General features: G+C 46.5%; 1 long non-coding RNA gene and 3 pseudogenes across 1 annotated transcript; 2 read left to right on the top strand and 2 right to left on the bottom strand.

Moving 5' to 3' along the window:
- Nucleotides 1-32,410: 32,410 nt before the first annotated feature.
- On the top strand, nt 32,411-38,980 carry LOC143637769 (uncharacterized). Its single transcript, XR_013155150.1, has 4 exons — nt 32,411-32,461; nt 33,839-33,919; nt 38,714-38,779; nt 38,898-38,980. It is a non-coding gene; the product is annotated as an uncharacterized LOC143637769 (long non-coding RNA).
- Nucleotides 38,981-40,994: 2,014 nt separating this feature from the next.
- LOC143640794 (spermatogenesis-associated protein 22-like) lies at nt 40,995-50,504 on the top strand (annotated as a pseudogene).
- Nucleotides 50,505-51,136: 632 nt separating this feature from the next.
- LOC143640795 (repulsive guidance molecule B-like) lies at nt 51,137-55,301 on the bottom strand (annotated as a pseudogene).
- LOC143640796 (U6 spliceosomal RNA) lies at nt 51,459-51,555 on the bottom strand (annotated as a pseudogene).
- Nucleotides 55,302-71,460: the final 16,159 nt, after the last annotated feature.

Raw genomic sequence — 71,460 nt, 5'->3', positions numbered from 1 at the left:
CCCCCCAGGCGCGCCAGGGACCAGTGACCTCTGGGGCCCGCGGGTGAGCGCCCCTCGCCCGCTGGTCCCCAGTGTCCTCTGTGTCCCGAGGCTGAGCGCCCCCGGCTCAGTCCCCTCTGGGTCCTGAGGGGTGAGCGCCCCTCGCCCAGCAGTTCCCAGTGGGTCTCCTCTGGGGCCCGTGGGTGGTGCCCCTCCCTCGCCAGGGCTCAGTCTGCCCTGGGCCCCGTGGGTGAGCGCCCCTCGCCTGCCAGGGCTCAGTGTCCTCTGGGCCTGTGGGGGGGGGACTTCCCCCTTGCCCGCCAGGGCCCAGGCTCCCCGGAGCCCTAAGGCCACCTGGCGCCTGGGGAGTGAACTGTGTGGCTGGGGTCTTTCTCTCCCACGCCGGGACACCCTCTTTGGCCTGAGGGGTGAAGAGTCCCTGTGGAGGCCGCCACCCTGGAGACTTGGAGCTAGGTGGAGAGTTCCTCCTGGCAAACACCTGGCTTTTGGCCTTCGAAGCGGCCCTGCAGGCAGCCTTGTGCTCAAAACCTGCGACCCCAAGAACACCCTTAGGGGATCTCAACTCCAAGGGCACCCAGGACCCGGATCCATCCCGCCTGACACAGCGTTTTCTGGCCCTTGGGCCCATGGGGCTGTGCTCCTGTGCATGACCACAACCTGCCCGGGATTGCGGAGGTCCCTGGGAAGAGTGGATGTGGATGTCCAAGGCTTGTGGGGATGTCCTGGGACGCGCCAGCGGGCGCTCTCTGGGCCCCAGGGAAGAACCCTGTGGGACCCTTGGATCCGGAGCCACGCCCGCCTGGGCGGGAGCCTGGGAGATTTGACAGAGGACATCTCCCCACCGTCATGGAGGACCTGCTGAGACCCGGGAAAAGGGCACCACTGTCCCACCCTGGCCCAGGTAAGGGAGACTTGGGGCTGAGGGCATCTCCGCCAAAGGTGCCCAGGACTCTGAGCCCTGTGGGTGAGCGCCCCTCGCCCACAGGCACTCATTCTCCAGGGTTGCTGCGGGTGAGCTCCCTCAGCCCCCCAGCGCCGCTCAGGCTGCTCGGGGTTCTGGGGGTGAGCGCCCCTCACCCAGCAGTGCTCCGGGCGGCCCTGAGTGTGCAGGGGAGCCGCCCCGGCCCTGGGGGTGGGGGGCTTAGGCTTCCTTCCTTCCTGGGGGTTAGCACCCCTCCCTTCAGCAGTGCTGGGCCTGGCCTGCTGGCTGTGGGGTGAGCGCCCCAGGCGGCCTGCAGTCCCCAGGGCGCTCTGGGCCCTGCTGGTGAGCGCCCCTGGGCCTTCAGTGCTCAGTGTGCTTGGGCGAGCTGCTGGTGCGCGCCTGGCGGCCCCCGCCCCAACTCCCCGCGGTCCCAGCCCTGTTCCCTTTCCCCAGGGTCCTGCTTGGCAGGGCCCCTGGGTCCCTGGCATTCATTCTGCACTGCGTCCTGCGGGCGAGCGCCCCTCGCCCGCCAGTGCCCAGTGTCCCCAGGGTCCTGTGGGTGAGCCGCCTGCCTTGTGGGGGGGCCCAGCAGGCTTCCTTGTCCTCCGGGGCCTGCGGGTGAGCGCCCCTCGCCCGCGGGTCCTCGGTGTGCCCGGGCCTCTGGGGTTAGCCCCCCAGGCGCGCCAGGGACCAGTGACCTCTGGGGCCCGCGGGTGAGCGCCCCTCGCCCGCTGGTCCCCAGTGTCCTCTGTGTCCCGAGGCTGAGCGCCCCCGGCTCAGTCCCCTCTGGGTCCTGAGGGGTGAGCGCCCCTCGCCCAGCAGTTCCCAGTGGGTCTCCTCTGGGGCCCGTGGGTGGTGCCCCTCCCTCGCCAGGGCTCAGTCTGCCCTGGGCCCCGTGGGTGAGCGCCCCTCGCCTGCCAGGGCTCAGTGTCCTCTGGGCCTGTGGGGGGGGGGACTTCCCCCTTGCCCGCCAGGGCCCAGGCTCCCCGGAGCCCTAAGGCCACCTGGCGCCTGGGGAGTGAACTGTGTGGCTGGGGTCTTTCTCTCCCACGCCGGGACACCCTCTTTGGCCGGAGGGGTGAAGAGTCCCTGTGGAGGCCGCCACCCTGGAGACTTGGAGCTAGGTGGAGAGTTCCTCCTGGCAAACACCTGGCTTTTGGCCTTCGAAGCGGCCCTGCAGGCAGCCTTGTGCTCAAAACCTGCGACCCCAAGAACACCCTTAGGGGATCTCAACTCCAAGGGCACCCAGGACCCGGATCCATCCCGCCTGACACAGCGTTTTCTGGCCCTTGGGCCCATGGGGCTGTGCTCCTGTGCATGACCACAACCTGCCCGGGATTGCGGAGGTCCCTGGGAAGAGTGGATGTGGATGTCCAAGGCTTGTGGGGATGTCCTGGGACGCGCCAGCGGGCGCTCTCTGGGCCCCAGGGAAGAACCCTGTGGGACCCTTGGATCCGGAGCCACGCCCGCCTGGGCGGGAGCCTGGGAGATTTGACAGAGGACATCTCCCCAGCGTCATGGAGGACCTGCTGAGACCCGGGAAAAGGGCACCACTGTCCCACCCTGGCCCAGGTAAGGGAGACTTGGGGCTGAGGGCATCTCCGCCAAAGGTGCCCAGGACTCTGAGCCCTGTGGGTGAGCGCCCCTCGCCCACAGGCACTCATTCTCCAGGGTTGCTGCGGGTGAGCTCCCTCAGCCCCCCAGCGCCGCTCAGGCTGCTCGGGGTTCTGGGGGTGAGCGCCCCTCACCCAGCAGTGCTCCAGGCGGCCCTGAGTGTGCAGGGGAGCCGCCCCGGCCCTGGGGGTGGGGGGCTTAGGCTTCCTTCCTTCCTGGGGGTTAGCACCCCTCCCTTCAGCAGTGCTGGGCCTGGCCTGCTGGCTGTGGGGTGAGCGCCCCAGGCGGCCTGCAGTCCCCAGGGCGCTCTGGGCCCTGCTGGTGAGCGCCCCTGGGCCTTCAGTGCTCAGTGTGCTTGGGCGAGCTGCTGGTGCGCGCCTGGCGGCCCCCGCCCCAACTCCCCGCGGTCCCAGCCCTGTTCCCTTTCCCCAGGGTCCTGCTTGGCAGGGCCCCTGGGTCCCTGGCATTCATTCTGCACTGCGTCCTGCGGGCGAGCGCCCCTCGCCCGCCAGTGCCCAGTGTCCCCAGGGTCCTGTGGGTGAGCCGCCTGCCTTGTGGGGGGGCCCAGCAGGCTTCCTTGTCCTCCGGGGCCTGCGGGTGAGCGCCCCTCGCCCGCGGGTCCTCGGTGTGCCAGGGCCTCTGGGGTTAGCCCCCCAGGCGCGCCAGGGACCAGTGACCTCTGGGGCCCGCGGGTGAGCGCCCCTCGCCCGCTGGTCCCCAGTGTCCTCTGTGTCCCGAGGCTGAGCGCCCCCGGCTCAGTCCCCTCTGGGTCCTGAGGGGTGAGCGCCCCTCGCCCAGCAGTTCCCAGTGGGTCTCCTCTGGGGCCCGTGGGTGGTGCCCCTCCCTCGCCAGGGCTCAGTCTGCCCTGGGCCCCGTGGGTGAGCGCCCCTCGCCTGCCAGGGCTCAGTGTCCTCTGGGCCTGTGGGGGGGGGGACTTCCCCCTTGCCCGCCAGGGCCCAGGCTCCCCGGAGCCCTAAGGCCACCTGGCGCCTGGGGAGTGAACTGTGTGGCTGGGGTCTTTCTCTCCCACGCCGGGACACCCTCTTTGGCCGGAGGGGTGAAGAGTCCCTGTGGAGGCCGCCACCCTGGAGACTTGGAGCTAGGTGGAGAGTTCCTCCTGGCAAACACCTGGCTTTTGGCCTTCGAAGCGGCCCTGCAGGCAGCCTTGTGCTCAAAACCTGCGACCCCAAGAACACCCTTAGGGGATCTCAACTCCAAGGGCACCCAGGACCCGGATCCATCCCGCCTGACACAGCGTTTTCTGGCCCTTGGGCCCATGGGGCTGTGCTCCTGTGCATGACCACAACCTGCCCGGGATTGCGGAGGTCCCTGGGAAGAGTGGATGTGGATGTCCAAGGCTTGTGGGGATGTCCTGGGACGCGCCAGCGGGCGCTCTCTGGGCCCCAGGGAAGAACCCTGTGGGACCCTTGGATCCGGAGCCACGCCCGCCTGGGCGGGAGCCTGGGAGATTTGACAGAGGACATCTCCCCAGCGTCATGGAGGACCTGCTGAGACCCGGGAAAAGGGCACCACTGTCCCACCCTGGCCCAGGTAAGGGAGACTTGGGGCTGAGGGCATCTCCGCCAAAGGTGCCCAGGACTCTGAGCCCTGTGGGTGAGCGCCCCTCGCCCACAGGCACTCATTCTCCAGGGTTGCTGCGGGTGAGCTCCCTCAGCCCCCCAGCGCCGCTCAGGCTGCTCGGGGTTCTGGGGGTGAGCGCCCCTCACCCAGCAGTGCTCCGGGCGGCCCTGAGTGTGCAGGGGAGCTGCCCCGGCCCTGGGGGTGGGGGGCTTAGGCTTCCTTCCTTCCTGGGGGTTAGCACCCCTCCCTTCAGCAGTGCTGGGCCTGGCCTGCTGGCTGTGGGGTGAGCGCCCCAGGCGGCCTGCAGTCCCCAGGGCGCTCTGGGCCCTGCTGGTGAGCGCCCCTGGGCCTTCAGTGCTCAGTGTGCTTGGGCGAGCTGCTGGTGCGCGCCTGGCGGCCCCCGCCCCAACTCCCCGCGGTCCCAGCCCTGTTCCCTTTCCCCAGGGTCCTGCTTGGCAGGGCCCCTGGGTCCCTGGCATTCATTCTGCACTGCGTCCTGCGGGCGAGCGCCCCTCGCCCGCCAGTGCCCAGTGTCCCCAGGGTCCTGTGGGTGAGCCGCCTGCCTTGTGGGGGGGCCCAGCAGGCTTCCTTGTCCTCCGGGGCCTGCGGGTGAGCGCCCCTCGCCCGCGGGTCCTCGGTGTGCCCGGGCCTCTGGGGTTAGCCCCCCAGGCGCGCCAGGGACCAGTGACCTCTGGGGCCCTCGGGTGAGCGCCCCTCGCCCGCTGGTCCCCAGTGTCCTCTGTGTCCCGAGGCTGAGCGCCCCCGGCTCAGTCCCCTCTGGGTCCTGAGGGGTGAGCGCCCCTCGCCCAGCAGTTCCCAGTGGGTCTCCTCTGGGGCCCGTGGGTGGTGCCCCTCCCTCGCCAGGGCTCAGTCTGCCCTGGGCCCCGTGGGTGAGCGCCCCTCGCCTGCCAGGGCTCAGTGTCCTCTGGGCCTGTGGGGGGGGGACTTCCCCCTTGCCCGCCAGGGCCCAGGCTCCCCGGAGCCCTAAGGCCACCTGGCGCCTGGGGAGTGAACTGTGTGGCTGGGGTCTTTCTCTCCCACGCCGGGACACCCTCTTTGGCCGGAGGGGTGAAGAGTCCCTGTGGAGGCCGCCACCCTGGAGACTTGGAGCTAGGTGGAGAGTTCCTCCTGGCAAACACCTGGCTTTTGGCCTTCGAAGCGGCCCTGCAGGCAGCCTTGTGCTCAAAACCTGCGACCCCAAGAACACCCTTAGGGGATCTCAACTCCAAGGGCACCCAGGACCCGGATCCATCCCGCCTGACACAGCGTTTTCTGGCCCTTGGGCCCATGGGGCTGTGCTCCTGTGCATGACCACAACCTGCCCGGGATTGCGGAGGTCCCTGGGAAGAGTGGATGTGGATGTCCAAGGCTTGTGGGGATGTCCTGGGACGCGCCAGCGGGCGCTCTCTGGGCCCCAGGGAAGAACCCTGTGGGACCCTTGGATCCGGAGCCACGCCCGCCTGGGCGGGAGCCTGGGAGATTTGACAGAGGACATCTCCCCAGCGTCATGGAGGACCTGCTGAGACCCGGGAAAAGGGCACCACTGTCCCACCCTGGCCCAGGTAAGGGAGACTTGGGGCTGAGGGCATCTCCGCCAAAGGTGCCCAGGACTCTGAGCCCTGTGGGTGAGCGCCCCTCGCCCACAGGCACTCATTCTCCAGGGTTGCTGCGGGTGAGCTCCCTCAGCCCCCCAGCGCCGCTCAGGCTGCTCGGGGTTCTGGGGGTGAGCGCCCCTCACCCAGCAGTGCTCCGGGCGGCCCTGAGTGTGCAGGGGAGCCGCCCCGGCCCTGGGGGTGGGGGGCTTAGGCTTCCTTCCTTCCTGGGGGTTAGCACCCCTCCCTTCAGCAGTGCTGGGCCTGGCCTGCTGGCTGTGGGGTGAGCGCCCCAGGCGGCCTGCAGTCCCCAGGGCGCTCTGGGCCCTGCTGGTGAGCGCCCCTGGGCCTTCAGTGCTCAGTGTGCTTGGGCGAGCTGCTGGTGCGCGCCTGGCGGCCCCCGCCCCAACTCCCCGCGGTCCCAGCCCTGTTCCCTTTCCCCAGGGTCCTGCTTGGCAGGGCCCCTGGGTCCCTGGCATTCATTCTGCACTGCGTCCTGCGGGCGAGCGCCCCTCGCCCGCCAGTGCCCAGTGTCCCCAGGGTCCTGTGGGTGAGCCGCCTGCCTTGTGGGGGGGCCCAGCAGGCTTCCTTGTCCTCCGGGGCCTGCGGGTGAGCGCCCCTCGCCCGCGGGTCCTCGGTGTGCCCGGGCCTCTGGGGTTAGCCCCCCAGGCGCGCCAGGGACCAGTGACCTCTGGGGCCCGCGGGTGAGCGCCCCTCGCCCGCTGGTCCCCAGTGTCCTCTGTGTCCCGAGGCTGAGCGCCCCCGGCTCAGTCCCCTCTGGGTCCTGAGGGGTGAGCGCCCCTCGCCCAGCAGTTCCCAGTGGGTCTCCTCTGGGGCCCGTGGGTGGTGCCCCTCCCTCGCCAGGGCTCAGTCTGCCCTGGGCCCCGTGGGTGAGCGCCCCTCGCCTGCCAGGGCTCAGTGTCCTCTGGGCCTGTGGGGGGGGGACTTCCCCCTTGCCCGCCAGGGCCCAGGCTCCCCGGAGCCCTAAGGCCACCTGGCGCCTGGGGAGTGAACTGTGTGGCTGGGGTCTTTCTCTCCCACGCCGGGACACCCTCTTTGGCCGGAGGGGTGAAGAGTCCCTGTGGAGGCCGCCACCCTGGAGACTTGGAGCTAGGTGGAGAGTTCCTCCTGGCAAACACCTGGCTTTTGGCCTTCGAAGCGGCCCTGCAGGCAGCCTTGTGCTCAAAACCTGCGACCCCAAGAACACCCTTAGGGGATCTCAACTCCAAGGGCACCCAGGACCCGGATCCATCCCGCCTGACACAGCGTTTTCTGGCCCTTGGGCCCATGGGGCTGTGCTCCTGTGCATGACCACAACCTGCCCGGGATTGCGGAGGTCCCTGGGAAGAGTGGATGTGGATGTCCAAGGCTTGTGGGGATGTCCTGGGACGCGCCAGCGGGCGCTCTCTGGGCCCCAGGGAAGAACCCTGTGGGACCCTTGGATCCGGAGCCACGCCCGCCTGGGCGGGAGCCTGGGAGATTTGACAGAGGACATCTCCCCACCGTCATGGAGGACCTGCTGAGACCCGGGAAAAGGGCACCACTGTCCCACCCTGGCCCAGGTAAGGGAGACTTGGGGCTGAGGGCATCTCCGCCAAAGGTGCCCAGGACTCTGAGCCCTGTGGGTGAGCGCCCCTCGCCCACAGGCACTCATTCTCCAGGGTTGCTGCGGGTGAGCTCCCTCAGCCCCCCAGCGCCGCTCAGGCTGCTCGGGGTTCTGGGGGTGAGCGCCCCTCACCCAGCAGTGCTCCGGGCGGCCCTGAGTGTGCAGGGGAGCCGCCCCGGCCCTGGGGGTGGGGGGCTTAGGCTTCCTTCCTTCCTGGGGGTTAGCACCCCTCCCTTCAGCAGTGCTGGGCCTGGCCTGCTGGCTGTGGGGTGAGCGCCCCAGGCGGCCTGCAGTCCCCAGGGCGCTCTGGGCCCTGCTGGTGAGCGCCCCTGGGCCTTCAGTGCTCAGTGTGCTTGGGCGAGCTGCTGGTGCGCGCCTGGCGGCCCCCGCCCCAACTCCCCGCGGTCCCAGCCCTGTTCCCTTTCCCCAGGGTCCTGCTTGGCAGGGCCCCTGGGTCCCTGGCATTCATTCTGCACTGCGTCCTGCGGGCGAGCGCCCCTCGCCCGCCAGTGCCCAGTGTCCCCAGGGTCCTGTGGGTGAGCCGCCTGCCTTGTGGGGGGGCCCAGCAGGCTTCCTTGTCCTCCGGGGCCTGCGGGTGAGCGCCCCTCGCCCGCGGGTCCTCGGTGTGCCAGGGCCTCTGGGGTTAGCCCCCCAGGCGCGCCAGGGACCAGTGACCTCTGGGGCCCGCGGGTGAGCGCCCCTCGCCCGCTGGTCCCCAGTGTCCTCTGTGTCCCGAGGCTGAGCGCCCCCGGCTCAGTCCCCTCTGGGTCCTGAGGGGTGAGCGCCCCTCGCCCAGCAGTTCCCAGTGGGTCTCCTCTGGGGCCCGTGGGTGGTGCCCCTCCCTCGCCAGGGCTCAGTCTGCCCTGGGCCCCGTGGGTGAGCGCCCCTCGCCTGCCAGGGCTCAGTGTCCTCTGGGCCTGTGGGGGGGGGACTTCCCCCTTGCCCGCCAGGGCCCAGGCTCCCCGGAGCCCTAAGGCCACCTGGCGCCTGGGGAGTGAACTGTGTGGCTGGGGTCTTTCTCTCCCACGCCGGGACACCCTCTTTGGCCGGAGGGGTGAAGAGTCCCTGTGGAGGCCGCCACCCTGGAGACTTGGAGCTAGGTGGAGAGTTCCTCCTGGCAAACACCTGGCTTTTGGCCTTCGAAGCGGCCCTGCAGGCAGCCTTGTGCTCAAAACCTGCGACCCCAAGAACACCCTTAGGGGATCTCAACTCCAAGGGCACCCAGGACCCGGATCCATCCCGCCTGACACAGCGTTTTCTGGCCCTTGGGCCCATGGGGCTGTGCTCCTGTGCATGACCACAACCTGCCCGGGATTGCGGAGGTCCCTGGGAAGAGTGGATGTGGATGTCCAAGGCTTGTGGGGATGTCCTGGGACGCGCCAGCGGGCGCTCTCTGGGCCCCAGGGAAGAACCCTGTGGGACCCTTGGATCCGGAGCCACGCCCGCCTGGGCGGGAGCCTGGGAGATTTGACAGAGGACATCTCCCCAGCGTCATGGAGGACCTGCTGAGACCCGGGAAAAGGGCACCACTGTCCCACCCTGGCCCAGGTAAGGGAGACTTGGGGCTGAGGGCATCTCCGCCAAAGGTGCCCAGGACTCTGAGCCCTGTGGGTGAGCGCCCCTCGCCCACAGGCACTCATTCTCCAGGGTTGCTGTGGGTGAGCTCCCTCAGCCCCCCAGCGCCGCTCAGGCTGCTCGGGGTTCTGGGGGTGAGCGCCCCTCACCCAGCAGTGCTCCGGGCGGCCCTGAGTGTGCAGGGGAGCCGCCCCGGCCCTGGGGGTGGGGGGCTTAGGCTTCCTTCCTTCCTGGGGGTTAGCACCCCTCCCTTCAGCAGTGCTGGGCCTGGCCTGCTGGCTGTGGGGTGAGCGCCCCAGGCGGCCTGCAGTCCCCAGGGCGCTCTGGGCCCTGCTGGTGAGCGCCCCTGGGCCTTCAGTGCTCAGTGTGCTTGGGCGAGCTGCTGGTGCGCGCCTGGCGGCCCCCGCCCCAACTCCCCGCGGTCCCAGCCCTGTTCCCTTTCCCCAGGGTCCTGCTTGGCAGGGCCCCTGGGTCCCTGGCATTCATTCTGCACTGCGTCCTGCGGGCGAGCGCCCCTCGCCCGCCAGTGCCCAGTGTCCCCAGGGTCCTGTGGGTGAGCCGCCTGCCTTGTGGGGGGGCCCAGCAGGCTTCCTTGTCCTCCGGGGCCTGCGGGTGAGCGCCCCTCGCCCGCGGGTCCTCGGTGTGCCCGGGCCTCTGGGGTTAGCCCCCCAGGCGCGCCAGGGACCAGTGACCTCTGGGGCCCGCGAGTGAGCGCCCCTCGCCCGCTGGTCCCCAGTGTCCTCTGTGTCCCGAGGCTGAGCGCCCCCGGCTCAGTCCCCTCTGGGTCCTGAGGGGTGAGCGCCCCTCGCCCAGCAGTTCCCAGTGGGTCTCCTCTGGGGCCCGTGGGTGGTGCCCCTCCCTCGCCAGGGCTCAGTCTGCCCTGGGCCCTGTGGGTGAGCGCCCCTCGCCTGCCAGGGCTCAGTGTCCTCTGGGCCTGTGGGGGGGGGACTTCCCCCTTGCCCGCCAGGGCCCAGGCTCCCCGGAGCCCTAAGGCCACCTGGCGCCTGGGGAGTGAACTGTGTGGCTGGGGTCTTTCTCTCCCACGCCTGGACACCCTCTTTGGCCAGAGGGGTGAAGACTCCCTGTGGAGGCCGCCACCCTGGAGACTTGGAGCTAGGTGGAGAGTTCCTCCTGGCAAACACCTGGCTTTTGGCCTTCGAAGCGGCCCTGCAGGCAGCCTTGTGCTCAAAACCTGCGACCCCAAGAACACCCTTAGGGGATCTCAACTCCAAGGGCACCCAGGACCCGGATCCATCCCGCCTGACACAGCGTTTTCTGGCCCTTGGGCCCATGGGGCTGTGCTCCTGTGCATGACCACAACCTGCCCGGGATTGCGGAGGTCCCTGGGAAGAGTGGATGTGGATGTCCAAGGCTTGTGGGGATGTCCTGGGACGCGCCAGCGGGCGCTCTCTGGGCCCCAGGGAAGAACCCTGTGGGACCCTTGGATCCGGAGCCACGCCCGCCTGGGCGGGAGCCTGGGAGATTTGACAGAGGACATCTCCCCAGCGTCATGGAGGACCTGCTGAGACCCGGGAAAAGGGCACCACTGTCCCACCCTGGCCCAGGTAAGGGAGACTTGGGGCTGAGGGCATCTCCGCCAAAGGTGCCCAGGACTCTGAGCCCTGTGGGTGAGCGCCCCTCGCCCACAGGCACTCATTCTCCAGGGTTGCTGCGGGTGAGCTCCCTCAGCCCCCCAGCGCCGCTTAGGCTGCTCGGGGTTCTGGGGGTGAGCGCCCCTCACCCAGCAGTGCTCCGGGCGGCCCTGAGTGTGCAGGGGAGCCGCCCCGGCCCTGGGGGTGGGGGGCTTAGGCTTCCTTCCTTCCTGGGGGTTAGCACCCCTCCCTTCAGCAGTGCTGGGCCTTGCCTGCTGGCTGTGGGGTGAGTGCCCCAGGCGGCCTGCAGTCCCCAGGGCGCTCTGGGCCCTGCTGGTGAGCGCCCCTGGGCCTTCAGTGCTCAGTGTGCTTGGGCGAGCTGCTGGTGCGCGCCTGGCGGCCCCCGCCCCAACTCCCCGCGGTCCCAGCCCTGTTCCCTTTCCCCAGGGTCCTGCTTGGCAGGGCCCCTGGGTCCCTGGCATTCATTCTGCACTGCGTCCTGCGGGTTAGCGCCCCTCGCCCGCCTGTGCCCAGTGTCCCCAGGGTCCTGTGGGTGAGCCGCCTGCCTTGTGGGGGGGCCCAGCAGGCTTCCTTGTCCTCCGGGGCCTGCGGGTGAGCGCCCCTCGCCCGCGGGTCCTCGGTGTGCCCGGGCCTCTGGGGTTAGCTCCCCAGGCGCGCCAGGGACCAGTGACCTCTGGGGCCCGCGGGTGAGCGCCCCTCGCCCGCTGGTCCCCAGTGTCCTCTGTGTCCCGAGGCTGAGCGCCCCCGGCTCAGTCCCCTCTGGGTCCTGAGGGGTGAGCGCCCCTCGCCCAGCAGTTCCCAGTGGGTCTCCTCTGGGGCCCGTGGGTGGTGCCCCTCCCTCGCCAGGGCTCAGTCTGCCCTGGGCCCCGTGGGTGAGCGCCCCTCGCCTGCCAGGGCTCAGTGTCCTCTGGGCCTGTGGGGGGGTCTTTCCCCTTGCCCGCCAGGGTCCAGGCTCCCCGGAGCCCTAAGGCCACCTGGCGCCTGGGGAGTGAACTGTGTGGCTGGGGTCTTTCTCTCCCTCGCCGGGACACCCTCTTTGGCCGGAGGGGTGAAGAGTCCCTGTGGAGGCCGCCACCCTGGAGACTTGGAGCTAGGTGGAGAGTTCCTCCTGGCAAACACCTGGCTTTTGGCCTTCGAAGCGGCCCTGCAGGCAGCCTTGTGCTCAAAACCTGCGACCCCAAGAACACTGTTAGGGGATCTCAACTCCAAGGGCACCCAGGACCCGGATCCATCCCGCCTGACACAGCATTTTCTGGACTTTGGGCCAGAGTTTTGGCAGAGAACATCTCCCTACAGTCATGGAGGTCCTGCTGAGACCTGGGAAAACAGCACCACTCTCCCACTGTGTCCCAGATAAGGGAGACTTGGGGCTGATGGTATCTCTGCCAAAGGTGCCCAGGACTCTGAGCCCTGTGGGTGAGTCTCTTTAGTGTCCTGAGTGTGAGTGCCCTGCTGCTCAAGGGTAAGTCTCTCCTTTGTGTTGAGGGTGAGTGCCCCTCGCTCACCAGTGCTCAATGTCTCTTGCTTACTGTGGTTGTGCGCTCTTTGCTAGACTCCTCTGGTCCTCTGTTTCTGATCCTCTTTCTCACCAATGTTTAGGTCCTCTGGGTCCTTTGTCCCCATCCCATCTGTCTTCACTGCAGTTGTCCCTTGGTGTCTTGCTGGTGAGCACAACCCTCTCGCTAGTGTTAACTTCCTTATGAGAATATGGTGAGTGTTTTTCTTCCAGTGTTTTCAGTGGGCACCCTTCTTCTTTGTTTTTGAGTATTTCTTTTTTTGATTGGTTTTATTTTTTTTATTTCTTTTCTTTTTTTTTTCTGTAGAGCTTGTTGTGTGCTTTGTTTGGGGCTCTTGAGATACTGGGAGTTTGAATTTCTTGGCTGCCTCTCGTGAGAGGCATGGCTACTCTAAATGTGTAGCTGACCTTCATGTCCCCAGCTTGTGATGGTTCCTGGAGACATTTGGCTGTCCTGGCTGTTCCTTCCTGGAAGAAGTGTTGGGGTTTGAGAGTGGGTTCTTCTTCCCCATCTTGAGTTCCAGCATTTTGGGGACATACTCGCCATGTTCTGCTCTGTGCCCAGTGGGAGGAGCAGCACTGAGGAGAGGAACAAGAGCTCCAGGCCTAGCAGGTGAGTGGGGAAAGGATCTGAGTGGGGTGGGCCTGGGCCTTTTTTTGTTCTGGGCCTCACCCAGTGGTGCGCCATGCCCTGTAGCCCTCCTGGGACTTCAGAGGCCCCCAGTGGGCCCCTCCCTGCACCCCACCTGTGGTTCCATTGGATGTCAATCAGCAGGCTTTCTGAAGAGCACTTGTGTGCTCATTATTAACTTCACTGGTACAGAGGATGTGACACACACTTCACAAATCATCTTAAAATAAACCTCTCTCAATTGTAAATTCCACAGATCAAGGGCTTTTCACTAAATGCTTCAGTTCTGGCTGGACTTTTGTATCTGTAGCCAGCTGATGGTTGCCACAGAACCATCATGGACAAGATCAATCTCATAGCAAATGCTTCACTGCTATCTGATTCAAGAAGAGAATTTGCTTGTGGTATTCACTGGCTGATAGTTGAGTGAAGTTCTGACAAGAATGTTGGTTGATAATTTCATTGATACATAAGACAAAAACAAAGCAAGCAGAACATTCATGTGCATTGCACTACTTTGTTAGGGCAAAGGTGTGTTCTTGGTTGAATGGATGCTAGTGTTGAGTACTGGAAGTATAGTTCAACACACTTTTGTAGCTATTCATAATGGAATAGCTACAGACATAAACATTCCTGCATTATTAACCTTTTCTCCATCTCATCATTAAATTGAGACAATGAACAAAACAGCAAACCAGCCTGCAACAGGTGGTGATTGCTGATTTTCCTTTTGTAGATGCCTCATGCGACCCGTACTCTGCATGGCCAGGGAGGGACCTGGAGTAGAGCAGCGCCATGATTGCAACTGAACATGACTCAGGTGAATCCTGAGTATGGGTGTTAGCAAGACTCGGTGGAGAGATCTCCAGGTCGTAAGCCATGAGAACAGGAGGGAACAGGCGGCCCAGAGTCTGGTCCTAGCAGCATAGGGTGGGCTGAAATGTCCAAGCGTGAGCCCTGCCATGGCCGAACATGGCTTCTACACACATGTTCCCATGCACATGGCATTGAGGGAGGATGCAGCAGAGCTGGGAGGGTTTGGGGCCACGGGCCAGCTCTGTCCTAGAGCCCAACTGTGAAAGCTAATACCCCCTTGCTGTCTCCCCTGCTTCCATCCAGCTTCCAGGGCTGCTCTCCCTCCCAGGCTTCTCCTGGCCCTCTGGTCCCTCCAAATGACTCTTCTCCTGGAGCCTCCACCACTGCTTCCCTCTAGAAAAACCCAAACCAAAGATCACAGCTTGGCTTGGGCTCTACAGGCCTCCTCTGAACCTGAAGTTAGAGTTTAAGAAAACCATACATACTTTCATTCAGAGCAACCAACAGGGACTTTCAGGAGAAAAAGAAACCGCTGAAAACTGAGAGATTGGGCAAACACATCCACCTTAGTAGGGCTTTAGAATCTGGCACTCAGAAACATAAATAAAAGCAAAGCCACCCTCTGATCAGCAAAGACATTTCTTAAAATCAAGTGTCACTGAGGATGAGTTGAAATGGATATTTTCAAATAAACTGCAGGCCAAAAAGCCAGTAGGAAGTATATGGAAAGTAAGTTCATAACTGGACCAGCACCCAATCCAGCCTCAACACACATGCCTTGGGCTCAATAATGCAGATGGAACAATCAGAAGGAACTCTGGCTCACTTGTCCACTTCTAGAAATTGTAAAGCACTTGAAAAGGGGCAGGAGGAAGTGTTTATCCAGTAAGGCAGGATGAGCCCATGAAATGGGCAGTGCAGTGTGATAAGAAAATTCTTTTTCAGACCAAGGGAGGAAACACTGTGTGATGAGGAGTGAAGGTGAAGGAGCTGAGAAGCTGGACAGAGTGGGCAGAACATGGTGCAGCTGCACAGAAGGCCACAGGGAGCAGGAACAGATCCAGCTGTCAGATGGCCTCAGGACAAGGCACCCCCTCTCTGCACAGTTCTGGTTCGGAAGTTTTGACCTTGGTCCATAGGTATGTGTCTGTGGAATACGACGCGTACATTCATTAGCTGGGTCTTTGGGGGGGGTGGGGGAAGGTCTACTTGTCTACTAGATGGTATATAGCAGCCTTTCCCACACAGGCCTCTGCCCTGGCCACTTGCCCTTGCCTCTAGATTCCTGCACTGCTGCCTGCCACTCTCTGCAGCTCTCTTCCAGTAGCCCTGGAGCATTCTTGTGCAAGGCTCCATCCCTCAGCAGTGCCCTGGCCAGGCTGGCAGGCCACCCTCAAGAAGGGCACAGCCACAGAGCTGGCACCATCACCCTCCAGAATAAGCAGGGCCCTCTCTTGAGCTGCAGGACTGGCCTCTGCCCCAGCACCCAACTCAAGGCGTGTTACTGAGCCTTCTTTTGCAGGGGGAGACAGGCAGTAGGATTGGAGAGGAAGAGGGAGAGGATGTGAGCATAGAGCAAGTCGGCTGCGTGGGAGCAGGAACTGAGGGGCACTGGGAAGGAACGTCATAGGTCCAGTCCAACTTGAAAAGGCACAAGGGTAGGAAGAGCTTCTGGCTCCATCCTGGGGTAAAACTGGGGAGTAAAGAGCTTTCCTAAGTTGAGAGCTTTTTTCCTGCCCTCAGTCAGCAGGATGCTCGACATACCTGATGTCATGGACCACCTGCCTCAAGTCTGTAAGGGAGCAGGGATCCCCTCAGTTTCCAAATGGCAGAGGTGCTCAGGGGATTGATGTGACTTTGTCAGTGGAACCCAAGCAATGAGGGGCAGAGAAGGTACCAGAATCCAGGCCCATCTGCCCCTGGGCCCAGCTCTGTGTGGTACTAGCAGCACCCTCCAAGGGAAGGATGCAGACAGGGGCCGGTTAAGGAGAGGCCGAGTCCTGTCCTGTGGCCTATGAGGCTGTTCTGCCTGACTGTTCCAGTGAGGTGACAGGCACTGTCTACCAAGCAGCTGTCCCCAAGAGAGCCCCATGGGTTGGTGGGCTCGTTCAGAGACTTGGACATACCTAGACTGAAGTTAAATCGAGGAGCACACAGAAGCCTGTGTAAACAGAGTAGGATAAGTCACAAGGCCAAGGGTCCATACAAGACTAAAAGCCCAGAACAAGTCCAGGCTGAGCTGAGCCAGGTCAAGACAAAACAAATGCCAAGATAAAGACCAGGGCAACCCCATCCTAGACACATCTGAGCCAAGCTCAGCTGAAGCGGGCAGGCAGTAGGACCAGGCATGTTGAGGCAGGGACAGGCGTGGTGTGGTGGGTACTCGCTTCCTCCACAGGCAGGTCTGGAGTCATCCTGGATCCTAATGTTGGCTCTTGGCACATCAGTGTGTGGATGCAGATTGTGCTCCTGACCAGGCCTGAGATGATGAGTCTAGTCCATAGATGAAAGGGACAGACTGATGGGGGGACCATAACTAGAGAAAAGATCTGATCCCCATGGCTTGAGGGATGACACTGACCTGAGCGGTTCTTGTTTCTGCCCTTCCAGGGAAGAAGTGGCTGTAGTGACAGGTAACACAAGCCATCCTCACACGGAAAGGCAGCCTTGGCTCTTTTGGAAAATCCGGACTGCAGATGTCCCCTGCTCTCTAAGACAATGGTCTTGCTCAGCCCTGCCACGTGGAAAGGAGGCGAAGGCCAATGCAGCCCTGGTCACAGGTGGAGTGGAGGCGTCTACCAAGTGCCTCCTGATCAGCTTTAACAGCGGAGTGCTCAAGGTTTGGCTGCTTCTGCTGGCCTCCATCTCCCTGCTCACAGACCGCAGAGACGCCCACCTGGCTCCGTGGCTGAGGTCTCCTGTGTGTCTCCATGCAGCCCACCGCTTCCTCCTGCTCTCACATTCTCCACCTTCCCCAATGATGTGTGCTGTTTTGTAACACAATAAAGATAGAATTTAATTGCAGATAAAATGTTTTCCCAAAGACCCTGAGTGTGAGTTTGTAGCCATGGTCACTGGGTCACTGTGCTGATGCCTCATTGACCCCACATCTGGGGCCTCCGGGAGCCTGTTCCTGATCACAGATGGACTCCCAGCTAGAACTGCAGGATCCACACTTTTGAAGGGGGAGGATGAGGCACAGGAGGTGCAGGAGCTCTGAGATCTACCATTAGAGAAAGTATCTGGGTTTTGGCATTGCATTCAGGTATAGGTAGCCCAAGGGTGAATGAGGAGAGTATGGGGGCTCAGATGGCAAAGTTCTCCATGCACACAGGTTGGGGAGGATGGGGAGGATGGGGAGGATGGGGAATGAGAGGGGAGGTGGGTCTGAGCACATGCTATGAGCCCATGTCCTCACAGACTTCCTCAGTGACCTTCATGGTGGACACCCACAGAACCCTGGAGAAAAGTAGGGTCCTGGGAACTTGCACAGGACAGTGACTGCAGCCAGGGAGCCTGGAGCCTGGGGCTGGGCAGGAGGGCACATGCTGACCAGGCCTGCTCCACACTGCAAGCCCTCCCAGTGCTGCACCTGGCAGACCCAAGGCAGGTGCTTCAGGACTCAGGTAAATGATTAGCCTGGGAACCACTCTTTCTAAGCCTGTTTTGTTGCTTAAATTTGGCAAAAATTTGGTCTTTTGACACTCTTAACAGTCTGTCCCTTTCCGTTTGACAAGATCATTTAGATCAGTCTAAATGATGGGAAAAGTCATCCTAGTGACATGGGCTCAGATCACTTGTTGGATAATCAGTAATGTCTTCAGAAAAAATTATTCAGAGATGCGGGAATTGTCAAAATGAAGATGGCCCAAACCAGGTGTTGTCAAGGCTTTGGAGCAGGATTCCCATGTCCTCCACTAGGTGGAGCCAGTGGACGTCTTTGCAGGTTGGCTTTTTCACTCTCAAGGTTTGGGTGCCCTTGAGGGGATCCTCAGCATCAACCTTCAATAAAGGGCCAGATGACATGGAGCTCGACATCCCTTAGGACTGTGGGATGGACAAGATGGAGGACAGTGCACCGATCAATTAAAATCAGAAAATTTCAAAGAAAAGCTCCTAGTTATTTTTTGTCAGTCCCTGCCATTTCCTGCCATGTCCCAGTTCCCTGCAGGCTAGCATTCCTTGACCAGGATGGAAGCATTTGCCAGGCCAAAGCCCTGGCTCAGGAAGAAAAGTAGGGCTGGAGGGAACTGACCATGCTCCTTAGGAGTGTCCCCAGGGCCTACCCATCTGTGTCCCCAGGCTTCCTTCCTGTAGGTGGCAGTGTTTCTGTGGGACAGGCAGATGCAGGTCAGCTTCTTCCACTGTTTTGGCCAAATTGTGATTAAATTCATTTTTCCTTTTTACGTTGTCTTCTCCTGGTTCTGATGTTGGCCAATATCCCAGTCAATCAGCAGGGACTGCAGATTCTTGGGCCCCAGGAATACAAAAGTTCTTCTCCTGTGCCTATGACCCTGCTGGGACTCCCAAGTGTCCCCAGGCTACTGACCTTGGGGCCCTCACTGAGGTGCTGTCCATGTTCCCTGCACATCCAGTGGCCATGAGCAGCCTGGACCTGCAGTGTCTGAGCTTCCAGGGTCTCTTCAGTCCCCTCCTGGACTCCCCATGTTTCTTCCCTTCTCCTCCTCTGCCAGACTCCCACAGCAAGTCCTCCTGAGGGCAGGCCCCACCTTCCCAGGCCACCCCAGCTGCTCCTGGGCTTTGGGGCAGGTCACTGGGGCACAGTCAGGGTTGGAGGGAGATTCCAGAGAGGAGGGCCTCTGAGCCCTACCCTGGAGGGCTACCCTTCTGCCCCCCATCTGCTCTGAGAGCTCTGTGCCTTTCCTGCTGTTTCCAAGGCCTGGAGTCACTTATGGCCTAGACCAGATGGGTGAAGAGGCTGGGGGAGGCCATGCCATCCAGGAGGCAGGGAAGGTTCTGGCTGAGACAGACACTGGGGTAGCCATGGGGATGGCAAGTGAAACAGGAAATGTCAGGTGTCTGTCCTGCCCTTTACATTCAACTCACCCCTGAAGTGGCAGCCCTCATGCTTTCCCCACAGGGTGAAGATCGGGCAACCCCACAGGCCCTGGACCTGCCTCAGCAGAAAGGGCACTGGTGGGATCTGGGTTTCATAGAAACAAGAATAATTGTTTAGTGTAGGTGTGTCTCATGCAGCAAGAGGAGTGAGTCCCAGCAGGACTGCCTGGAGGACACAGTGCCCCACAGGCCCATGTGTTAAAGGCCAGTCCCCAGATGGTGCTTCTGCAAGGTGGTGGAACTCAGGAGGTCAGGCCTAGTGGGAGGTTTCATTCAAGTCACCCTGTTTCTTCTTTTTTTCTCTCTTGCATCCCAGACATGAGTTGTGAAGTTGGCTCTGCCCTGGTCTCCTCCATGATATGCTGTCTCACCACAGGCCCCAAATAGTATAGAGGATCAATAAAAAAATTTTTTTTCTTGGAAGATTAACAAGATTGATAAGCCCCTATGCAAACACAACAAAGAGAAAAACATAGAAAAGCCATGATCATAAAATTAGGGATGAAAGAGGAGAAATCACCACAGATATCACAAAAATTCAGCAAATCATTAAGGACTATTTTGAAAACTTTTACTCCAATACACTGAAAAAACCTAGAAGAAGTGGATACATTTCTAGATAAGTTGCTCTGAGGACTGAGAATGTGTAGGTGCAGAAGAAAGATCTGTCTAAACTGAATCAAGAGGAAAAAGAAAACCTAAGCAGACAAATAACTTATAGTGAGATAGAGGAGATAGAGAGACAGATTAAAAGACTCTCACAGGCTAGGGTTGTGGCTCAGTGGTGGAGCGCTTGCCTAGCATGCCTGAGGCACTGAGTTTAATTATTAGTACCACATACTAATAAATGTGGGATAAGGTGTGCCAGGGTGTACTGTGAAGCCATTCAGCTCTTAAAGGCACCTGCGCCCCCCCCAAAAAAAAGAAAGAATGAAAAAATGCAGTATTGTTGACATTCCTTTCCTTCCTCAAGGCTGAGTGAACTGTATCCTCTGTTCTGGGTGGAGGCCAGGGGGATGGGCTGTCATCCAGGCCACCAGGCCTGTAAGCCATACTTGATGTCTGTATCAATTGTTTTTTTCCCTGTGATCTTGGTTCCAAACACAGAATTGTCACCCCATTCTCATCAGTGGTGCTGACCCTTGTAAGTTGTAATTTATAGTTATATTCTTAATGGTTTGTTTTTTAAATGTGTGTGTGAAGCTATGTTCAAGAAAGGGATCATAGAAAGAGTGAACATATCTTAATCTCATTGAAGAAATGCCTTTTTTATTTCTAATAAATATTTATTTTGCCGGTTATGGCCACATTTTATTCTTGGTATGTGAATGTGAAGACTGACTAGAAATCCTGGAGTATTCCTTAACAGAAATGGATATGAGGAAGGCCAGTTTTTGGACCAAAAACATTATTGGTCCCAGTTCAGGGCCAGCATGCTGTAAGACATGTGACCTTCACATACTGTCTACACTTCAATGTGCATGCATGTCCAGGATTCTATCCGAACCACTCAGCAACTGTGGAAGCAGCTCGAGTAAAGGATTCACAGTCAGATGGTGGTAGTGGTTCAGGCCACAAGATACCTATGCAGTGCTCTACCCATCTGGCCCTGCTGGCTCTCAGCTTATTTTGCATGGCTACAACCCCATGGCTCCACCAGGAGACCAAAGGACCAAATCTTCTTATCTGACTTACAGGATTCTCATGAGGAGACAATGGAAGAATGAGCATGAAAGAGCTGCTAGTGTTACTATCTTTATTGCCCATCAGCCCAACTCATATGTGTGAGCATTTTTATTCTTTTTAAAATTTGTTCTAATTAGTTATGCATGAAAGTAGAATGCATTTTGACATTGTACACAAATGGAATACAACTTCTCATTAGTTATTTCATAAAGATGATTATTTTCAACCTGATTCTTCCCGTACTGCTTTATCTTGTGGAAAGTGTGATCAATTTATTAAGTGAAATACTGCATTTGGTGAATTATTTTCTGGATTTAAATGATTCCCAGAATATCTTCCTTCACTGAGGCAAGTCTTATTGAGGGGCCAAGAAAAGGCTATTTTTCCGAGCACTGCATATCTGAAATCTCAGTGGCTTAGGAGGCTGAGGTGGGAGCATTGGGAGTTCAAAGCCAGCCTCAGCAATTTAGCAAGGCCCTAAGCAACTCAGTGAGACCCTGTCTCTAAATAAAATATAAAAAAAGGCATAGGGATGTGGATCAGTGGTAAAGCACCCATGGTTTCAATGCCTGGTATCGCCCCCCCCCCAAAAAAAAATGCTGTTGAACACAATCACATCTTAGAATAAATAGGTTTTAGCTCAGGATCTAGGAATAGGCCATTCACGGGAACATTCTGGGTAGGCTGATAGAAAAAGGGTGGAAACCCTTCTTGGAGGATATATTTCTGGGAATTGGACACCTGGGGCAATGGTCATGAACATTTTTATGGCACATGATACTGTGAAAAATGAACTGCCAAAATGGTCACAGCAGTTTTTTTCAGCCTTTGAAATAATAGGCTATCCTCTATAGCTCTTTCATTTGTGTGTTATCTTCATAAGATAGTTTTATAGGTTCAGTATTATATCCCAGTTTAATAGGTGGGGAAATTGAGACCTGGAGTAAATGGCATGAGATGCAAAGGTCATGATTTTTCCTGGCCTGAAGATCCAAGTTCTATGAAGTTTAATTAGGCTGGTATCAAGAAAGACCACTTTTTTTTAACTGTCCCAGGCCGTTTCTCTGACAATGCAGCAACATTTTGCAGAAAGGAAGGGATACAATGCAATTCTATAAAAATGTATCTCACCTGCTGTGTGTGAGGACTTAGAACTAATTCAATAAAAATTAGACATCCAATATGCCCAATGATAGAGGAGACAAATATAAAAGAGAAATTTCTTTCCTTAAAAATGCTGGAAGGAGGGGGAAGGACGTGAACATTGAGTGCCTATAACATGCCATGCATCTTACCTACAGAGTCTTATTTAATCCTTACAATACCCCAGTGGTTACTCTAGTTCCTTCATCAGTTCTATTTTCCAGTAGTTATTTCAAAGCTGTCATTCTTGACCCCATTTCTCTGTAAAAACCTAAAGGTAGTTTAATCTCCTACTTAGTAGTGAAAATAGAAGCCATCAGATGGAAACACCTTCAACTTTTGACCACCAAACCTACAAAGTTATCTGTATTCACACCCACAGCATTAAAATATCCTGTCAGGGGACCCTCTCTACTTCCTTGAGATTTCTTATGCTATTTCATGATTGTGAAATTTATTTCTCCACTTAACAGATCTCTTTTCTAAAATTAACCTTAGGGCCTAACCGAAAGGGCCAAAAAAGGTATTTAGGGCCTCACCCAAATTGATAAAATTTAGGTTAGGCCTCAAATGATATTTAGGACCTAACCTAACCTGTGTCACAATAAATATCATAAAATGTTTTATGCTATTTAGCTAATTTGGCTCTAATATTTTTCTTTCTAAATTTTCACTTCGTATTAATTATATGTTAATCATAGCATTCTTCTATAGACCCCAGTTTTTTTGAGGGCGGTTGAAATTACTAGATCAAGTCCCTGTTCTTTTTCTCAGCCAAGAGAGGAAATACCAATTCTGTTTTTCAGTTTGATAGGGTGTAAAACCCTGGGCTGACCATTCACTTTATGTCATATGTGAGTTCAGCCCTGCTTCCCTGGAATTGTGTCCTGTGTGACCCAGGAAGCCTCATGTGGCAGCCCTGGGTGAAATACTCCATACAGAGCCTCCATGTCATTGGTCTGATGTGTTAAGGAACTACTATCTGCCCAGCACTGGACTTTGTGTGTCTGTGTTGGGGTGGGGGTTATAAAGAAGGTCTCTGTGGGTAAGTTATATGTCTCTTGATGGCAATATATGTGGAAATACAGAGATAGTAAAAGGTTTGGGGAGTCCCTAAGCAGACACTTCCCTTCAGACTGTGTCTGCATGGGGTATGCAAATGCAGGCCTTGCAAATGTGCCCTGGTCCAGTTCCTCTGGTGCACCCAGGACTTGTAGGCTCCTCTCTCAGTAGGATGGCCTTGGTCACCTCGGTCCTCAGAGTTTCCCCGCTGCCCCTTCCAACTTGCTTTTCCTATTGGAGTGTAACTGTATGTAGGTCACCATTCCTGTCCCAGTGGCATCTCTGTGGTCTCCAGGCACATCTTCTGTGGTCTCCGAGTCAATCTGCTCTTCGGAGGAAGCCCTCTGGGATGGCTTCACACTCAGATCAATCTCATGTATCCAACAAGACTGATCGACTTCTAAGTGGTAAGCAATGTATTCAAAGTTACGGATACTTCAAAGAACAAGACACTCTCTCTGCTCCCTTAGAGCTTTTTTTAGTTTAAGTAAACAAATATTAAACTGTCCTCTACTCCAGTTTCATAAATTAGTACTTTCGCAGTTGTGGTATGTGTTAGTCTGATATAAAAGTTAGTGTGTTTGTATAACAGAGGGGCCTAACCTAGGCTGGATCACACTGAGGACAAGTGTTATCTGAGTCAAGGGATGAGAAGGTGGGACAGACTTTCAAGAAGTGAAAACACATAGGCAAGGACCCCAAGGTAGTAGAGAGCTTGATGCATCTGAGGTCTGGAGAATCAACCCTATGTAGCCCAACTGCTGGAGCAAGGAGCCAAGTGACATGAGATGATGCTGGAGGGGTGGCCATGCCCAGAGCATGTAGGGCTTGTCCCATCAAGGTGAGGCTTTGACATTTCATTTCAAGGGTAAGGAGAAGCCACTAAAATGTCTCTCACAGGGGAATTACTGAGTGGGAACTTTTTCCTGTTTAATCTAATGGGGTTGCAGGCTTAAAAGTGCGTTTTATTACTACTATTTTTCTCCTGCTGTTCTTTGAGATATAGTAACAGTCTGAAGAGTGTAGAATGGAGTGAGTTTCACTCAAGAGAGGTGGTGAGAAGACCCAGGAAGTGACTGAGAAAGAAGGAAAAAAGAAGGAGGGAGATTGGTGGAATGTGGAGATGTTAAGGTAGAGAAGGGCATTTGGGCTCACTCATTTATTCAACTAACGTTTATTAGGCATTTAATTGATTGCAGACCCTGAAAAAGCCACTGTTAATGTCCTTGACATGGCATAGATGGAAGGATGGGCAAATGGGTCAACTAAGTTATATAGAGAAAAAGGCTTCATACCTAAAATGAGAGTTGAGTTGCATTTGGAAGGAAACACAGGAATTAGCTAGAGCAAGGCCTGGGGTGGGTGTGTATGTGTGTGGGAGGGATATGCATGAAGTTGGGAGAAAATTTTAGGGGGAAGAATCAGTTTGGATGGAGGTGTTCAGGAATAAAACAACACAAAGGCCTTGGAACAGAGAGAATGGGAATGGAGTCTAGAGAGGTGGCGGGGGAGGGAGCAGCTCACAAAGGGACTTTTGTGCTATGTTTGAACTAAATGCTGGGCACTGAGCTAAGTGCTGGCATGCATTAACTTGCTTAATTCTCATAGTAACCCCTGGAAGAAGCATTATTATTATGAGCACTCCTACTTTATACATGAGAAAACAGAGTTGGCAGATTATCAGAAATAATAAAAATAAAACTGAAAAATGACTAACACTACATAGCCATGTGTTCTAGATTAAGAAAAAAATCACATCTAATTAGAAACACGGAAGATGATAACAATTGAGTCAGGAAATATTAGGCTCAATAGAAATAATGAATCTCCAAAACTGAAACCACAATGACCTAAATGGCACATGAGAAATTTTATAAATAACTAAAACTCGATGAAAGGATAAAGTTTTCTTGCCAAAATTTATGACTGGAAAAAGTGACCCTGAGGATTTGGACTCAAATAAAACATAACAGAACATTTACAGTGGGAGAAGGACACTTGGTAAAACGTACATGCTAAAGTCGATTGAGCGTGGTGCAGTGGCACATGCCTGTGATCCCAGCAGCTGAGGATGGTGAGGCAGAAGAATCGTAGTTTCAAAGCCAACCTCAGCAACAGTGAGGCGCTAAGCAATTCAGCAAGACCCTGTCTCTAAATAAAATAAATAGGGCTGGGGATGTGGGCAAGTGGTTGAGTGCCCCTGATTAGTCCCCAGTTACTCCCCCCCCAAATACATAAAGTCAACTGTCACATTTTTACTATAACATTCAGAAGGAAGTTTTGTACGCAATGATTTTTCTAGTGAAAAATTTAGAAATCATTTAGTTGTTCTCTATAAAACAATAAATATGGAATGAAATTGGCTTAGTGGAGTTAGCTCTGGAAGAATGAAAATGTTTATGTATCTATATAAGTTCCAGATAATGTTAGTATTTTTGGTAAAACATTTGAAGCCATAAACATGTTTCCTTGGAGTTCAAATCATAGGATAAAAATGTTCCTTACTTGGCTGCTGTGGCCTAAAAGAGGAGAGGGGAGGACCCTGAGGCTGGGGTGGGAAGGGAGGGAGGCAGTCTTTTGCCAGAGGTCCTTCCAGGACAAGAATCATGGGAGGTGAGGGATTTCAGCGTTAAAAAATGGGAGAATTTCTTTCTTTTCTCTTTTATGCTTTCAATAATTTCTTGAAAGAATATGTTTGCAAACCACAGACACATTTCCATGGGTTAGGGTCACATTTCCACAGTGTCCACTGCCCTCTGTTATGGGTCTTTACCACCTAGGCTGGCAACTTCTGGAGTCCAAAGATCTCCTCACACTTTAGCTAGGAACAAGAGTGAGTGTTCAGCCAAAATGAGAAGTGGAAGATGCGAGGAATGCACCTGTTCCCAATTGTCCATATTGAGAAGGACAGGAAGCATTTCAAGGCAAGCGCAAGACATCTGTGTTTCTAGATGTATTTGTCACCTTTATAATCAGCCCTCATTTCTCTTTTAACATGTTATCTAAAGAAGAGCAGCTAAAAATCTACTATGGATATCACAATTATTGCTAGTTTATGAACTGAATACTTAATATAGTGTCATTAACTCAATTATGAAAAATTTTAAAAATAGTCTGCCCCATTAGTTTCTAGTAGCACTTAAACATTACTTGAAACATACATTTCATGCCACATTCAAGTTAATAACTTTGCATATAGTATCTATATCTTTTATACTTTGAAAGTGAAGGCTGTTTTTAGGAATGTTAAACTATCAAAATGTGAATGTATAAAAATCTATGCAGAAATAGGAAGAACACTTATTTGAAGAAACTATATACATAAAATATAACTTTAAAAGACATTCATTAATTTATTCCTTTCTTTAGACACTGGTGTGGGTGCCTCCTGCGTGGGGGACTGGGTCAGGTGCTGTGAACTTGAACTTAAATAAGGCACAACTCTGTTCTTGAGGACCATATAGACTGGTCTGTTTTCAAGATGCCCTACAAAAAGTGAACTAGCACTGATTTCTAGTGGAAAGAGGAGCGAATACTTTTTGCATTGAGAGTGACTTTTGTTGTCTTTGCGAAAGCTTCTTTCTTTTCATAATAAGAAGCCTCATTCACAAATACAGGGTACATGGTACAGTCTCCGCCCAACAGGATAGTCTTTCCGTCAAGCGTCATAAACATGGGGTCCCCAGGGGGCAATGGTTTCCAGTCTTGATCCTCTCGGAAGACAGTTAAAATAATAAATTACAAAATTCTTGTGTCTGACTCCAGATAATTAACCAATACCTTTCTGTTCTTTAAAAAGTGATACTTGAAGGGTGTCCTGAGAGGCATGCAAGAGACCTGACTCCACTGGAACCATGTAACTGTCTTGGGCAGCAGTTTTAAGAGTTTCCCTGTTAATTCTTACAGTTGACATGTGTAATTAGAGTTTGCTCTGACACCAAGTTTGCCTTGAATGTGGCCAAAGAGGTTTATAATATTAAAAGGAAAAATAAATTTCATATCCACCTAAGCGCATATTCTACTTTATGCCATCTGAAGTGAAATTCTGTATAGCAAAATTTAGGAAATATTTTTTCAGAGCCTTCTGTGTGCAAGACATTCTACTATTGGGGACATAAAAATGAGTCACATTGTATTTGCACATAGGGAGACTTTATTCTGATGAGGATTGGTGAGTGGTTTTGGGAAAAGTCTAAGACAAGGTGGATGTACTGAGGTGTGTCCCCACATTATGTTAACAACTGTGTTATCTGACACGTCCTGCCCCAGGGATTTGGCCCTTCGATCCTTCAAGCACCAATGTTGTCAGATCATAGGAAGTCTAGAACAGTTCTTCTCCAACTTGGCTGTGCTTACAAATCATCTGGGGATTTTGCTAAAATGCAGATTTTGATGCTAATGGTCAGGGGTGAGGACCTGTGATTCTGCATTTCTAATATTTTCCAGCAGCATTAACATCATGCAGGAGTTTATTAGAAAAGCAGAATTTTGTTCCCCTCTGCAGACTTTTTAAATCAAAATCTTCATCTTAACAAATTCTCAGAGGTTTATGTTTAGAATACCGAAATACATAAAGTACTACATCTCAGTGATTTTCTCAATGCTAGCCATATTTGAGAATCACTTGAGATTTTACCATATATTTACATGGGTACAGGGGCTGGCCCCATCTCAGATATAGCAAATCAGAATTAAAAAGTGGCTTTATTTTTAACAAATACATTTTTACTAAGATTTTATTTGAAAAATTTTATAGAGTAAAATTCATTAATTTTTGTGTGCAGTTGTGAATTCTGACATATACATAGCATACAGTCTATACCCTATAACTATGTAATAAAAAATCTATGTTATCACCCACTTCCTCCAGTCCCTCATGCTTCTCATTTTTATAGTTCACTCTTCTCTTTTCTTTCCCTCCCTTCCTTTCTTTTCCTTCCTTCCTTCCTTTCTGTAAGTTCCAGGTGATTTTTACAGGGTGGCCTGGTTGAGAATGCTGCTCCGAACAAGTGCTTTTCAGGCAGAGATATGCCCAGAATCACTGAAGGAACTTCCACGCCCATTGGTTGGTCGCATCTCAGAGGTTCCCGGGTAGTGCAGTGCTCCCCAGACCTGAGTCCCATGAAATCACCTGGTGAAGTCATTTGATTCCCTGTGTCCACCTTGTAAATTAAATCAGAACCTCTGGGGTTGGGACCCGGGAACCTGGACTTTTGAAAGGCTCCTCAGCTGGTTCTTACATGGCCTGAGTTTGAGAAGCACTGCTTTAGTAGTTTGTGATGGGTTCCATGCATTTGGGGAGAAAATCCCCAGGTAATTCTGATAAGTAACCCCAATTAAGGACCATCACTCTTAGAGTCTAGACAGACAGTCTGTCCCTGCCAGTGTCTCTGGCTCCAGGGCCAGCATCCTCTCTGCTCAGCTTACATTCCACTGACAGTGCTCTTCCTGCTATTCATCAAACCCTCCAAGTTATCTCCAGCCCCAGGCCCTTTGCACTTGTTTTCCATCTCTGGCTTCTTATCTTTCAGGTTCCTGTTTCAGTGTCACTATTTCAGAGATGACTCTTCCCGACTACTCCATCTAATTGGACCCCTTTGTTGTCCACTGCTACATTATTGTTTATTTCATTCATAGTACTTGTACTTATTGCAGTTTGAAATGACCTGTTTTATGTATTCCTTATTCAGTTAATATGGAAGTTCCATGAGGACTCTGCCTATTTTGAATCTCAGGACCCAGAACAGGCTTAGTAGTCATTCAAAAATATTTACTGAGATAACTAACCAACCGATCCCTTCTTGTAGAACACTGAGTCATTTCTTACTGTCTATCAACTCCAAATTATTTTTCCAGACTTTTGGGACCTCCCTCTGAACATGTTAGCTGCTGATCTCAATGTCAATTCTCAGTCCCCCAGGATTGCTTTTCTTCTCCTCAAGGGTATTAAATGTTGTGCCATCATCATCTTGGCCTGTGTCTCCTGTGCTGGGTTTTGTTGTTGTTGCCTACAAGGCTTTCTTCCTTTCTCTCCCTGAGTCTTTACCTCTCCTTTGAAACACCACTGAAGGTGCCTTGCTCTGGTTTCTACCAGGATCCCATTAAACCACAAAGCAGGGTTTTCCCCACTGGTGTGTATTTGGGGCAGGATGATTTATTCAGTTGAAAGTCCAGATGACTATTAGGGTCATTCAATGGGGATTTGAATTGGATCAGTGGTTTTCAGCCATAACCACCCAGGGCAGTAAGATCAGTTTATCTCAGAGTGGAGTGCTGGCATTTTTATTTTTAGAAAGCTTTCTAGCTAGCCTGCAGTCAGGACTGAAAGCCCCATGCTAGGTAACCTCTCATCTCAGGTCTGAGAATGTGTGGGACACATGGGGTCCAGTCATCTTAACTTTTTGGAATTGTTGCTTGTGGGAGACCAACCTTACACGTGACTGAGTCACACTCCCCGGCTGGGTGCTGAGGCGCTCAGTCGCAGAAATGTGCCAGAGCTTTCCCCACCCTTCTTGGGTGTGAGGGTCAGTGTCTCGTGCATGAGTGTGTCTTGCTACAGCCCCATAGGTGAAGCTACGCTCACTTGTTCCTTTATAATATAATCCCTTGCCCTGTTTAGGATAGAATCTTCCATGGAAGTGCCTTGTGTGTGTCCCCTTCTCTTACTGTGCCCTTGGGTGTGGCCTACCCAGGTATCAGTCAACATGCTAACAGTGGACATCATGAAGATAGACTCATCTGCCTGAAACCTGACCCCTTGCCTCATTTAAATAACTTCTCCTCAATAAAAGGGGTCAGCACGTGCTCTCGCTCTCTCTTTTTCTTCGGACCCTTAAGGTCAGAGGAGCTGTCACAGCGACCCCAAAGAAAAAGGTATTTGTGTCTCTTGTGTGGTTATTTCGTACAGCCCAGTTAGCCCAGTTTAACTGGAGTGACCCCTGAGCCTTTTAGTCAAGAGAGCAGAAACCCGGCAGTTGCTCTGCCCTATCTTTCTCTTTGTCTTTTCCATACATAAACCTCCTGAGTCTCCCCTTTCTTCCTCCCTCACTCTGCCATCATAGATCAGTCCAAGCAGGGGGTGTGGACAGATACCTCAATTCTGAGGAGAGTCAGGGAATGGTGGCAGCAGTGCCCCAGAGAAACAGGTTCTCTCTTGCTCTAACTTAGTTGGTCGGGACATGGTCATCTGCCATCTGCAAGGACATTAATTCTTGGTTTTTCGTTGATGCCTGTGGCCATGGGATGGCTCTAATTTCTGTCTCCATTTGCAAAAGACATAATAGTTCCCACCCATTGCACTTGGAGAGGAATTTCACTTTTGAAAGAAGCCTTGTCAAACCACCCTTCTCCTACCTCCTTATTCTTTTACAGCATTTGGTTATCATCATTTCTAGACCATAGTTTAGAAGTGTATATATCTAGACTATGAATTCCATGAGACTATAGCTGGCACAAGTGATTTGCATTTTGAGGCTTGTTTTATGGAATTTTAACAGATCAGCATTTTGAAACATAATTCACATTCATAAAGTTTCTGTTACATGTCCAAATGAATAACTTATTTGAAAGTTAATGAACTATAGTAATTCTTTCTTATACTTATCTTGTTTATTGTGTACAGTTTGTCTTCTGCGGAAAGTTTTGTTAGAAAAAGGAGAGCATTTCCTTAGAACTAGAACAACAGAGGCTTTTCATACTCTTATACCAACTTAAACTCCAAAATATTTTTAACTCCCTGTTTCCCAAAACACACTTGAGTTTGGATCCTTGGAAAAACTATGCATTTTATTAGTTATTTTTTTGAGAGCTTAGAGAACTGAGAAAATAAAATGAAACCTTTCCTAATTCTCACTATCTCCATATTAAGTTGAATATTTAATGTTTTGAAGTAGGTGTATCATAACTTCCAGTACTACAAATGTTTTGTGCCAATGGAAGTGACTGATTTGTTAATAAAATAATGTAGTTTAAAACAAAGGACAGCAAATTTTTACTTCATGGTTATGTCTATCTGACAGATCAATATTAGAAATTTTGAAGGAGACAAATTTAAGGTGAATTTGTTTCCTAATTGGTATGATTGAGGGATAAGGAGGGTTTTCTGTTCAATACTATGAAGTGTCTCATACATAATGTGGCTGTCCAGGAGTCATGCCATCAAACTACTCTTACTACTTTAGTGTCTTCCTGTTGCTGTCACCCATTCTGATTAACTTTTCACATGGAAATAAATGAATGATAACTAGAATGAGACAGATATGAAACAGATAAGTTTATAAACTGCTATAAAAAGCTAGGCATGGTGGTACATACCTGTAATCCCAGCAGTTCTGAATGCTGAAGTAGGAGATTGCCAGTTCAAAGCCTGCCTCAGCACTTTAGTGAGGCCCTAAGCTACTCAGTGAGACCCTGTCTCAAAATAAAATACAAAAGAGGAAAGGGGATATGGTTCAGTGGTTAAGCACCCCTGAGTTCAATCCATGGTACCAAAACAAATAAACAAACAAACAAACCCCAAAAACCAAAATTGCTAGAAAAGATATTCCATATTGCTCATGTCTAAATTCCTTACAGATATAGCTCCTCCTGGGCTTAATGTTGCTGTTTTAATGAGAAACCTTTTTATTTTTTGAGGGAGTGGGTGTTATACATGTGTGTATGTATATATGTATATATCAGGTCAAAATCAGCTTCCTTGATGCTCATGTTTTGGGTAAATCTCCTAACTGTAACTACGATGAATAACTAGTCTTTTCAGACATTTTGTTGTTTGAAATCTTCTTTTCAAGTTAAAAAGATAAATCTCTTCCCTCAAAACTTATTCCTTACCCTGGCATACAAGGCCTACTATTATTTGGTGTCAATCTATCTCTAATCTTATCTCCAAACATTCTTACTTGACCTAATTTTCCAAGAAACTAAGAATATGTTTTACTTTCCCATAGTCTTAGACTTTTATTAACAACATTCCCCCATTTCTCAAGCTCTCTCTACCTCTTCCTTTTACTTATCTCAGCCTTTGAATAGTGAAGATAGTTAAAAAAAAAAAAAAAAAAAAAAAAAGAACATGGTCTTTGAATTCAGGTCTAAAATTATTGTACTTGGCCTATAGTAAGTACCCAACAAATGTCAGCTACTATTATGAAATAAGGCCTCACATTTACTGAGCACTTGTGTTAGGTAGGATGGTTCATTTTCTCTAGTATTTTTGGGGAAATTAAGCAAATACTGATAGTGCTATTTTACTGAGGAGGGAAATGCAGGTACAGAGTGGATATGTTTTCCAAAATTACAGGCCCAAGAACCCAATCTTCCCAGGCAGAAAGCCTGGAGCTGGAGCTCAAGAGCTTGGAGGTGCTGCACCATTCTGCTTCCTTTGTTGAGTATCTCCGTGGCTCATGGGCTCTTTTGCTCTAGCAGCACTGGCTCTGCCTTACTGACTGCTCTCTGCCTCACATGGTTGTCACCCACATACAGGACTCAATTCACCCACCAACATCCTGGGAACTCTCATCCCAACAGATAGACCTGACTCAGAAATGCAGCCAGACCAAGCAGGACACTTATGCTTTGGTTTTGTGGTCTTGGGAGTCATCCTCTTTTAGACACAGTCCAGGTTGCCACCAGCATCTTAAAAATTGAAGTCTAGAAGTTAAGAGATGACCAGGGGTGCAGGAAAGAGGGAGTCACAATTTTCCCATGCAGCTGGGACAGAGGATGACTGGATGGAACATCTGTCTCCGCCTCCCCAGTGACCAGAACAAGCGCCTTCCCTGTCTGGGCAAAGGGCTGAAGAGGTAGGGCCATCTCCTTACAGTGTGACAATGCAGGAGAAGTGCTTTAAAGTTGTCCTTCCTGCAATTCTCAGAGACCAGAACGCCAAATGCGCCCGCACCAACGCGCAGGTGGCATGTGCGCCTGCGCAGTCAGCTGCTAGGCCAAGTGCGCCTGCGCGGGTTTCTTTTCTTCGGACGTGGGGAGGCCGGCAGTCCTTGACTGAGGTGTCCTGTGGAAGGTTGAACAAGGTGGAGGAATTTGAAGTTCTGGTTGTGTGTCATGTATTGGTCGGGGTCAAGAAGGGGAAGCCCGTGCATTTACCCTAGTGACAAAATGCCGCAGGGCCCTGGGTGGGTCAGGGAGGTTTGGGGAACCTAAAGACCATAGACCCTGATGGGCACAGCGCCTCCTCCCCCACAAGGGGAGACCCAAACATGCCCATCTGGCAACAGTCTTTGGGGACGAGAAGTGTTGGCAAGTTGAACAAACTTTTTGCACACCTGTGCCACACAACCGCGTCACTAAGGCACTCAGGTCCAACTGGAAGTAGGAGTTCTGCGAGGTAGGGGATCCAGGGGAGGATTTTTCACTTTAAAAATTTGTTTCTTTTGATCGTAAGATAGTGAAAGATGTAATGGCCCTTTTAAGATATGTTTAGGATATAAGTTGCACTGGTATTTCTATTTTGAGAAAAAGTGTCACAACCTCTGTTTTGGTTCCTAGAATAGAACCAAAAACATTTTCAAAAGGACCTACTATATCTAGTTTCAAGTCAAGGTAGAGAAACAAAGCAGGGGCAGTCCCTCACCTCATGTTTCCCAAGTTTGAGTTTTACAATAATATTTGGAAGTCAATATTTACCTAAATCTGATTTGCATCATTCCTTATTTATGTTTATGTCCATATGTATTATTGGGTACAGAATTTGGAAATGATCTTAATTAAGTTTGTATCTTTTCTTTTCACCCATGCAGTAGGCAAGTATTTGTTGGATTTGATTGAAATATTTTAGGAGGCTAGAGGTGGAAAAAATCACACAGCAAATATGTTGTAAAAGAGAAAAAAAAAAAACCCTTTATTTCATTTGATGAAATTGTGAAAACTGAGTGGAAATTTATCATTGTATTTGTTTTCACTATGAAGTGAGGGTTTAGTCTTTGGTCGTCTCAAACTAATGTCCAAGGCAGGTGATTTGCATAGTGTCATGAAGTAGGACACAGACCATGTTCTCATATGGCTAGTTCAGTACTGCATATTTCCTACTTGTGAGTTTGCCAATGCTGTAGTCCATTTCCCTCTTTATAGATCTGACTCAGAATTATGGTGTTCCCTTGATTCTGAAATAAATTTTATAGACAGTGTAAAAATATGCACATATTAGAAAGCAAGGTTATATTCACCCCAATCAGCTTAATTTGAACAGTGCTGGAAAAATATGATTTGTTGTAAAAACTCAGAAGCAAAGCTGACTCTCTAAAATGTTTACAGTATCAGGTTTCAGTGTAGTTTTCAAATATAATTTCCATAATTAGTAAGCTGGGAATTTATTTTGTTGTTGATACAATATGAATTACAAAGTTATTTCTTGGAAGGTTTGTTTAAACAACTTCACTTTGTGAATTTAGAATGAAAAAGGAACCTTAATAGACTGATATAAAAGAAAATGGAGAGAAACTTAAATGAAAATTCAACTTGAAGTACAGCAGGTATGGAACAAGTTTCTTTTTGAAGCCTCTTTATTTGTATATGCCATATAAAGCTTGTGTAGTTTGTAGGTGAAACATTTTGGAAGAAACTTTAAGAAAGATGAAACATTGAGTCTTACTTCTTTTCTTTTTAGGTCAAGGGGGTAAAATAAAACTTACTCAACCAAAAGTATTTAGTGGCAGAGTGGGAGTAAAATAAAAATTTACATTCACTCTGGTGTTCTTCTGCAGATCTTAGGAGCTTGAGTTATTCTATGTTTTTAAGATGAAAACAATGAATCTATTTTTTAATTATATTCATGATTGATTTGGTAAAAATATTTCCAGAAGTACATATGTTTCCTAACAGCTATCATTTCTGTTTTCCTAACTTATTAGGTAATATAAATATAGGGCAAGAATGGTGAGAACCAGGGGATGAGTATGATCCACAATGAAGATAATGATAACAATTATTTATGGTGAACATTTCCAGACATTAACAAAATTCATTTAATTCTTCCACCAACTCTCTAAGATAGTTGTTATTATTGTCTTTGTTTTTCCTATAAGAAACTAAGACACAAAGTGGTTAAACAAGAAATCTATTAAATGGTAGAACCAGGATGTAAACCTAGGAATCTGGCTCTAAAGCTTAATAATTATGTTACTCTGCCTCTCAGTTTGTGTCATGTTGGCACAAAGAGTTTAAAGAAATTGCCCATGTTTATACTTTGAAGTTGTGATTCAAATACATAATTATTATGCAGTAGTCTGACTCAAGAGTTCACATAATTTAATATTTCATCAGAGAGTTTTTAGACTCAGAATTCTCCTGTAGTGCAGCTAGACAATAGTGGCTAGAGATCTGAACTCAGATTTAAGAAGCTTGGGTCCTATCTGAGTTCTTCCAGTGATTCTCTTTGAAGAAATAAACTTTTTGGACCTCTTTTCCTCTGAGTTTCCTTATAGGTTTTAAAGTCTATACATTATGAATTCTGGCCTGACTTGAGATTCTAGTTCTGCTGTCTAGAGGAAGTAGAGATTTTTTTTCTCATTTGGATTAGATATTGTTTCTCTCTAAGGCATTCTTAAAATTGCCCATAAGAAATATTATTACAGACACTGAGGGTGCTTGTTGAAATCATAGAGTTTGGGCTCCAAACTATATCTGTTGAATTAAAATTTTATAAGAATGGGTTTATGTTATTAGAACTTGCATGTTAAGCAAAATTCTAGATTAAATTTAAGTCAAACTAAACTTGGAGAACCATGACCCTAAAAGATGTGCTGGTAGTATCCAGATAGTGGTTGGGGTTTTGAAAAGCATGGTTGAAGTTTTTATTTTTCCTCATCTCTGTTATACTTCATGGATTCTCTACAGTTGAAATGGTAGTAAATAAGCACATGAGAGAAATAAGGAAAACAAAAAGTGGGATGAGAGAAGAAATGGGAATTAATTCCAAACAGGAGGAAAGCAATGTTAAGGTCGAACAAAAAAGTACTTTTTAGAGAGACAAAGGAAGCTATTTAGGATTTTAAAAAGAATATGAAAACCAATTCAAGGGCATAGAAATATATCTGTAATAAGTACATTAAAATATAGAAGTAGAAATTAAATTTGTGCATTATATATAAGTAGATCTGATTGCTTTTCTGTTATGGACTAATTTATTGTTATATTCAGTGTAGGCTGTTTGCCTGTACCTTTGTTCAATCAGAAGAAGAGGTATAGTTAGTCCTTAACATCTAATCCACTTAAAAATGATCCAGGTATCAGAATTGCTTCTGATAGTTATGATTTCCCTCTGATGTCAACAGGTAAGAAATTGAATAAGATGAAATATTTCAGTAAACAAGAACTGGGATTGTAGAAAACTGGAAATTTTCTTTATAATTTTCTTTTACTATACAAATTTTCTTTATAATTTTCTTTTACTATACAAATGCAGAGATTTCTTGACTGATACAAGAGTTTGAATTTCTGTCTACAAGGGTTACTTAGCATTAAAATGGAATATCTTAGATTTGTTCTAATGAAGTAGTAACTTACATTGCAAAGTTTTTTTTTTCTTTTTCAAACAGATATATATTTTGTGATCTATACATTTGGTAGTAAAGAATGGAGGAACTCAAGTTGCCTTAGGAACAGGGATAGGTATGCATGGAACACAGGAAAAATGTGGAAAAAATTAGACTTTAGGTAGAGTAGAAGTCCAGAAATTTCTGGTGCTTTGTTCTAATTTCTTCTTTCTCTTTTTATGGAATTTTTTTGCCTTTCTTCATTTGCTGATTCTTTACTTTCTTCAATGCCCTGAAAATTCACATGTTGAAACTTAATCAACAATGTGATAGTAGTTTAAAAGATGGGGCCTGAAGGAGGTGATTAAGTCATGAAGATTCTGCCCTCAAGGATGGGATTTGTGACACACACTGTGCATGTATCTGAGGGAGTTTTTTGCTTCTTCTGTCATGTAAGAGGTGCCATCTGTGAAGTAGAGAGTGAGCTTTTGTCAGATACCTAATCTATGGGTGATTTAATAAGACATCCCAACCTCCGTAAGTATTAAAAAGTAAACTTCTATTATTTCCAGTATCCAGTAAAGGTATTTTGTTACAGCAACCTAAATGGACTAAGGCACTCCCATCCAGTTTGCTTCCTTTATAGCTTCAACTTCCACATGAGCTAAGTTGCCATTGCTAAAAGTTTGCATAATATTTTTTGGTGGGTGGGGGGTACTGGGGAGTGAATTAAGGGGCATTCATCCATTGACCCACATCCCCAGCCCTATTTTGTATTTTATTCTTAGGGTCTCACTGAGTTGCTTAGTGCCTCACTTCTGCTGAGGCTGTCTTTGAACTCACGATCCTCCTGCCTCAGCCTACCGAGCTTCTGGGATTACAGGCATGCACCCAGCTACATATCTTGTAGTTCTAGCTCTCAAAGGTCATTGGCTGACTACCTTCTGTATCTCTTTATTAAATCCTAGGGAAAGGGAGGCTTTGGTTCTTTTTGTCATTTATGTGAGACCACTAAAATCCTGACTTAGCTTTATGTGTAGGCCTCTCACTTCTGAACCAATTAGCTATTGTTGTGAGTATTGGGAGATGTGTTTGCTGACTTTGTACTTCCCTTTGGATGAAGGCATGGGCAGGCAGATATTTGGAAGTATATTTGGTTCATGATAGCTGTATATATTTAAGTTTGGGAGCTACTTAAAATTATTAATAGAATATTACACAACTACAATTTTTAAAGATCTTTATATATAGCAATACTCATACTGTTAATTTATTTTAGTTTATTCACAGAGACATTAATATAGTTCTAATATTATTTTTTCTTCCATGTTAGAGGAATTTGAGGTATAAAGTTCCTATTATTCCCATTTTCAGGATATAAAATTAGAAATTCAAATGGGTAGGCATAAGTCAGCATTTATCTGGTCATCACTTACCATTTAAAAAAATTCTCCACCACTCCTACTGGGAATGGAACCATCATATGACTGAGCTATACCATTTCTTAGTATTCATCCTGAAGAATTACAGTTATCATACTGTAGTGAAATATGCATAACCATGTTTATAGAAGCACAGTTGCAATAGCCAAACTATGGAACCCACCTAGGTTCCATTACTGGATGAACGGATAAAGAAAATGTGATGTATATACACAATGGAGTTTTATTCAGCCATAAATAAAAAAGAAATTATGCCATTTGTAGGAAAATGAATGGAACTTTGGAGCATTATTTTAAGCCAAATAAGCCAAACTCAAAATGTCAAGGGTCATATGTCTTCTCTCATGTGGAAGCTAAAGAGGAAAAAGGAAAATAAAGTGTATGCATGGTGAGAGGTAGAATCTTATAAAAATCAAAGGGAGATCAGTAGAGAAGAGGAAAGGGACCATGGAGGAAAAGGAGGGCAGGGAAAGGGGAAGGACTAGGGAATGATATTGGTTAAATTATATTGTTATATTGTATGTACTATGAATATGTAACAACACATCCCGCCATTGTGTACAACTATAATGCACCAATATAAATATAGAAAAAATTAAAAAGTTCACCACCACTTAAAATATTTTTTATAAGTAGCATGAATGTTGACCTTGAAAAATAACAAGTATGAACTACTTCATAAGGAAATGTGCATTTTCCTCAATTACTAAACCCTTCAAGCTCTGACTAGGATTACTATTTGTCACAGATACAATAAGATTCTTACACTGGATAAAAGAAAGGACTACATCAGTGTCTTCCAAATTTTTGTCTTGACTCAGTAGTTGGGCTGGGATATAACCAATCTTTATAAAAAAAAGAAAGAAATAGAAGAGACCAGAGTATAATAGAAAATACCAGTATGTGTCCTACATAGTAAGGATAAGATATGATGGTAAAATTTTGTTATGTTCTCTTACCCACTTTTGGTCTGCCTCTATTCATCTCTCTCATACACATTATGTATGTATCTTTTATGGGTTATAATGTATTTCCTGCTGCAGTATAGAATTAAAAAATTGGGGTAGACCGCATGCATTTATGTTACAAAGTATAAGATACAATATTAGAATTTTTATGTTACAAAGTATAAGATTCTGTATTAGAATTTATTATATTTGCTTAAATACAAAGAGGAAGAAAGACATCTATAAAAATCAATAGGGAAGGCTATGGCAAATTCAACAGTAAAGTTCTATTGAAGAGGCCTTTATCTTCAAGTTTTTACATTTCCTAAGTTAAATAAATATGAAATAGTTATTTTGACAAATGCTACCTATTTTACTTTTGTCTATGTTCTTATTCTTTTGAGATTGGGCCTGGGAAGCTATAAATCCAGAGTTGGCTCCTTTAACAACAACAAAAAAATGAAAATAAGGTATGTGGAAAAAATATAAGCCAGTAAATGTGTGTCTGATGCCATTTTTCTGTGTATATTTTACATTTATTGATTTGAAACAAATTATTTAATTTAATAAGAGCTATTTCCTTGAAAGTCAAATACCACCTTCAGTTTCTCATCTCCTAAGAAGCCAAGATTCTGTCTCTGAATAAATTCAATCAAATACTACAAGAAGCCAAAGTGGTTGGAGGTGAGTCTACTTAAAATTTGTCTTCTATTCTTGTCTTTTCCCTCTCCTCCTCATTGCCCTTCTCCCCTTCTTTATCTTTTCCTCCTGTTTTAGACAGAATGGCATGTAAGAAATTTCTAAATGGTATTTACATATAACTATGGACATTCTCCTTATACTTTTAAATCATCTCTAGATTATATACAATAGCTAATATAACATAAATTCTGTGTAAATAGTTGTCATACTATATTATTTAAGAAACAATGACAAGGAAAAAGTCTGTATTTGTTCAGGACAAACACTATTTTTTTTTTCAAAATATTTTTGAGCTGTGGTTGGTTGAATCTATAGATGTGGAAACCTATGAGTACGATTTTATCTACATACGTACCTTTGCCAATGAGTTGCATAAGTATAATCTCATGTTGCTCTTTAGCATCTTTCTCTTGCAACTTGAAGAACTCTAGCATTTCTTGTAATATATAACCTATTGAGATCTTTAAGCTTCTTGGCAACTGCTGTAATTAAACCTTAGCTTAAATACTTGTGAACCAGAGGTTTCCATGTCCTTACAGGCATTCGGTGAAGGGAGAAGAAAATTTTAGTTTTTTTCTCTTAACATTTGCATGTTGTCTTTTCTTTTGTATTAGTGTGCTTCTCCACTCCAATAGCTTCTCTTCTCTTAGATGATTTTTGACTTTGAACCTAAGTTCTAACTTCCCTCTGAGGTGTTTCTAGCCTCACTTCTCCAAAAATTAGGTCCAATAATTTGTAGGGTCTTCATAGTTTTTTAAATTTGTTACACATAGTCTCTTAAAGTATATTAGAACAATATGCATTATAGAATTTATAGCATAAATTTTAGAAAATGTTAAAATACATATATATGAATTTTTGATTGATTTTTTATGATGTTTTATGGCAGTCCAAGGAGATTTTGTTTTCCTATTGATGTGAACTGTGAGTGATTAAGTATAGTTCAGTAGGTTATTCAAAGTATAGGAGGTTTATTTAGAATATCAATCATCAAAAACACAAATAATAATAAATGCTGGCAAGGATATGGGGGGGAAGGAATACTTATACACTGTTGGTAGGATTAGTACAATCACTATGAAAATCAGCATGGAGTTTCCTCAAAAGACTGGGAATGTAACTACCATATTATCCAACTCTACCACTCCTCAGTATTTATCCAAAAGAACTAGAATCAGCATACTGTAGTGTTACATGCATACCCATGTTAATAGCAGCATAATTTACAATAGCCAAGTTATGGAACTAGCCTAGGTGTCTTTCAGCAGACAAATGAATAAAGAAAATGTGGGATACATACAGAGTGGAATTTTACTCAGTCATAAAGAAGAATAAAATTATATCATTTACATGAATATGAATAGAACTTGGGAGGATTATGTTAAGCAAAATAAGCCAGGCTCAAAAAATCAAAGGGCCATATGTTTCCTCTCACATGTGGAAGCTAGAGAGAAAAGAAAAACAAAAGGCAGAAGGAGCTCATGAAATTATAAAGGAGACGAGTAAAGAAATGGGATCAGGGGGAAGAAGGAAGAAAATAGAGATACTGGGGAATGAAATAATGTTATGTGCTTGTATAATGTGCCACAAAGTATAGTCCACTATTATGTGTAATTATAATATGCCAATTAAAGAATTAAATGACAAAAAAGTATGACAGTTTTCATTAGCAGAGGAGAATTTCCCTTGAAATTAATGATGCTTACTCATCAAGGCCTCATTTACATTGTCCCCTTCAAAGTCATGTCCCCATCCATGGGCCAGAGAAGAAGGCAGCAACTTTTACCTTATAGTGTCATCTTAACCTAGAGTCATCCGCTACATTCGTATCCACCTGGACTCAGCAACAGCTTGCTTTGGGGGCTTTGTTGACTATTGGACCTATAGTTTCTCCAAAAAGAATGATTCAAGGAAGACACTGCTGCTTGCCTGCTTAGAAGCCCCTGCAACTTGGGCTTTGTTGTCTGGTTGGGTGTTGAGGATATGGCTGAGTTAGATTGGCTTCTGAGACAGCATCTCTGTGTGGGCCACACTACAAAGGTGGAAGGACTGTAGTTCTCCCAGGGATAGTCCCCAGACCAGGAATACCTTCTGAGTAAAAATGTTGCTGATGTTAGATGAACTATTATGTAATTGTGAAGCTGAAAGAAACCTTTCTAGACTATAATTAATAAAAATAATTTGAATAGCCATGAGAGAGGAAAGACAAAATTGTACTTCTGTACTCTCTACTGAAATAAAGAAACAAAATTGTTGTCATAGAAAAGGAGGTGATCAATGTTGGAAAAAGTCTGTGTATCAGTCAGTTAATAAATAATAAACCTTGCTATATTTTTCCTGGATATTGTAAGGTTTGTAGTATAACTTAATTTTTTAAATTGTGATTTTAAAAAATTCTATCTTGTTCACATTTAATTTTGCACTTAATTTATTCACCTGTACTTTCCAAATTATACAAGCTTTAGGTCACATAAAACCTAGATTTATTCCTGTCACTAGCAAATCTAGACCTTTTCTTGGATTATTTTCTTAAACAAGAGATGGATTATATTGATTGCCCTCTTGTAATAATACTGGTGATATTTCCAAGAAAATTATTCAGGAAGAATTTGTGACTTGTACTAGTTTTTTAGCCTACTTAGAAAACATCCTTCTGATTTTACCCTCATTAACAACATGTTCTGATCAGTTGATACAACTCCATTTAGGTTAATGTAGTTAGTAAATACTACAACAGATTGACGAGTAGGCTTTTTTAGCTACACAGGAAAAGCACAAAATATCTATCAAAAAGGTATATATCCTGTGTATATTCATTTTTCCTTGTGATTTATAAACCATAGTTTAACTTCAAAAATTTACTTTGTAGTGATGTATAAATGTATAAAGAACTAAGCAAACTCTTACCACTTGGAGACAATCACTATCATGTGAAGGCTGGCATAGTTTAAAAATATATGGTATAGAGTTCTCTTAGTTCTAAACTTGTTAGTAACTTGATAAAAGACTTTGAGTACATTATTTGCACACTAAGGTTCTTTATCCTCATCTGGAAAGAGAGCTAATTTATTGAAGGGTTGTTGTGATGATGTGTTTGTAATTTCAAACTAGTTAGTTACAAAGTAGTTTGTAAATCAGGAATTGCCATATAAATAAAATTTTTTATGATTGTCCTTTAATTTAAAAAAGTATACAGAAATAAGGGTTTTACCTTTTTCCCCTTCTTTCTTCCTAATACATTTACAGCTTGAAAACTTGGGATAAAAATGACTAAATCCTTCAATGTAAAAGAATAAACCTAGTGACAAATGATGGAATAAATACTTTTCCAGTGAATTTGAGACTCAACCACAGAAACCATTAAGGTACTCATCACAGAAAAATTGAGGTACTCAAAACAAATGCGTTCCTCAAAAGTTTCTGGCTCCACAACAAAATGCCCAGACAAAACAGTGCATTACAGGCATTTAAGCACAATTTTCAACAAAATTAATTTAAGAACAAAATGTTGGATGATATTCCAGAAGAAAACATTCTGAAGGTAAACATTTAAATATTAATGAATGAGTGACTTATGTATAATTTTGAAAATGTGAAGTAAATTGATATTTAGAAAGTTATAGAGGTTAAGAATATTTGAATTCAGTCCCCTGGTATGTTGCTTGATTAGCATAAATATCCAGTTCCACTGGAGGGGATGAATATTAGTTTCTAAAATATTTTCTTAGCATGTAGCTGCTTTTTTTCATAACTGCTTTAGAGTTTCCTAGTGAATACTAGGTTTCATTGATTATTGATTTAGGATAACAGTTTATTCTTTACTTTCAGAAATTATCCAACTTTGTGTATGTCATTCTTACATATTTTCCCCCAATAGAGAACAGAAACATTTTTCTGTAAAGGGCCAAATAATAAGTATTTGTGGCTTTATGGGCCATACTATCTCTGTTGCAATTACACAACTATGCTACTCAACTCTGGCCACTCTAACTTGGAGCAGCCATAGACAATGTGTAAATGAATGGGCATGGCAGTGTTCCAGTATAAATAAGTGTAAAGAAACATACAGCAGGTTAGATTTGGAGTACAGGCCATTTTTTACTGATTTCTGCTTCATCATCTGGTCCTATTCTACCTTTCCTGCCTCATATTCCACATTCCACTAATTCTTCAATGTGCTGGTCATTCCAAACTCTGCACAGTTCTCCAAACATGGCATGCACTCTAATTAATTCCTGCTTTGGTTTATATCTTCTCTATACCTGTACCTCAGCTTCACATTCTCTTTATTCACAGTATTCTACTTGTTTTAATACATGTCTTCTATATAGTATGTGTGCTGGTTATTTGTCCCTGTCTCACCCCTGACCCAATGGATTCTCCATATCTTCTTCTCGTACCCTAAAAGGCTGAATCATCTACATTGTACCTCATCCTGGGATCCCTTACTTGCTGGCTTCTGCTAAAGATCACCCAATGGGAATCATGGGAGGACATCAAAGGGTGGGTGGAGAGGTTGTGTTTTCCCATTTTTCTCTCTACTTAAATGTACTGATAGAAGGAGCTACATGACATAGTCTGTCCAGTAGTCTGGCTTTCAAAGATTTGATAATTTTATTTCTTTCCCTTATTCTTTCAGCCTGGGAATGGTAATAGTTTCATACTAATGTTAGCCTTTGGGTACTTAAGTACCCCATGTTTGTTTTGTCCATATGTCTGAAAAAGCAGTCTATTAAGTAAGTCATCAGGGTAAATTCCACTTTTCTTTTTTCTCTGGAGACCAATATAGCATGTGACCAATATACCATGTCTTATAGTGATTTTCAACTTTATGTTTCCTTGAACAAAAGAATGATATGACATAATCACCTTAGTAACAGTGGCTCCCTATAACATAATCTTCAACAGGAGTCATATTAGAATTGTGGTTAGGAGGTGGAGAAGGGATTAAGTGTACCTTTTTTCAAAAAAGGCTCCTATCAGGTGACCTTCACAAAACTCATCCTGACAAATAAAATTGTCTCCCACCCTTGAAAATTGGTATCTTACATTGTATTCTTAGTTTGATCTGCAAAAACGCCAAAAAGATTTCTATCTAAGGGCCTTTATACTTGCTATTCTCTCTGTCCCCACTTAACCACCCACCTAAAATAATAATCTCTGTTCTTTTTGTCCTCCTATCTGTTTTTTTAAATATGTGAATTCCTAATATTCTATTATATTTTATTTACTACGTAAATCCCTTTTTAGATTATAAAATAAGTGGAGGCTGATATCTTTTTGGTTTTGTTCACTTTACTTCCTTAGAAGCTATATTTAGCACACAGTAGGTACCCAATAAATACTTTTGGAATGAATGAATGTGTCTGGTTCACCACCTCACACGTGAACTCATGAGAGAAAGGAATTGTTTTACTCACACATCTATCACAGGATCTGGCACATGATGCTTATTGAAAGAATGAACAAATGAATGAGTGGATAAATGCCATATAAATAATTCTCTTCTTGATTGTCTCTGTGTGCATCCTGATTTATCCTATTATAGTATACTATTGATGGTTTTAATTTGGGTAAGTAATTATACTGAAACTTTCAGTAGTTCTTTTTATATGTCTATGTCTTACACATTTACTTATAAAGACCTAGAATCGTAACATAGAAGGTAAAAGTATGATGAGGAAATAGGAAGATTTTGTCTAATGTTATGTTTTTATTTTTCAAAAGGAAGCCTCATGTCAGTTATAGTTTAAGGAAAAAAATGATTCTCTAAGAATAATTTCTGCAGTTACTGAAAGCATGAACTATTGTTGTGAACATGCACAGAAAACTACTTCTTTGAAGTGTTGGATAGGTATAATACTTCAAAAATATGTGGGGGTCATAGTATTTGGACAAGTTTTTAATTTGATAGGAATACCTAAGGAATCTTGAAGAAGAAAAATTTGCAAAGGGAAAATATGGTTTATTAGAATTTTCTTAAGTTCTTGATTAGGTTTGGCATTGATTTGTGTGAGTTAAGTATTTGGTTATTTGTGGTAGTATCCTTCTGATTCATAGTGTTAAAACTGGAAAGAAATTTGCAGGTAATCTATCCTCTTTGAGTTGTGTGAGGAAATGGGGCAAATACTTAAAATAGACTTAATTAAAATTATGAAACTAGTTAGCAGAAATGAATGTAGAATCTGAATCTCCTTATTGTAAATCTAGTGTTTAAATGGGACAAAGCTCATCCCAATATAAATTAAATCATATAAAATACTCTGAAAGAACAATAAGAATACTTTACTGATAAGAATAACCACACTATAATTAATCTGTTTTCTAAATTAGCATTTAAAAGTGGGAGAGTTTTGTGGAGTGTTTCTGGAGCTTGATCTTACTTAAAATGAAGAGATAAACAAGTAGAGATCCAAAACATATTTTTTCCATTATTTTAATTAAATAAATACTACTTAACTTAAATTATGAAATAACCTAACATATGGAAAAGTACAGAGAATTTAATACATATCCATATGCCCATGTCAGAGGTAAATTTGAAGCCCCCATACATTTGCTTCTCTAGAGATAACTACTGTAGTATCTTTTATGTCTATGATTTTTATAGTTTTATAATGTACATTTGATTCCAATAATTTATTTTTTGATTTATGTATTATAGAACTTCACAGCTTGCATTTTCACCCAGTATTGTTTTTGAGATTTAGCCATGGTGTTTCTTCATTGCTTTAACTTCCATCTCTTGTTAGTCCTTTTCCTCTGAAATGAAAGTCTTATTTTTGCTGCTCCCTGAAGTATTTCAAAGAATTGCAGTTTTAATGATAGTGCCTAAGGTAGTTAGAGTGTTGGTCCCTAAGATGCCTGTCCTAATTTCCAAAGCCTATGAATATTAGCTTATGTGGTGAAAGGGACTTGGATCATATGGTTAAATGAAGGATCTCAGAGGAAAGATGATCTTGGATTTTCTGGGTGGGCCTGACATAATTACAAGGGAAGCAGGAAGGTCAAAGTCAGAAGGTCAGAGAGGGAGAGATTGCCAGATACTATCTGCCAGCTTTGAGATGGAGGAAGGAGTCTGAAGTCAAAGAATGCAGTGTCCAGAAGCTTTCAAAAGAAAGACAGACTTGCCTGACCCATTTTGACTTACACCACACTGTCACATTCTTAGATGAATTTCTTTTGGTTGCTCTTTCCCAGAAATTAACAAATGAACTTTTGTGTATTGTTATTTCTGACTGGAAACATCCCTATCACTGAAACCCTGACCTGTATATCTGGGGAATGGAATATGCTGAGTGGTTTAAGTGACTTATAGGTCACCCCTGGATCTAGGCGTGGGGAGAAAGCTCATCCAAATCTAAGAATGGAATAGATCTGGTTTCCAATAGAGATTTCCTACAGGAAAACCTGGATCTTATTAAGATAAATGTAAGTAGACCTCAAAATATCAAATGCCTACTACCAGTACTAAGTAGATAGTTATTGAAAGAATAAGCAATGTAACTTGGTAAAAATTTATGAAGATTAGCATGGATTAGGATTTGCATTTTATAGATAAACAGTTTGGTAAAGAGGTTGAATAATTTGCTCAAGGGGAAGGAAATGGGGAGACTTTCAGTGTTGTAGGATGAATAAGCCTAGAGATCTAATTAATATATTGCTGGAGGGCTGTAGTTAATATTAGTGTATTATATGTTGAAAAACTGCAGAGAGTATATCTTAGGTGCTCTTACCATATACAAAAAGGTAATTATGGAAGGTGATGGATATGTTAATTTGCTTATCTGTACTAATTATTTCACATTTTCCAATACCATATATGTGCATATCTTATTGTACACCCTAAATACATATGATAAAAACAAATTTTAAAACCAATTTTCTTGAAATTACAAAATATTAGTTAGTTGAAGAACTGGGACTAGAAGGCATGACTTCTGATTATAATTCGATGTTTTTCCGTTAAGCTGTCATGCTTGTTATTATTAATAATATACTTACTATTATAATGCAGTAGACTTGTCTGGGGATTTAACTATTATAGAGAACACAGTCTATGGAAAAAATCTTCAGATGGCCCACCATTGTCATTTGTATGAACTTGACACGTAATCTCTTTCTAAATAAGAAAGGGCTTGGATTTTTTTCTTCGACATTGTTTCAGAAATATCATTATTTTTAAAAAACTGTCTTCTTTATCACTGTTAATAGAACTATAAGAGGTTGATGTGGGAAGTTATTTAAATATCAGCTTCTTTGTTACATTTATTTGCATTTCCAACATTTATTTTTTTTCCCTTTATTTCAATGTGGTTTAGCTGTTCTTGTTTCAGCTCTTACACCTGGACCATATTATTCAAAGAGTTTTCTTATGAGAGATGGGAAAAATATTCTGTCTTGTGTGTTTAATGAAATTCTAAAAGGATTCTTTGCAAAGCCTATGCCAACAAAACAAAAATGCAGACCATAATTTCATGGCAATAGAAATTCCATTTGTTTAGTATTTGAAACATTTTGTTTGCTTTTAGTTCAGATATTAAAGTTGTTTATTTGTTTAGCTAATCTGGAGAGCCTCCTGTGTGCCAAGCACTGCACTGGATGCAAGGGATACACCCTTGAATTCTTAATAAAATGAAATTCATTTTATTGTAGTCCTTTTTAAAAATCATAAGTTCTTCCCTCTATTTTACGTGTTTTTAATGACCTTTTAGTGAAAGGTAAATATAAGTGGTAAATGGCTCCTTCTCTCCTAGAATTTCTAATCTCATATAGAAAGACAGATACATAAATGTTACACTGTGGTATGACAGAGGTACGAGTAGAGTGCTACACATGTAGATAAGAAGGGTGGGCCAGATCAGAGAAAGACTTTCAAAGGAGATCATCACTTATATTACCTTTGATATTTAAGAACCCATAAGAGCCAACTCAGCCAAAGTGTTGGTAGGGCAAGAGGTGGGGAAGATGCATTTTAAGGTGAGGGGGCAGCATATGCAAAGACATGAAGCTATGAGAAAGTCTGACTTGTTCAGGGAGCTACAAGTAGTATATAATTACCAGAGTGTAGAGTTAGTAAGTGAAGGGGTTGAGGATAGGGATTCTGAAGTTATGGCAGGAGTGGCCTGAGATATAAGCAAGAGGCTTGGTGAAAAATAAGGCTATAGATCCTAAAGGAGGCTGGAGACCTTGAAGTCCTACATGTTTTGTAAAAGGGCTTGACTTTATTTTCTGAAATTGGCCTTAATTCTGAAATCATACTTGGTTTCCAATGTTTAGTGTGCTTCATCATTTACCAGCCTTATGACATAAGTAAGCCGCTCAAACTATTTGAGCTTCCGGTTTTTAAAAATCTGCAATGGGGAGGTGAATTCCTGCTTTGAAAGGCTGTTGTGGAAATGAAACGATAAAACAAATACACAGTGCCTGACACACAGTAGGTGATCAAGAAATAGTAATTGTCATATTAATTATTTTAATATCTTGAATGTTTATTCTTTCCAGTTTAAGCATTTTTTAAAACCTTGTTACTGAAGTATAACATATACAGAAAAGTTCACGAACCCAAATCGTATACCTCAATAAAGCACCAAAGTGAACACTTCCCATGTTAAGAAGCAAAATGTTGTCATCACCTCTGAAGCCCCATTGAACTTCTTCCCATTAGCTGCCTCTTACCTAAAAGCAATTACTACTCTGACTTTTAATGTCATAAATTAGTTATGCCTGCTTTTGAATTTTATATAAATAGTATCATATGGTATATCCTTTTTTAAATGTATGGTTATCACTCAACAATATTTGTAGGATTCATCTATGTTATTGCATGTAGCTATTGTTCATTCATTCATGCTGCTATGTAGCTATTTGGTTGTGCAAATATTCCACAATTTAGAATTTCATTTTATTGTTGATGGGCATTTGGGATAATTGAAGAGTTTTTTGCCATTATGAATAATAAACATAATGAATATGAACTTTCTTGTATATATTTCTTGTGCATATGCATGCATTTCTGTTTGGTCTATCTGTAGAAATAAAACTGTCACATTACAGAGCTAATACAGTGGTTATTGTCAAAGGATTTTCCAAGGATTGTATCAGTTCACACTCCAACAAGGAGTGTAGGATAGTCATGGTTTCTCTGCATTCTTATCAACACTTAGTATTTTCTTTTTATTGTAGCTTCCCTCAGTAAGTTTAGTGTTATCTCACTTCTCTGCCTGGCGACAAGTGTTGTTGAGCACCATTTCATATACCTACTGGCCATTTAGATATCTTCTTTTTCAAAGTCTGTTTCAGTCTCTTGCTTTTTTTCCTATTGCATTATGTCTTTTTCTTATTGATTTATGGGAATTTTTTGAAGATAGTTGTTCTAGGTACAAGTTCTCTGTTAACATTTATTGCAGATATTTTTCCTCATACTCCATGATCTGCTTTTTCACTGGTGGCTTTTGATGAAGGGAAATTCTTCATTTTATTGTAGTCTTTTAAAAAATCATAAGTCCTTCCCTCTATTTTAACTGCTTTTAGTGACCTTTTAATGAAAGCAACTTCAGAATTCTTCAGTTTTATTCATGATTGAGGGGATTTGGAGATTTCTGGTCTTTTATTCTAATTAACTAGTCCTCTTAAATGTGTAGCTTTGTTTTGGTTCTAACCCTAAACCTGGGGTGGGGCCGGAGTGCTTGCTAGAATCTCTTTCTTTAAGGTCATCAGACTCCATTTTTTGTTTTCCCAGCTCTAAGACTATTAAAATCTCTGCTCACTCCTTGTAAATGACCTTTCTGTAGTTGGCAGATATCTTAAGGGAGAATGCACCCCCAAATCAGGCTTCATCTTGAACTTCCATGCTCTCCCAGATGAGGTTTATATAACTCCTCACTGCTTTGATATGTCTGATGCCTATGCAGGGGATTTTAAACAGTTTTTTTTATCCAGCTATTCTACTTCTTAGCTGGGAGTTAGTTGATGTGAACCACCTGTTCTGCCATGTACTGAAAGTGGAACTCTGATAGTCTGATAGAAGAGTGGATAATTTTTGTGCCATTACATTAGGAATTATTAAGTCATTTAAGAAGCAGCATCTTGTTGTCTTGTAAGAAGCCCTATCCAAGTTCATGTCTTTACTCTGTGCAGGGCATCCATATATGACTGTCATAGTCTTTGTCAGCAGTGGGGCACTGACTCAAGTGAGGAAACTTTAGAGTTGGAGTGATTCTGGTGTATATTTGTTAAAATATAAAATTTAGGTGAAGTAATACTTTTTAAAAAAATATTTATGTTTTGAAAAACAGGAGAACTTCTGAGACTGATTAGAGGCATTGTTCATAGGTATAGTGGAAACTATGACCAGAACAAGAATGTTTTCAAATGTGTTTCCATCAGGCCAACATCTGTTTCTGAACAACAACTAAACAAACTTCCCAGATGATTGTTAAAATTGTAGATGTTGAGATGAGTTATTATCCTAAAGTAATGAATGAAATTTAAATAGTATAAATTAAAACATTTTCTTATCTTGTTTAATTTACTATTTGTATAGTTATGGAGCAACTGTCTTTCTGTATTTCACTTCTTGAATTAAAATATTTAAGTCCTTTTGAAAATGTGGAAATAGTTTTTCAAAGATAGGATGCATTTGCTAAAATTCAGTGACCATGTCAGATAAAAATGCTCACTATAATAGAAATAGATGGGTGCTTCTGCAACATGGGATAATAATATATCTGAAGTAGCCCAAAAGCCAGTGTCTCACTTAAGTGGGTATCACTAAAGGCATTCTCACTATCAGTACCATTCCTCTTCAGTATTATTATTAAATGCTGTTCTGGAACTGCTGGTCTATGTGGTTCACTTAATTACTTCATCTTTTTTTTTAATTTAAATAACAACATTTTATTCTGTTCCTCTTGTGTATAAAATACTAGGAAACAGTTAAATCAAGGATTTGAAAGATGGTTGCTTAATATAGTTTTAAGCTATAAAAGTCAATTATTTTTATGGAGGCATCTAACCTGACATAGCTTCAATCGCAGTTCAACAGACATGGCAGGTAACACATCCTGTGTTCCTTTTACTTGGTATCAATTTATTTCATTCAGTTCTGTTCCTTCTAATTTATTTTATGTTACTTTCCTTCCTTCTTTCCCATCCTCTTTCTGCTTTTCATACAGGCTACTGCAGTCATATCCCAATTGGTCTCTCTCCTTGGTCTATGGGATAATAGACAGATGAAGCGATATGGACTAGTGATAGCTTCTAAAATGTTTTAAGAACTGGTAACAAGGTATGAACTCTAGTGCAAGGTATTTAGGTTCTTTCACTAGTCACAATCCTTAGCCATACTAACCTGCCTGCCATTTTTCATTCCAAAATGCTTCTCTATTTTATTACTTAAAACCCAAACCTATTTTTTATATTTTAATGACATGTTTGTCTCTTCAGAAAAATATGAAACACTTCATGTATTTGTGTGTCATCTGGTGCAGAGCCTATGCTTATCTTCTCTGTATCATTTGGTGTCACGAGCCATCCATGGGCTGTGTGTGTGAGCTATGCACATTTGAATGTATGAGAAGACTGGTCTGGCATTGTGCGACAAAAATGTGCCTTTCCTTTCTCTCAGCCTGTGATCTCACACAGCAACTGAGATGGGTGTGACTTGCCAAGATGTCAATCAATCTGCTGACCACAAAACATCACCAAGCAAGACTCCACCTTTTGAAACCCTACCCCTTGCCTTATTTGGGTGGAATATTCTATTGAATGTCTTCTCCCCAATAAATAGTGGAGTTTCGGGTGTGCTCGCTCTCTTGCTCTTTCCAGCACTGCCCAGCATGGAGCTGACCTTTAGGGTCACTGAGCCCTCCTGCCTTTGATCTTAGAAATTCATGTTCATGTGCTACAGGTTTCTTCACCATTTTCTTAGTTATTGATACAGCCAGCTCCTTTGAACCCAGCTCATCTTGCCAGCCTGGCCAGCTGGTGACAATTTGAGTTTAGATGTGTGCCATAAAGAAAGCACTGCTTCAAATATTTATTGAGAATCTACTCTATGTCAAGCATTTTTTTTTTCAAATGCTGGAAACAAAGTACTAAACAGAATAACAAAAAAGCCATTGTAGTCTCTTATAGAATATGATATATATTTGAACCAGAAATCCATTTTGGTGCTGTTTTTTCCATAGACATGATTCACAGGTCTGGTAATCAAAGGGATGGTAGCAGGACATCTCTCATTATTAAGCCAAATAACACAGAATTTTTGCTTCTCACAACCACAGTGTTGGGCTTTGTTGATTTGAAGATTAGAGATCTTACTTTCTATCATAGCCTGTGATGTAAATAATTTTTTAAAAAAGCAGAGGCTGAGACAAACTCTTATTTGCAAGTAATTTGAGAATTGTATATGATTGTGCGAAGTAAGGAATAGAGGGATATTAAATAGGGAACAAGATATACTACTCTACTTAATAACTTGGCTCTGTGATGACTGAGGCATAAATTCATAATCATTCAGCACCTGTAAGAACTGACTCATTGGCATTAACTCCCTGTACTTACCAGTTCTGCAAGTGTGAGAGTTGAGCTGGTTTTCCATGATATTCCCTCCATGGAATCAGAGAGACCCAATGGCAGGACACCAGAAGCACGTGGAACATGTCTGAGGTAATGCTGTCAGGCTAACTACATACACAAGGCTGGTGGTTGAAATCTGTGCAGAACTGCTTACTTCAGCCATGTCTGATGTAAAAGATAATGGCTGAGAGAATTTCAAGTGGCACACAAGAAGTATATGATACAATTCCCAAGGAAGGAATGATTCTACCAGATCTACCAGTTGGCAGTTCTTTGTGTCACTGAACAATAAACAAGTGGGTTACTATATTGCCAGAGGCAATTCAACTCCAATTAATAATGGAAATTTGCATTTTTCTACATCATGAGAAAGAAGAGACCATTATGATATCCAGGAGATTGGTGGGGGATGTCATAAGTAAATGTTAATGGGAAACCATTACAGTAACCCAATAAAGGGAAATATAATGAGGATTCAGATTCCCTAGGAATGAAGGATGAATCTAGCTAAAGTGATAATAAAGGAAACATGGAATAGGTGTAGAAGAAGGAATTATAAATATCAATTATGTTTTCATGATCAATTTTAGGGTAAGGAAAAGCTGGCTACGAGGTAATCTGACATAAAGACTAGTTGGGAGCATGGTGGTGATGGGTGCTATTAAATTTTTCCTAAAGAGGTAAGGAGCTAGAATTAACTCAGTGCAATACAAATCCCTGGGTTATGCAGATATCTATGCAGGTGTTTAAAATTGCCTCCATAAAATGCCAAGTCAAATAATTAAAATTTGTTTTAAAAATATGCCACATATGTTTAGAGGCAAGGGAAGGTGTCCCAAAATCAAAAGATAGTCATAAGTATCTCAAAAGCTTGATGCTCACCAATTGTATTTTAATCTGAAGCAGCTTATGAATAGATATAATAAATAAAGGAAGTTAAAGCAAATGAGATGATCTTGCTTTACATTCAAAGCCATATGTATGGTTTTGTGGTTAGGATAATAGGGAAGGAAGTGGTTTACTTGGGACGCTCTTTTAGTAGAAACTCTTTTGACTAGCATTGACTGGCAATTGGAAACCCTATTGATAGCTCCTCTCTACCTATTTGTAGGAAGACACTGGTGCCTGGAAGTTGCTGTTGGGCTTTAAAAATAAATAAACATGGGCTATAGACAGTGGACAGTAGGCAGGGTAAGCTTAACTTAATTTTGCCAGTTTTTCCCTTAGCTCTGACTTAAACTGTTAACCCAAGGCCCGAAATTACATGGGGATTATATATCCCTTTATGCAATATACAATTTGTAACTTCCTTGGTCACCAAAAGGTTAGGAACAAATACCATTATGGGTTTGCCATTGAGAAGTTTGGCTGATAGCTATTACATTTTACTATAGCTTCCAAATCACCAATAAAATGTGTTTCCATGGGGCTGGGGCTGGGGCTCAGTGGTAGAGCACTTCCCAAGCAGGTGTGAGGCACTGGGTTTGATCCTCAGCATCACATAAAAATAAATAAATAAAATAAAGATATTGTGTCCATCTACAACTGAAGATATTTTTTAAAAATGTATTTCCTTATGGGTCACTGCCTTAAGCTTCACAGTTTTCTTTATTCTAAATGCCCACTTCAATCATCTGATAAAACTGCATATGGAATTCTTCAAGAAGAATTACACACACATGCACTCAAAAGACATCACCAAAAAAAAAAATATATATATATATATATTTTTTTTTTCATTAAATTGGCCTGGAACACACACACACACACACACACACACACACACACACACCTACACACACACATTTTTTTCATTAAATTGGCCTGCATTTTCTTCCAGGAGCACACCATTTCACAGTTTACTATTTATTTTTCATATCATTGTCTATTTAAATTTAGACCCACACTTTATATTCCAGAGCAAGTTCCTTACTAAATCCTTTATCAACTCTTGTTAATTGCATTTCAAGAAAACATTAAAAAATTTAAAAAACTTTGCTGTAGAATAACCATTTTATACCACATTTTGAAAGTTGTCCGAAGAATCAAACATTTGGAAGTTATGAGTAGAAAGAGGGGAAAAAAAGAAAGCACACTTACCTTATTTGTAGCAGTGGCACTGGATCCAGGGACCACAGGCACATTTGTCACTTGAACTGAACGCTAATATATTATCTATGAGTGTCCAGTTCCCTTCCACTTTGTAAGTTTGGAAGTGATCCTTCAAAGTTCTAAGGTAAAGATCCCCAAACAAGCCACACACACACACACAAAAAAAAGAGTAACTGGGAGGGTTATGGTCCCCTCCCCTATGTTCTCTGGGTTCTGTGTGGCTGTGATAATTACAAGGGTCACAGGTCACTTCAAAGTTGGTAGAGGATGTGGGTCCATCCTTGGAACAGTTCCTCCAGCACAGGAGGGCACTGAGCCCTAACACAGCAGAATGATACACCAGGTTGCCAAGGCAGGCTTTCCAAGGGATACAAAGTCCGTGGTACATTTCTGGATTGGACATTAGGATGGCTGTTGATAGTCACCTGCGTGGAGAAGTCCGAGGCTGAGCAGCAGCAGTAGCAGCAGGGCCAGCTGCGGTGGGCAAAGCCTGGGGGGGCGGGGGGGGGGGGGGCGGACCTTGCTGTACAACCCGGCGATGGCGGCGGTGCAGGCAGCGGTGCAGGAAGGCGCTGCTATCAAGCCATGCCCATCCATACAGGTCTCCTGGGCTCCGGCGACGGTGCCGTGGTAGCTCCAGGCCAGTGGACGGACGACACGCCCCACTTGCTCTTCTCCCTCCTTCAGGCCAGCAAAGAAGATAGGCCGCCCTTACTGCCACAGCTCACAGAGCATGGCGGGCGGAGCAAAAGCATCACCGCGGCCTGAGACAGCCAGCCGGCGAGGAGAGAGGAGCTGGAGCTAAAATACAGAGATGGTGAGGTGAGCTAGCGCCAGCCTTGAGAGAGCGAGCGCCTGACCCCGGCCAGCATGGCCTCAGCGGGCGTGGAGTCCTGGCGTGGACCTACAGGAGTGGCACGAGCTCTCCAAAACCAGAATCTTATGCATGCTAGTCAGATGTTCTAAATTGTAGAATATTAAATCGATTGTTTTTATTATATCAAAATTCGTCTTCAAAAGCTGTTATACTGAGACACACTTAACCAGGCATATGGCGCATGCTGTAATCCCCATGGCTGGGCAGGCTAAGGCAGAAGTATCAGGAGTTCAAAGCCAGCCTCAGCAACTTAATGAAGCCCTAAGCAACTTAGCGACACCTTGTCTCTAGATAAAATTTTTAAAAGGAGGGGATGTGCCTCAGTGGTTGAGTGCCCCTGTGTTCAATCCCTAGTACCAGAAAAGAAAAAAGAAAAAAAGGCATACTTCTGATGAACTAAAAAAAGGGGGGGGGGGGGCAAAAAGACATCTTACTATTATTGAATCGTGAAGAAATAAAAACCTGAAGAGACCAATAACAAGTAGCAAATTTGAATTTGTAATAAAAACCCTTCCATCAAAGAAAAAAGCTCAGGCCCCATGACTTCATTGTCAAGTTTCATAAAATATTTAACAATTCCTTATGTTATTCCCAAAAATTAAGAGGAAAAAATTCTTCCAAACATATTTTATGAGGCCAGCATTACCTTGACCCCCAAACTGGAAAAAATACCAAAGAGAGAGAGAGAGAGAGAGAGAAAAGGAAAACAAAGAAAACTCAGGTCAATGTTCTAGATAAACATAGAGGCAAAACTCAACTAAATACTAGAAGATCAAATCCAACAGCACACTATGAAGATTATCACCATGGATCAAGTGGGATATATCCCATAGGTTCAAGGATGATTCAACATACACAAAAGAATAAACATGATACGCTATGTTATGATTTAGATATATGGTGTCCCTCAAAAACTCGTTTGTGAGACAATGCAAGAAAGTTTAGAGGTCAAGTGACCTCGCTTCTGGAGGCAACTGCTGAGGCTCCTCCAACCTCACTGCCTCCATTGCTCCCCTCCAGCATCCAGGGCTGCTCTACATCCCCAGGCTCCTCCTTTCCCTCAGGCCCCTCCACATCTCACTTCTGGAGCCTCCTGCACTGTATCTCTGTTGAAGAACCTAAACAGTGGTCAGTGCTGGGCTTGGGCTCTGCACTGCCTCTCTGAACCTGAAGTCAGAGTTTAAGGAAATCATATCTATATTCATTCAAAGCAATCAACAGGGGCTTTCAGGAGAAAAACAATCTACCAAGAGTTAAGAGGCTGGGCAAATTCATGCACCCCCTGAGAGGCATTAGGACCAAGCACTCAGAAACATAAGCCTGGAAGTCAGAATTCACCCTCCTGATCAGTGACCTTTCTTAAAATAAAAATATCAAGTGCCAATGAGATGACTTGAAATGGAAGTTTCCAAATACAGTACAACCCCAACAAGCCAGTAGGAAGCATTTGGGAAGCAAGTTGGTAACTGAACCAGCACACAACCCAGCCTCAAGCTCACATGCCTTGGGCTCAATAATGCAGATGAAGCAATCAGAAGAAACTCTGCTCACTTGGCCACTTCTAGAAATTGTAAAGCACTTGAAAGGGGGAGGCAAACACTTGGGTGATAAAGAGTGAAGGTGAAGAAGCAGTGAAGCTGGACAAAGTGGGCAGGACCATGGTGCAGCTGCAGAGAAGGCCAAGGGAGTAGGAACGGACCTGCTTGTTAGATGGACTTAGGCCAAGGTACCCCTGGCTCTGCACATTTCTGCTTCTGAAGTTTTGACCATGGGGTTGTGTGCACTTATCCATAGGTATGTGTTCATGGAATACTGTGTGCATTCATTACCTGGGTCTTTGGTGAACATCTCTTTGTCTGCTAGAAGCTGGACAGTATTCCTTCCCACATAGGGCTCAGCTCTGACACTTGCCCTGTGCCTCCAGAGCCCTGAACTGCTGCCTGCCACTCCCTGCGGCTTTCTCCCAGAAGCCCTGAAGCATTCTTTGGCAAAACTTCATCCCTAGCAGTGCCCTGGCCAGGCCTGTGTGCCAACCTCAAGCAGGGATGGCCACAGAGCTGGCACCATCACCCTCCTGGCCAGACTGGGCCCTCCCTGAGTTGGGAGACGGACTGGCCTCTGCACAATCACCCAGCCCAAGCAATGGGACTGAGCCTCCTTATGGGTGTTCTGGAGGCTACAAGGGAAGCTGGGTAGTGGAAGTTGGGAGGAAGAGGGAGAGAATGTGAGCACAGAGCAAGTAGGGGGTGTGGGGACAGGAACTACAGGCTGCTGGGGAGGAGGCTCCCAGTGAGGGTGCTGACTTGAGGGTGTGAAGGCAGGAGGAGCTCCCGGCTTCATCCTGCTGGTAAGACTGTGGAGGGCACAACTTTCATGTAGTGACAGCACCTTCTTTTTCTTGAGTCTAGCAGGATGCTCAACGTACTTGATGTCTTGACTATCTGCCTCCAGTCTAAGGGAGCAGTGATTTCTCCAGTTTCCAAATGACAAAAGAATCTCAGGGACTTGATGTGACTTTTCCAAGCAGCAAGAAGCAGAGCAAGTTCCATAACCCAGGCCCATCTGCCTCCAAGCCCATCCTCTGTGTGGTACTAACATCACCCTCCAGGGAAAGTTGCAGACAGGAGCTGGTCAAGGAGGGGCTGGCTCCTGTCATGTTGCCTTTAAGGCTGTTCTGTCTGGGTGTTCCAGTGAGATGACAGGTGTGATCTACCAAACAATTGTCCCCAAAGGACACCCACGGGTTGGTGGGCTCTTTCAGATACTTGGACATATCTAGATTTAAGTTAAATCTAGAAGCACACAGGAGCCTGTGTATATAGAACAGAGTAAGGTGCAGGGCCAAGGGTCAGTTCAAGACTAAAACCAAAGCCCAGACTAAGCCCAGGGCTGAGCTGAGGCAAGTGAAGACGAGGCCAAATTCCACGATAATGACCAGGGCAACCCCTTCCTATACACACCCAAGCCAAGCTCAGCTGATAACTGTGACAGGCAGCAGGGCTAGGTGTGGTGGTGCTGGGTACTTGCTTCCTCCACAGGCAGGTCTGGAATCATCCTGGGCCCTGATGCTGGCTCTTGTTACATCAGTGTATGAATGTTTAAAGAATATATATGTATTTGTTGATTTGTGGTACTAGGTGTGGGTCCCAGGGGTACTCTTCCAGAATTTTTTTTTTAAAACACAGGATCTTAGGAAGTCATCCAGGCTGGCATCAAATGTGTGTTTCTCTTGCCTCAGCCTCCTGGTAGCTGGCATTGCAGGTGTGGCCATGCACCAGGCTATATGGATGTTTAAACCCAGTGACCACACTCAGGGTGGTACATACTGCAGGGTGAGTTCTGAGGTCTCATCTGGAGTGAACTTCTGACAGGTTCTAGGAGCCTCCTAAGTCTTTAGCCCATGGGGGCTGGGGTAGTTTTTGTCTTTGGCTGGGAATGTGACTGCAGATTGTGCTCCTGACCAGGCCTGACATGATGGGTCCAGTTTATAGATGAAAGGGACAGACCAAAAGATGGGACAAATCCATCCCAGAACTAGAAAAAAGGACCTGGCCCATGTGGCTGGAGGAATGACACTGACCTGAGAGGCACTTGTGCCCCTGCACGGAAGAAGTGGTTTTAGTGAAAGGTAAATAAAAATATATGCCATCTCCCAGATGCAAAGGGAGCATTGGCTCTTTTGGAAAACCCAGACCACAGATGTCCCCAACTCTCTGTGATGATGGCCTTGCTCATACCTGCCAAGTGGAGAGAAGGCAATGGCCACGTCCAGCCCTGGTCAGGTGGAGTGGAGGCACCTACCAAGTGCCTTCCAGGTCAGCTGTGGCAGCCAAATGTGCAACACTTCCCTGATTCTGATGGCTTCCATTTCCCTGCTCACAGAACTCAGACACCGCCGTGGTTCAGAGGTAAAGGTCTGGAGTGCTCCTCCATGCAGGCCATCGCTTCCTCCTGCTCTGATCTTCTCCACCTTCTCCAAGGTTTCCACAGCACTGTGTGCTGTTTTGTAACAAAATGAAGAAAGGACTTAATTGCAGATAGAATGTTTTCCCAACCACCCTGAGTGTGAGTTAACAGCCAGGGTCACCATGTCACTGTGATGATGTCACACTGACTTCACTACTGGGTCCTCTGGGAACCTGCCCCCGATCACAGATGGACTCCCAGATAGATGTGCAGGATCCACACTTTTGAAGGTGGAGGATGAGGCAGAGGAGATGTGGGAGCTCCTATCTGTACCACTGAAGAAAGGTTCTGGGTTTGGGGACTACACTCAGGTGCATGTGAATGAGGGAAGTGTAGGGGGCTCAGATAGCAAAGTTCTCCATGCACACAGGTTTGGGAGGATGGGGAATGAGATGGGAGGTGGGTCTAAGAATGTGCTGTGAGGTCCACGTCCTTAGAGGCGTATCCAGTGACTTCATGGTAGATACTCACAGAGCCCTGGAGAGAAGTACAGTCCCATGCTTTGAAAGGGGGCCCTGGGAACTTGCACAGGACAGTGACTGCAGCCAGGGAACCTGGAGACTGAAGCTGGGCAGGAGGGCAGATGCTGACCAGGGCCACACCTCCACTGCAAGCCCACTTGGTGCTGCACCTGGAGGACCCCAGGCAGGTGCTTCAGGACTTCTGGTAAAAGCTTAGCCTGGGAACCACTCTTTCTAAGTCTGTTTTCTTTCTCAAACTTGCCTAAAAAAGGATCTTTTGATATTGACTCTTATTAATCTGTCACTTCCCCTCTGATGAGGGACCAGATCAGACCAAAAGATGGGACAAGTCCATCCCAGTGACATGGGCCCAGACCACTTGGTGGGACAATCAATGATGTCTTGAGAAAAAGTTATTCAGAGATGGGGGGGATTGTCATAATGAAGATGGGCACATGCTAACCCTACCCAAAGCGGGCATTGCCAAGGCTTAGGAAGAGGGTTCCCAAGTCCTCCATGAGGTCAAGCCAGTGGGAATCTTTGCACTTGGCTCTTTTTACCCTCAGGCTCTCGGTGCCCTTAAGGGGATCTCACCACCAATTTCTCAATAAAGAGCCCCACATCCCTCAAGACTACAGGATGGACAATACAGGGAAATGTGATGGGGCACAAATAAATTCAGAAAATTTCAAAGAAGCTCCAAATTTCTTTTTTTCTCAGTCCCTGTCATTTCCTGCCAACATCCCAGTTCCCTGAAGGCAACTGTCCCATGCCCAGGATGGGAGCTTTGGCCAGGCCAAAGCCCTGGCCTAGGAGAATTCAGGGCTGGATGGATCTCCCCACAATGACTAGCAGGGTCCCTCAGATCTACACATTTGCATCTCCCAGCTTCGTTCCCGTAGATGGCAGTGCTTCTGTGGGACAGCAGAGGCAGATCAGCTTCTCCCTGGTGTTCCTGGCTTCATTCCTGAAGACGGTAGTGCCTCTATGGTAGGGTGGAGGCAGATCAGCTTCTTCCTCCATTTTGGCCAAATTGAGATTAAATCCATTTTTCCTTTCTATATTGTCTCCTGTTATTTCTGATGCTGGTGAATGCCCCAATACAGTCAGCAGAGACTCTAGATTATTGGGCCCCAAGAATAGAAAAGGTTTTCCCCAATGCCTGCTCCCCTTCTGGGACTCCCAAGGGTTCACAGCCTGCTGAACCTAGGCTGCTCACTGAGGTGCTGTCCATGTCCCCTACACAGCTGGTGGCCATGACCAGCCTGGGCCTGTGGTGTTCTAGCTTCCAGGGTCCCCTCAGTTCCCTCCTGGACTCCCCACCTTTCTTCCCTTTTCTCCCTGTGCCAGGCCCCCAGAGCAAGTTCTCCTAAGGGCATGGAGCCCCCACCTGCCCAGACCACCCCAAGCTACTCCTGGGCTTCAGGGCAGGTCACTAGGCACAGTCAGGACTAGAGGGAGAGTTCAGAGAGGAGGGTCTCTGAGCCCCACCCTGGAGCCCCACCCGAAGATTAATAGCCCCCCTCCCCGTTCTGCATTCCAGGAAGCAGCAGCTGGAGTCCATCTCACTAGAGAAAATGGAGGATACCATGTAACTTGCATGGGCTGAAGCCCTTGGCATCTGGGCCAGCAGAAGGAAAGGCTGTGTGGGTGAGGGGTGGAGGAAGCCCACAGTTCTAGAGCCTGAGGATGCTGGGTTGTGTGGAATGGCTGCTAACCCGTGGGCTCCCAGGTATGGCCTGAACTGATGGGCAGCGAGAGGGCTGGGCCCTGATCCCTCTGTATCACCAGGGGCAACGGGGGTGGGTGGTGGGTGGTCAACAGGGCCCAGGAGGATAAGCCCCAGGGGAGCATGAGGCCTTCCTCCAGACCTCAGTTTCCCCATGGCCACCCCACATGGCACAGGGACCATGATCTGAAGCCTCAGAACATAGGGACACATGTCCATACACTGACCATATAATGAGCCACAAAAACACTTCAATAGCATTCAAAGAATGGCATGAGTGTGTAGTGTAATGTGTACATATGTGGTGTGTGTGAAGTGTGTGTGAAGTGTTTGTGTGATGTGTACCTGTCCTGTGTGTGCTATGTTTGTGTTGGATGGTAGTGTGTTGTGCATGTCATGTGTTGATTGTACAGGATGGTGTGTTTTGTGGCTTGTGAGTTGTAGTACTGTGTGTTGAGTGAGTGTGTGTGACATGTGTGTTGGGTTGTGTGTGTGTTGTGTGATATGTAAGGAGGTATGCCTGAGAAGCATTCCACAATGCCCCTCACCCTGACAACCCTTACTATAATTAACCTGAAACTCCCAACCTATTTGTAACATAATTTCCTCTTTTTTTCAGAAAGTTTTTTACACAGGATATCAGACAAACATCTGCAGGGGCATTGTGGTTGGTACTTTTCTCTTACTTAAATACCAGCTTTGCAGAAGAAGAAGAAAAATCTTGTAAAACCTCTGTCTAGTCTTAAAAAAAAAACTGGAACAAAAAGCACTTGTCATGGAAACCTTCAAACCCCTCCTCCCACTGGGTACAAAGTTCAAAGAATTTCCAGATTCAGGGTCCAGAGAATCTTTTAGGTGATAGCCCTCTGGACCCCGCAGTCAGTAAACCTGCTTCTTGAAAAGTCTTCAGGGGTCCAGCCTCTTCTGTCCTATATAATGGGAACCTGGCATGTGTGTGTATGCTTCCTCCCTCAATTCCAGGGTGACTGTGCCTTTGCAGGGCCAGGCCCTCAGGATCATGGAGAGCAGAGTTGTTGCCCCCTGCCCTCTGGCGGCGAATGGCAATTATGGTGATGACAATGTTCCCTGTGTCCACAGGACAGCTTGTGGCAGACAAGGAACCTCTCTGAAACTTACATATAAGTCAAGGTCCTTGAGATTGAGAAGTGTCAAGATAGCAGTCAGCTGGTGATTCCAGTGCCCAGGAGGAGCGTGCTTCCTGTGGCCTCATGGAGGACTTTGCCAATTTCCTCTGGGTTCTTGTCTCCAAATTTTGAAGAATAAAATCCACAGACAATTATGGAAGAGAAGAGTACAAGGAGCAAGATTTACTTAAGGGAGAAGGGATAAATCTTGCCATATAGGAGGGGCCCTGACAGCAGAAAAACCCACTTTGGTGTGCCAGCTTAGGAGTTTATACATGGTTCTGAATAAAGCGTGGAGCAAAAGCTATGTTAAACAGTCATCTTATCAAGGCCATAGTCTTACTTTCCACCTGGGTTCACCCCACTTTCTTCCTGTAATTTCCATCTGGGTTCACCTCCATCTTCAGATTTCCACCTCTGGGAGAAAGGAGTTGGCTAGAGATGTTAGTTCCCACAGGGGAGCCAAAAGGTCATTTACATTTGAAATATGCCTTGATGGTGCTCATTAATACGTCTACACTTGGCCTCCTCCGGGTGTACTTCCCATGTTTGAAAAAGACTAACTAAGATATTCTTATTCCATGTTATCACTGTTCATGTTCTTGCTCAGAACTCTTTAAAAAAAAAAAAGATTTTGTACATATGGATTCTTTCCATTGTTCTTACCCGTATTTAGCTCTACAATTTTTATTCCTCATTTTAGATTCCTGTAATTGAATTTCCCCCTGTGAAGGATATGGAAAATAGAAAAGGAGAATGACAGTCCCCAGGGAGAAAAGGAGGACGATGTGATCCTGGGGGGAAGGAGGAAATGGCAAACTATGGGCCCCTGGGCTCGTCCTTTCCCATTGAGTGACATTGGGTCTTCGGTGGAGGAGGCAAACAACAGGCTCTGGATTCTGGACTTTCATCCCAGTAAAAATGAGTTTCAAGCTTTTACTACTGTTTTCCTAAGTTAGATTTTAAACCTATACAACTAGTTTCCTGATTGCTCAATGGGCACCTAATTATTAAGACACATTAAACTTTTTGCTATGATTAACTCTCATTAAAACCTATTAAAAAAAAAGACCCCTCATGTAACCAGTTGCCATATTCTCCACTGAAAATGAGATATTCTGCTGTTGCTTAACAAAGACTGCTTGCTAATCTGTTGAGATCTGTTCCTGTTTAGTTTATTTTGGCTTACCCCCGTGCATTTAATTTCTCCTTCCCTCTCCCCATTCAATCCCCCTTACTGGGGATTTCTTACACACCCTGTGACCTCATCATGTGTTCAATCCCCTATTCTGGGGATTCCTTGCATATTTTAGGTCCCTGTATGCTCCATCTCATTTAGTGATTTCTTGAATACCCTCCCATACTGATTTTCTGAGTGTGATCTTATGTCAGTGGTCCACTTCACCTTCATATAGCACTGGCTGCTTATTTTAAGAAGAATGTGTTTTTCTTTTCCTCTTCTCCTTTCTCTCTCTCCCTAACCTGGGGGGTGGAGAAAAAGAGTCATCTGTCCTCCATAGGAAGGAGATGTCACTTGAAGAACTGGGAAGTGACTATCTCTCCAATTGACAAGTGAATTTCAACACACCATCAGGGTGCACCTGGACCCTATGAACAGCTTCTTTAAAAGACCCTCTGTTTTCCTTGATGGGCAGAATCACAGCCTCTGGGGCAGGAGTCCCCTGTGTTTGTCCTTTGTTAGCAAAGAAATAAAATTTCTTTGCCTTTTTCTCAAACTACATCCTCCTTTTTGGGTTGACATTGGGGACAAGGACTGAGCTCTTGGTAACAATCTTGAGCTGTGAGTCACACACACACAAACTTCTGAGGATGGGCCAACCACCAAGGAGCATTTCTCCCTCAAGACTGAGAATAGATTTTCCTACCTTAGTCTATGCATAGAATTCCTTGGCCACTGGGCACTTGCCTGGGCCCTTTGCCTGCATCTCTGATGCACTTTCAGTCTTTGTTGGGTTTGGGGTCCTTTGTCAGCCTCAGGGAGGGTAGTTTCTTCCCTCCTGCTCTTAGACCACCCCAACAATGCAGCGGACATATCTTCTCCTAAGAGGAGGGTCCCCATGAACCCCAACTGGTATGTGAAGCCCCACATTGGCTGCCAAAATCGTTAGAAATACCAAGGTGCTGCAAGAAGTAAAATGCATGCTCAAAAAGTAGGTAGTCAAGGCAAACTTTGCTTCTCGTGGAGGGCTGCTAAGGAACCTGATCAGCAAGTGTGCCTTGGTGGGCAATCAGCTGGTCTCCAACCTTAGGCAGCAACACCCTTCACTCCCATCAGAAGAGTTCGGGTTATAATCTACATGGTTGGCTAATTTTAGAATTAGGGCCACCAAAAGGGAAGGGCTGCCTAGGATCCAATAAAGGCTGAATATCAGACTGTGAAAAAGAGCCACTAGACTTTCTATTTCTCACACTCAGGGCATCTTCCTGTGGATCACCCTGCCTCATCCTCCTGGGGCTGGGGCCAGAGGCTGCCAGACCCCTGTTACAGAAGGTTTAATGTGGACTCCCAGAGTGACCCTGGGGAGATGGAAGGCAGAGCTCTAACCAAGAGGAAGCTGCCAGGTAGGGCCACAGGGGGTGTCCCCTGGGGCTGGGTGACAGTCCTCTGGAACTATAGGGAGCTGACAATGGCTCACAGGGTAGGGGTAGCTAGGTTTTTCCTGCTCTCTGTTGATTGGTTAATTTGAACAATTTGGGTGGACAAAGGGGCATAGGACTGCCCCTTGTTGTCCTACACTGGGCCCTGAGGCTATTAGGGCAGAGCTCCCTGTTAGCAGGAGGAGGGAAGTGGTTGGGGACTGAACTTAACTGCTGCTCAAGGACCATACTGGCCAGCTCCAGCTGGAGTCTCAAGATTAGACCCAGACAACGAATAAACAGTAATAAAAACCCAGCTCTGTCTCCCTACTCAGGCCAGGGTGCTGAGTGCATGGTGAGGGTCGGGCAGCTGACATTCAGATGCACCTGCGGCCAGAGGGGCAAGAGTCTGAGCTGGAAAGGCTCTGGGTTCCCTCAGTCACCAGTGTCCCCACCCCATGTTCCAGTCTCCCTGCAGTGCCTGCCTTGCAGCTGCATTGGGCCTTCAGGCTGGTAAGCCCCTTGTTGGAAATACCCTGTGCTGCAAGAAATCAGGCACTGCTCAAGTTACTTAGCAAGGCAAACATTACTTCTGCAGAAGGATGTGCTCTGGAACATTTCAGTGAGAAAGCACCCTGGGGTGGCAGGCTGCCTCTTTTTATCCCCAAGGCAGCACTGCCCCTTGCTCTGATAAGAAGCCCTCAGGGCCTACCATCTATGTGATTGGCTCACTTTAAAACTGTGGGAAAAGGGAAGGGCTGAAGTTAAAATGGCAGCAACTGGCTCTTACACCAGGCTAGCTAAATACTCAATTCTGGAAAATGGACCACAGGACTTTGTGTTTCCCCCACCTTCACACCCATCCTCCCTGCCTATCAACCCCTGCACAGTCTCACTGTCCCTTTGAAGGGTAGGGCATCTTAGTGAGCACTGCTGGCCCACTGGCTGGCTGGCTGTCCTTGTAGGCATTACCCCCCTCAATTTCCAAGTTTCTGAATCTCTGCATGGGCAAAGGTAACCCTGCTTTGGGGCACTTGCTGGAGTCACTGCCCTAGCAACCATTAGTGCCTCCTGGGGGGACAGTCCCTGTTCCCATTCCTCCCTAGTGCAGTCTCCCTGGCCAGGCAGTGCGAGCTGGCAACCTCAAACCCCATTCACAATTGGCCATGGGTAAGGCCGGTTCCTGGATGGAAATGAGTTGGCCAGGTGTGCTACGAGGCTTGGACAGCATCCCCCCTACAGGGGTGCCCTACCACTGAGCTACTTTTTATTTTGAAAGAGAGTCTCAATTAGTTGCACAGGCTGGCCGGAACTTGAGATCCTCCTGCTTCACCCTCCCCTGTGGCTGGGATCAGAAGCATGGCCAGGAGGATCATGCTCAGGAGCAGAGGCATTCCATCAAGCTAGCGCCCTGCTGGGACTGAATCCTGGGGGAGGGAGCAGCAAACCATCTCTTGCTGGTGGCCCAAGATCTTTTGCATCCCAGCCTCGGGCGCGCCCGCAGAAAGCCCTCCGCGGCGTCCAGAGGGGAGCAGGGAGGTGGGTCGCCGCGTGCCCGCTGCCTAGCGCCCGCTAAAGGTTCCGAAGGAAAACTCGCGCGCCCCCAACCGTCGAGAAGGAAACCTCGCAGGCCAGAGGACGGTTCCGGAAGGAAACCTCCTGGGCCAAGTGGGCGACGCCAAGGCAAGTTGTGGGTTTAGCTTTACTTACTATTTATTTATTACAATTTGAGATGGAAAATATGAGAATTTTAAGAGAGTGTCCTGTTTTTTATTTTTAAAATATAATTTTTAATTTTTTTTCTAATTAGTCATTCATAACAGTATTTGCTACAGCCTGTCTGCTCTAGGTACTAGTTGTCTTAGTTCATTCAGGCTTTGCCAACAAAAAACCAAACCGAGTAGCTCATAAACAACAGAAATTTATGCTCAGGGTTCTGGAGTCTGGCAGACTAGGATCAAGGCACAGCAGATCCGGAGTCTGCTCTTCCCACTGTACATCACCTGGGGGACTGGGTAGGGAGTTCACTGTGCCTGGTGTCTAAGGCATGTATGAAGGAGTCCATTCTCCTAACCTAGGCAGGTCGGGAGGCCTCCCTCCTTATAAAATCACATAAAGGTTGAGGAGTCCATTTGAATTTGGGGTCAGGCAAACATTCAGACTATAAAAGGGCAGGAGAGGGGTTCAGTTGGAGTGACACCACCCCAGGCTGGTATCAGCTGGATTTGTGCTGGAAACTCTCTCTGGCCTTGGGATATTTGATCCCATGATCCAGGCCAGAGTCAAGTGCCTGCCCAGCACACCAGTGAACCACGCCTGGGCCCCTGCAGTTCCACACTTGCTTCTGGAGGCTACCTGCACCCTGCTGTGGTTTAGATAAGTGTCCATCAGAGGCCCCTGGGTTGAAGGTTGGTTCCAGTTAGTGGCGCTTTGGAGAGGTGGTGGAATCCTCAGGAGGTGGGGCCTGTTGTGAGGCGGCCAGGTCTTTGGGGACCTGGCCTTTGCTCTGTCTCTTTGCCTCCCAGATGCCATGAGGTGGACAGTCCTCCTCTGCCACACACTTCAGCCATGATATGCTGTGCTGCCACAGGCCAGAGCAGCAGGGTCAAATAACCATGGACTAAAACCTTTGAAATCTTTCCTCCTTGCAAGTTGTTTCTCTCAGGTATTTTATCACAGCAATGGAAAGCTGCCTCTCATTCCTTTAACTTTCAGTAGGCTGAGCCCTAGCAAGTGTATTTTTGAACTTATTTTTTATTACTAAAAGACACTGGAAGGAATATATTTTCCATCATAACTGGTGCATAGGAATCCTGCCTGTATGTGGTATGCTCTATATTTCCATCCTGTTCAGTAGTACCTAATTTTGTTCTATTTCTCATTTTTAAAAAAATCTAATCAAAATCACTGTAGTTTCTAAATCCAGTTAGGAAAGTAATGTGAAAGCCCCAGTGTGTAATGTTTGTTTATGAGATGACTTACAGGACTTTCCACAGGGATAGAATCACATCTGTAATAAAAAATAAAGCTGGAGAATCAAATGATGAATTGAAGTGAGCTTGGTGTGAGCCATAGCAAAGGGATCCCTGCCACCCTTGAGATCCTTCCCCGAGTTCTCCATTGTGCTTTCAGGCTGTACATGTGGGCTCATGTGTCCATGTGTGTCTGAGGGCGTGTGTGTGTGTGTGTGTGTGTGTGTGTGTGTGTGAGTGAGGAGCATAGCCTCTGGGGGTCCCTTGGGTCATTGGAGGAGATCCTGTGGGGAACACTGAGCTGTATCCTCCCTGAAGAGCTCAGACCCAGGTAGACTGAGGCCTGGTGCCCCTTGAGGTTGGGGCAAGGCTGGGAATGAGGCTGTGCATGGGGAGTGGGAACAGCTGTAGAGGCTGCAGAGAGGTGAAGGGCACAGGCAGAGACAGGAGAGGAGTAGGTGTGGTCTGCACAGGAAATGTGGGCAGCAGATATCTGCCAAGTGAGTGGACAACCCAGCAAGCCATATGCATGTGGCTAGATGGACTGGAGGGGTGGCCAGACAGTCTCTGAGGACATGTCCCATGCTGTTGGGTTTGGTGAGTCCTAAGTCACTACTTGCCATTCAGTCATTCATTTCTCAGACTCTCATTGGCTGCATACCAAGGAGAAATCAGACAGACCAGCCCAGAGCCTGGACTGAGAGGCCAGGGTGGACCCATCCCCACCTTTATCCCACCCAAAGTGACTGTAGGTGTGTTGTCCTTCCCTGTCCAACCCTGGGCTTCCCCTGGTCCTAGTCCGTGTGGTGCTGATGTGACAGAATGCCACAGCCTGGCTGCTTTATAAAGAACAGAGATTTACTCTCACGGTTCTGTAGTCTGAAGTCCAAGAACAACATGCAGCAGGTCCAACTCAGGATCTGAGGTACGTTCTGGACACTGTGGTGGATGGCAGAGTATTCACACCCCGGAACCTTTAATAGCAGCTTGGATTCCTCCCAAAGGCCCCACCTCCCAACTACACCCTCATCTACTAGTTCAGCCTTTGGTGGAAGGAGAGAGGGACCTGGGGGAGTTGAGGCCTGACTGCCCTGTGGTCAGGATCCCTCAGGCCCTGGCTCCTCCTTGCTCTCAGGACTTTTTCCTAAGTTTGGAGGAAATGACAGAATGAAATCCAACCTCCCCCTAAACTCAGGCCAAGACTTGGAGGCTCTGGGGAGATCCCAGGAAGCTGTAGCTGTTTATTCTCCATGCCTGGGAGGTGAGGACCGATGCCTCCCTCCTCCGTTGGCACCCACACCACCAGGAGCCTTGCATGACTGGAGGCTGCCTTGCCAACTCTCCACCCTTCACCTCTGCCATTAGGGCATCAGAAAGGCTCTGTTCTGCCTCCCTGGCTTCTGTGTCTTTCCACAAGGCCCTTCCTGGCAGCTTTATGGTGGAAAAAGCCCTGGCCAGGCCTGCCTTGTTGGTTTCCACCAGAACATGTCCAAGAGCTGCTCTGCCATGGGGAGGCACAGCTCCCAGCACCCTTGCAGTATCCTGGGATCACTGGGGGCTCACAGGCGCCTACCTTAAAGATCCCTCTGAGACCTCGTAGCCTCTGTCTTAGGCCCAGATGGTCTAATATGGTGTCCAAGTCCTCTAGTAGCAAAACCTCTCTCAGGTGTCCATAGCAGATGGGGTCTTCCTCATGTTTCCTAAAAGAGTTTGCTTATAACCAAGATCATCATTAAATTTCAGATGGAATCCATCTACAAAGCCACCTGGGCTTGGAGTTCTCTTCAATAGCTATTTCAACTAATTTTTTTAGATATAGCCTTAGATTTTTTTTTTTTTTGGTAGGTTTTCTTAAGTTGTGTTTTTCAGGGACATAGTCCATTTCCCCTTAGGTTACTGAAATTGTAGGTTTGGGTTGTTGTGAATATCTGGAGCTGGTGCTGGAGGTCAGTGTAGGCAGCCCCAAACGAGAGCACTGCTGCGGTCCCAAACAAGAATCAGCCTGAGCAAGGCCTTTTGCAAGTTAATGGGACTGGGAATCCCCAGGAGAAGTCCTGCTACAGTGGGGATCAAGACCCCTCAGGAACAGCATTTGTTCTACATTTAATTTTGCTCTTCCTTTCATCTTCTGAAGGAGCAGACTCCTATCATGGGTTTTGTATCTTTGTTTCTATCCTTTTTTTTTCCCAACACTTTTTTTTTCTCCTACTGGGGATTGAACCTAGGGTGTTCTACCACTGAGCTACATCCCCAGCCCTTTTTATATTTATTTTGAAATAGTCTCTTGCTGAGTTGCTTAGAGCCTCACTAAGTGGCTTAGGCTGGCTTTGAACTTGCTATCCTCTTGCCTCAGCCTCCTGAGGTGCTGAGATTACAGGTGTGCCTGGCTTACGTAACACTTTTGATGCTTCCTACATTGTTTTGATATGTTGGGCCTTCAGTGTCATTCAGTTGCACACACTGTCTGATTTCCTTCTGGATTCTTCTCTGAACCACAGGAATTTGAGGTGTACGTTATCTTAGACATTTGGGGTATTCCCAGGTCTGAGCTCTTTAATGTGCCTGGCCATGTGTGGCTGTTGGGCACTTGATATGTACTTAGTACAGATTTAGGTACTGTTTTAGTACAAAATACACCTGGGTTTGAAAACAATTCAGAAGAAAGACCACAAGATATCTCAGAGCTGTGGTGTAGTTCAGTGGTCCAGCACTTGCCTAGCAGGTGTGAGGCCCTGGGTTTGATCTCCAACACTATTAAAAAGAGAGAGAGAGAGAGAGAGAGAGAGAGAGAGAGAGAGAGAGAGAGAGAGAGAGAGAGAGAAATGTTCATTACAGGTTGAAATGATAATATTTCAGATATATTTATTTAAATAAAGTATGTTACTAACACTAATTTCTCTTGTTTCTTTTGCTTTTTTTTTAAATTTGTAGTTGTAGTTGGACAGAATGTCTTTATTTTATTTGTTTATTTTTATGTGGTACTAAGGATCGAACCTAGTGCCTCACCC

Source organism: Callospermophilus lateralis, unplaced genomic scaffold (assembly GCF_048772815.1).
Source record: "Callospermophilus lateralis isolate mCalLat2 unplaced genomic scaffold, mCalLat2.hap1 Scaffold_6110, whole genome shotgun sequence".
NCBI lineage: Eukaryota > Metazoa > Chordata > Mammalia > Rodentia > Sciuridae > Callospermophilus > Callospermophilus lateralis.
The sequence above is the reverse complement of the archived record's forward strand: the minus strand, read 5'-3'. Positions and strand labels throughout refer to the sequence as shown.